The sequence below is a fragment of the Ceratosolen solmsi genome, unplaced genomic scaffold, assembly GCF_000503995.2.
Source record: "Ceratosolen solmsi marchali unplaced genomic scaffold, CerSol_1.0 scaffold15, whole genome shotgun sequence".
In the NCBI taxonomy this organism is placed as follows: domain Eukaryota; kingdom Metazoa; phylum Arthropoda; class Insecta; order Hymenoptera; family Agaonidae; genus Ceratosolen; species Ceratosolen solmsi.
The window spans coordinates 3,371,344-3,437,922 of record NW_011948434.1 but is presented as its reverse complement, the minus strand read 5'-3'; the positions used below and the strand labels follow the sequence as shown (position 1 = coordinate 3,437,922).

Genomic DNA, 66,579 nt, shown 5'->3' with positions numbered 1-66,579 from the left:
TATTTAAATATATATATTTAAATAGAAGTGTTATTTAATAAGAGCCATGAATAGATTTTCTTAAAACATCGGATATTTAAAAATTTTCGTTCCCGTTATTGTATTTTGAGTAATGAACAATTTAGAATATTCGAAAAAGGATGTATGAATTGAAAATAAAGTACATACTTTAGAGCTATTCAGTGTTATTAATTTAATACAATAGAAAATAAATGTTAGAAGATTAGTTTTTCTTAAGTTAACTTAAGATAGTATAAAGAATTAATGAATGTAAAATAAAAATGTTTGATTGTAATTTATGAAAAATATATTTGCAAATATAGTAACAAGTATAGTAGTTGTGATTTTTCATTTTTTTTTTTTTTACTAATTGTATTTATCAATGCTTTATCAACGACAAGAAGAAGCGCGTTGAAAGAAATACTTCGAAGCTTGTATCTGAATAATAATAGTTAAATTTTTGTTTCAAAACATTTGAGTGTGGCTATAAGCGCGCAGAAATAAACATTTTACAATCGAAATATTATTATATTATTGATATATTAAATATCCATAAATACAACAAATACTATAACAATTATGATATGTGGTTGCAGCATTAATTTATCGTGATGTCGATTCCGTCACTATAGAGGAAGTAGCATTATGGGGCTGATCCAAAATTTATTATCATCGTGTTTATTTTTCAATACGTCAGCATTCTTATCTTTGCGATGCTCCATTTCCGTTATGGGAGCACAACGCTCTGTTGGCTCAGTACTTATGTCTTGTCTCACAAACTGTCATTAGTACGGGCGCGCTACTGCTAGGTGGCGAACCAGTGAGTATTGTGCTCGTGTAAGGGAAATGGTGCATCACACAGATAAGAATTCTGTTTCACTGAAATATACATATTATAATTATATAGTGTATGTTGTTTGTTAGGTTATTTATATATAAATTTCATAAAAATTTATTTATCGATATACAACAACTTGTATGTATAATTGTGATCACCGATATTTCAGTAGTATAATTATTGGGGTACGGTTAAACTTATATTATTATGTTTAAGTATAGTATAATTTTTGATAATTGGTATCAATTAATAATTTTATAAATTATACAAGTAAAATGTGGTACTATTATTTGAGGAGATAAAACAGTATTATTATTCTGAACTATATAGAATAAGAAATCCGTATTTAAATTTTAAAATATTAATATATGAAAATATTTAGGTATTATTATTATTATTTAATTAAAGTATTAAATTATTATTAAACACATAACCACCAATTATATAATAAAGCAATTCAATAATTCTTTCTTTATGTTAATATTTGTTTATTTGTTCATTTAATTTAGTATATATTTCAATATAAAATAGCTTACATATTATAAAAAATACAAACATGAATATATATTATTGTTAACTTCCTTACATAAATGGCGAAAATAGATATGTCGTAGAGTTAACATTTACTTATTATTGGACAAAATATGATAGTACAGTGATATAATAATATTATTTAATTGAAAAACTAAAATTACATAATATTGCGATTATATAATGGTATATAATGGTATATAATGGTAAATTGAAAGTTTCTGCGTTGTTTTTATGATACTCTATTACAATATTAGCATAAGATTTATAAAGAGAAAATAATAGTGAAGTAAATGGAATTACATGAAAATAAATTCACAAAGATATAAAATTCAAATTTTAATAAAGTATTTATAAAATACTTAAAAAAAGTATTTATTAACAGAAGCAAAGTCCATATATGCTATAGCTATTATAAAACTTTATGTTATTCGAGTAGTATTAATTATCAAAGCATAAATCGTTAAATATAATGCTATTGATTCAAATAAAAATAATTAAATATCATATAAATTTCATAAATACTTTTGAACATTTAATTAATCAGAATATCGATTCAGATGAAATTGGAATACAGGTGTACATGCTCAATTTAATACATTCTTATATACTCGAAAATATTTCATTTTACTCACATTCAAGAATTTACAAAAGTTATATTATTAGATATTCGTAATTGAAAATAGATATAAATATTTGTATTGATTTTAATATCATGAATGAGTATTAAAAAATGGTATATTTTTTATAAATTATAAAAAAATTATAAAAAAAAATATTATCTATTCATAATACATCTCATCAGCAGTTAAAATTTATGATATGATTTAATTTTAATTTATTTAAATTAATTTTTATTTAAAATAATATATATAATTTGTTTATTTTTTTATAATTGATTTAAAAAATTTATTTGCAAATTAATATTCAAATATAAGAACTAGCTTTTACGAATAAATACTAATAAACTAGCTTTTGAAATGAAAGATCATTTATTAAATAAAAAATGAAATTGTTAATTGCTCGTACAATTTTAAAGGAAACAAATAAGGAACTGTAAATGATATAAAACCAATGTTTAAATAAAAACGTATGCTGTCATGATACTCAGTGTAAATTAAATTAATTTTTTAATATTTTTTAATAAGGAAGCGACACAATATTATTAATAACAATGATTATATTTCTAATAATCGAATATAATTTATTGTTATTTTTATGAATTTTATTGTAAAACACAAGTATATTTATTCTTAAAATAGACATTCTTTTTTTTTTTTAAATCTAATAGTTATCTGTGTAATACTGGTATTAAAAATATATGTATGTAAATCCTTTAAATGAGCATTTATTAATAATAATGTTCATAATACAATTCATAATAATTCAATTCCTAATAATTTTCACTTAATTTTGAAGTAATGAAAAAAAAAAAAAAAAATCTCAATTAATACATTAACATTTATGCTAATTGTATTTAAAAATTTTATCAATTAGTCGCTCACTTACCAAAATAAATCATAAGACAGATGTAGATGGAAAAAAAAGTAGACATTGCTTTTTCGCCAATGTAAGATTCCTTACATATTCCGGTATTATTTGATACGATCCTCGTCGAATTTTTTTTCGTTGGTTCATTCAGTCCATGCAATAGTAGTTAATTGACTTTTATTACTATTACAGGAGAACAATCGTTTTAATTTTACATGATTCAGATGTACTTTCTTGTAGCCATTTTCTTTTTAAGTCATTGATTTGTTGTAATTATTATATAAATAAAGAAATAGCTTGTAAATACGTCGTAATTATATTTCACTTTGTATTGGAAGCTTTTTAAGGGATTTCATTCTACTAGAGAACATAAAAACACTCGGGAAATGGCAAATCAAATTTCGTCTGATTGGTTGCACCTGTTACCAGTGAGTTTTCGCTTCACAGTTCATTATTTATCGTACTACTTTAAAATTCCAACTGATTCAGAAGTTCCTTTAAAAGTACTGAAAATACTCACGAATTAAATTTATAAAACACTCAGACACTGATAAATGAAATTCAAAGAAGTATACTTAATGGACTAGGATTGTTTTAGAAATGCTCTCAAATGACGATTTATTATTCGAAGTTGCAGGAAACCACAAGTTCTTTGTCCTCATGGTATACATCATAGAGATAGCCAGAGATAGTCAGAGAGAGAGAGAGAGAGAGAGAGAGAGAGAGAGAGAGAGAGAGAGAGTCGACGGATATAAGAGCAGGCAGAGAAAAAGGAGGTTGCTTTTTTTTTTTTTTATTAAAAACTTAACTCACGCGTATCAAAGTCAATATTCACGTAGTTTCACTAATGCTCAGCCTCATTTTTCGTATAAAATAAAAGGCCGAGCCAGATGCTTCACAAAATTGATCTTGAAAGATGGCGATGGCAAGACAGTTGCTAGCAGTCAATTTTGTAATTGTATCATTGACAGCATGTTTCGAAGCTGCTAATGTATATGACACTTTCTTTTCTTTTCGTTGCTCGACCGTCCGAGAACGGCGGTCGTTTCTTCTTTGCTCGTACATTCCACAAGAACTCACAATGAACTAAAGAAAACACATTAAGAGATCGTATAATAAAATCATCTAATCTACTACTTTTGTATGCTCGTATCCTTTTTCATTATTATTCCTTGCTTTCTTTTATTCCATTTTTTTTTATTTTTTTGTTACATTATTGACAATTTAAATCCTCAGTGATATTACAAGAAAGGAAATTACATTGAAATATCGAGACTTTTGATTTACATTTATTTCACACAATCTTCTTTCGTTTCAATGTTTTAAGATTTCAGTATCAATATAATGATACAAATTACACATTCTATTTTTATTAAAATAGTCCTTTATGTCTCTTGTACATGAATTGTTAATGTTAATTGAAAGTAATGTTCAGTGCTATGGATATAATCACTGATTAATTTCTTTATTAAAACAATTGAAAAATCACTTGCGTGCACAGACTTTCTTGCATTTCCAGAAATTACCGATATTTTCTTTCTTTTTTCATCACTGTAAATTATACATTGGTTACATTACCTCCTATCAGCCCCAATTAAAACTGTTTTCACTAAAATTATTTTATAGTATGAAATAACTTTTTAACATTCGTATTTAGCATCGTTACGAAAAATCAGTCACCAGTTAAACAATCGGTCCGGCTCTACATCGCCAGCCGCACTTGTTATCTCGATCCGGTGAAGTTTTTGGCGCCAAAAATCCGCGTTCAAACGTACTAACATTCTCACTGCTTAATTTTTAATCATGCTCCGATGACAGTTGCGCTGAAAGCTTAAACGCACTCGTTCGTGAGCTAGTGTTAGTGAGTTGTAGCAAACTTTCACGCTGGCAGCGATGAGGACAAATAAACGGCTATTTCAATTCAAGCTTTGGTAGATGAGAGAGCAAGTCCCAGCGGTACCGATGGAATCGGTAAGTGCGGGAAACTCTACGTCACTTCGTTAAAAATACGCGCGGGCTTACGTAGGCGATAGCGCGATTCAGACGTCCTTAACGTAAGAAGGATATGTCCGAAACCGTGAGTTACTCGTAATTTTGCTAATTACTTTGAGGCATCAAGTGTGCGCGCCTACGGGCGCGGTTGCGCTGGGAGGGATTGGGACGAGGACGAGGAGGCCACCGGTACCGCGAAGCGATGCCTGTCGCTTTTATTAGCCTTGGTTCACGATAAAAGAAGAGACGGTGTGTGGGCGTCGCGGCGCTTCGCTCCCGTCGAGGATCGCCGAAGGACTAGTATTGCGCGAGCGCCGCGCGGTCGTCGAGCACGCAGCCGCTTGCCATCGCCTCCCTCTTGCCGACGAGCGGGCTTTACCCGTGTGGGTGGGCCTCTGCGTATACAAGGGTCTCGCGAGTGTGCCCGATAGCCACGTAGCCCCTTCTGTCTCTACCCACCCAGTTCGCACAGGAGAGCCGAGGCTGGGGTGATTGCCGTTCCGGCTCCCGCGTAGCCAGCGATTCGCTGCAGTTCCCCACCCCCTGGTCATTTGCCTTCTCCATTTTGTCATCGCATCTCTTTTCTTGAGCTCCCTTCTTTTGGCCCGTGTGTAAAACACATATTAGTAATTGCGCACGTATTCAGTCGAGGACGATAGATCTCGAAGTTAGGAGGAATGGCAAGAGGAGGAGCGAGTGTGAACGAGAAAATGTGTAACGTAAAAACAGTTTGACTGAGAGTTAATATTTTTTATTGTCCTTTCATTTTCCACTTTTCATAAAAAAGAACAGCGAGCATAAAATAGTCCTCAGGGATAATTAAGCGAATCATATTTGTCGACCCAAGTGTGAATTCGTTAGTCAACGATTACCCCTTTCCGATCGATTAAAGATATTTATTCATCAAATTGAATCATACTCCGAATCTCGACTTCACTTTATAATTTCTCGATCATTTGGCTCGTTCATTTGCATAATCTCGATTACGAAAATACTATTCATTATTAATTGCAAAACACTTCCTTATTATGGTACCCTCTAATGAAGCCTTAATTTTTCTTAATAAAGCTACGTCATTAAGTGACTTTTTTTCTTAAAAAACTTTTTTTATATGTACGTAACACTTATACGAAACTTTAATTAAGACGACAAAGTTTAGTTACACATACTTAGGATCAAATTAGGCAATTAGAAAAACATTAATATATTTATTATATAAAAAAATATATAAAATTTAACAATAACACTTTAATATATTACATATATTAATATTACACGAATAAAGATTTCCTTACGAGTTCCTTGTAAATTTTGATAAATATCTAGAACATACATATTGATAATGAGTTTATTATTTTATTAATGCAAAAATTTACTGATTCAAAAATCAATTTATAATTGTTGATAACGGTCCAGGCTTATACATCCCATTATTTTACTTTCTATACAATTTTAACAATTTTTAATTGAAATGCTATGCCTATCTTATTACTAATTGAAATATCATTAATCACAATATCATATTTTTTTATGAAATTAAATAAGAAATTTACAAGTTTCATTGATTATTCTTTATTTTTCACATAGAACGAGCTCAATAATATGCATTGTTGAAAAATATGTTAATAATGTCCATATATTTATAGTTATCAATTCTTTATTTATCTCAAAAATTATTTATTTTAGTCATTTATTAATAGTAGACACTCTACTATTATAAAGATGCATGATCGAAGTATCTCTCATATTTTGTTCAGAAAATCATAAATAGTAATTTATGTTATTCACCGGCCAATTAAATTGGTACATATTGTATTGAATTACAATATTATTATATTGATCTAATTGATAAGTTGTTTTGCACCACATAGGCGTTTCTGATTTATGCTTTGCTTGCTTGGTTTGCATAGTATGTATATACATACTCTGATAGTTTCGTAAGATGCTAAATTCCTTCGAGACAAAATTTGTTAAAGATCAATTTTCTTTTCTAGGTCAGTGTGTCCGTGGGTCGAATCCTCGAGATCTGCATCAACAGTAGTGAGTTTATGCGGACGAAATATGAAATTATAGAAACTTGTTTGCATCGTGCGACACCTCGATAGTGTCTTTATATTATATCAGTTAAATTTAACCACACAAACTATTAATATCGATCGATGTTTGTTTCAGTTATATCAAGAGTAGTTTGTTATCTTGATGAATATGTTTATATTATAGTACGAATTTAAATTATATTCACAGATTTTTTGCCTTTGCACTTGTATTGTATTTTGTATAAATATAAGCAGTAATATATAATAATATTTTCAAATTTACGAGTAACATAATCTTGATTTTGATCGCCGTCGGCTTGGACCCGTGGTGACAGATTAACGAGTAACTCGATTAATTAATTATAATAAGTTTTGTTCATCAACACCGTTAAATTTAACGTTCATTATTAACCAGAGTTATCTGGGTACTAATTTTAATATTTACTTTATTCATCATTTCAAATCATTGTTAATTAATTAATTGTTACTGCAAACTAATTGTAACTTTTAGTAGATAGGTTATTAATTCTGTTATATTAGGCTCAAGAGGCTCTTTAATTAATTATTAAAGAGATACTGATAAGATAACAAGATAAATATTAACATTTAAAAAAAGATAAAATAATTATTGGGCTTATAACATATATATAATTTAAAATATGTTACAATAAACACGACCAGTATGCAACAGTTTACTAAGGAAAAACTAACATTTAATCTTTAATCTATTAGTAATTTAATAAGTATTGGTATTGTAATAATTAAACATTATTTATACTACCAATTTTTTTTAGGCATTTAAAAATTATTTTTTATATTTACATATTATTTTGAAATTAAAAAATTTATATTTAAAAAATTAATCAAGTCTACATTTCTAAATATATTTTTATAGTGTATTTCCAAATTATTATTTTTAAAGCATAGCCACAGAATGATACGAAATCCGTATGCGAATGTAATACCGTCGATTATATGCACATTGATTTTAGATCTCGCAGTATTTGACCCCAGAAATACCCCCCCCTTGGTCCCCCGGTATTTTGCCCCCAAAAACCCCCCCCCCCCCGTTATAGTACGTCAAAGCACTCGGGTTCATTCCCCTTCGACACTTCTTCTTGATTGACGCGTGTCGGTAAGTTGGAGCAAACTTTGAAATTGGACGCTGATCGTGCTTTGCATCAGTTCCGTTGCAAAATGTTACACTTCGGTGAATCATCAGCAGTACCGACTATGTAAACTGACTTTGATAATTGACACAAATCTATATATTGAGCATGCGATATATTTAGGATTTCCTCCATGTGTGAAAACAAATGCGAGCTTAAGTTTGGTGATGTATTGTGTATGTGTACAATAGATTGGTGGTTGTCTGACGGAGTAATGAAAGCTGACAATATTATTTTTTATATCCTAACAAAATATATTTATAAATTTTCAATTACATTAGGAATTTAGAAGATTAGAAAATTTCTATAAACATTATTATATATTATATTCTTTATATCTACGAAATTTGTGAAAATGTCTATACTTCTGGAATTTCAAAAACTTTATTTAATAATAATACATCGATGAAATAAACATTTGTTTATCCACATTCGGCGTAGTCTTAAAGATTTATTAAAAACATTAAGAGTCTATATGGAAATTACTACTCGTGTGAACAAACCGTATACATTTTTATCAATTTTGAATAATTCAAAGCTTTATTCCGCTATAAAATGATTATCATTCATTTTTCAATAAGTAATAAGATTTATAATATTCATACATTAAAATATAAAAAAATTTAAGCATTTTGTCAAAAATTAAATTTGAAAAATCCTTATTTTATTTAATTTTTAAAATAATTATATCATGTATTTCAAAGTATGTAATAATAACCTTAGCTCTATAACCTTATCTATAAGAAGTTTTTGTATTATTCAATTTTGTTATTATCAATTATTTGTTTTCAATAATTGAAATATATCAAAGTTATATAGTTGAGTAAGAGATCATTTTATGAAAATAAATAATCGTAACATATCAAAATTAAATTTTTGCTCCTTAAATACTAATTATAAGGAAATCTAATTATACAAAAGAATTTTATTTTTCAATGATATTATTAATTCTTACATTACTTCTAATTATATTTCTGCACGTTTTTATATAATAACCTTTTAAACAATTAACGTTAATATTAAAACAATGTTGTTTGAATTTCGGACATATCCGTTTTTACAAATAGTCATGTTTACTTTTGATGATGAAGAATTCTAGTTTTATAATTTTATTAATACATTGCATAATGATTTAATATTTTTCATGCTCTGTATTATTTAAACGTAAAATAAATTTTTAATATGTTTCTAAATTGAAATATATATTCGTTTTGCAACTACAAATTAATCAACTAAAAAATTTATTTATCCATAAACATTAACTTTTGTCAAAGTTCTAAACTTTTTTTTTTAACTGAAATTTAATAGGATTGCTTAATTAAGCGTATTCTTAAATTCTTAAAGTTAGTAATTTATGCTTGCAGTACGGAAACGAGTTGGTTTACCATGGTAACAACAGAAAATTCCATAATTATATTGAATTTTTTTTTATATACTTTCAGCTAAGTTTCTTATCTGTATTTTAAATATTATTTACTAATGTAATAAATACAAAAAAAAAACGGTAATACTATATTTGTAATTAAATATCCAAACTGAAAACTAATACAAAAGAATATTTATTAAAATCTATATATTAATTAAAAATTAACGATACTCTATTAGAGTTACTATGTATAATATACACTATATACTATATACTATTTATGATATAAAATATATACTATATATAATAGTTACTGGAAATAGTACTATCTCATTCAAATAAATTGTTTATATAATATATTTCAATTAAAAATATTTATAAATACAGTGAAGTTATATTTGTAAATGAATATTGCTTTAATTCATTCTATTCTTGATACAATGTAGATAATTAAATTTATATGCTTAAGAAAGTACAATTTGAATTTATTATTTCGAAATATATCGACATGATTAGAATATGGATAAAGATTTAAAGAAGCACAGAAAAATTACAAAAAGTGTTCTTTATTCAATAAATTTTTTATTTAAAAGTTATGAATTTTATTTCGTTACTAATTAAATATAGATCTATATATAAATTCATAAAGTGTAATTGACAAATTTTTTTATTATTTTAGTTTTATAAATTAAAGAGGAATATATTTATTATTAGTTTTGAATAAACGATATTTTAAGCTCATAAAATAAGTACAGTATTCAATGTTGACCAAGATCGTGGAATATGGAATATTTTTTTAATTATTTTTATGAATTACATATGCAGTAGTACGTATTTAGTAATTAAGTGAAATTAAATTCTCTGTTAAATAAATTTTAATAAAAGATGACGAATATTTTTTAGGTATTTTAATAATAACGAAATTTCACTAATTTTGACAATACATTTAATAAAAATAACTATAGTTTAAAATAAATATTTGGTAAATACTTATGTGGAACTATATTTCCAATACATAAATTTATGATCTCCATCGTAATAAATAAATTAAACAAGTAAAAACATTAAATTTATTAAAACGCAACTTATTAGTGATCAAGTAGGAGAGATCCGAAATGGTCTATATACTAGATATTTGCATTATAATTCATTAAAAAGTTAATCTAATGCAAATCATTTACATGCATGATTTACGGATATATTCGTTCTTTAATTGATTACTGTAAGCAAATCTTATTCGATTTTGAATGAGTTAACTATGCACGAAGGATTTAAAAATTGTTTATGAAAAAAACATCGAATAAAGTGCTTTACCAGTATAAGTAATTTACTTTCCTAAACTTAGTGGTATTACAAGTAGTGATTAAAAAGAGTATAAATAAATTTTACTTGGATCAATTGAATGCACATATAAAAATCTTTATTTTTTAAATAATTTTTTTCAATAAATTCATTTCACTTTTAGGAACTATACGTTGATTAAAATTTTTATGTTTTAATTAAAATACTTTTCTCGGTGTTATTCAAATTTATTATTTCTCTAAAGTAAAATACAGTTTTTAGCAGGTAGGCGTACATATAAAAGTAAGAAGGAAATGTATAAACGCAGAGTTACTCCTTTAAAACTATATAAGAAAGGTAAAAGTAGAGTTTGACGTATATATAGGAAGTTCAGCTTCAACGATTATCAGTATTGGGGAAGTAAGACTATTCAGTGTGAGATGGGAATTCCTTAAAGGAGTCAGGTTGTTAAGTACTATGCTCTAAATTCCACTGTGTACGTCGTCGTGCGTTGTTCTCTAGAGGAGGTTTTACGATCTGGACAAGAATAACGAATAGATAGAGATAAATATAGATATAGCGAGAAAGGGTTAAAGGGAGGGGGAGGGAGAGAGAGAGAGAGAGAGAGAGAGAGAGAGAGAGAGACGGAGAGGAGAGAAAATGAAGGAGATAAAGTTGCTGAAAACTGGTAAAATCGTTTGTGTATAAGTAATATAAATAAGTTTTTTCTATAATGTTGTTATCCGTACGAAATATTGTTGATTATTTATTACTTTATAAATACGTGTAATATATGATGACGTATCTTTTTACTTCTTTTGTACCAATAAATAAAGTCACCTTTTATTGAACATAAACAATATATTTTTTATTCTTAAATCAGAAATTCAATTTGAAAAAAAAGCGAGGATGGAGATGTATAATTTCATTGCTTTCGATTTGTAAGAACTGCAGAATCTGCGCTGAATTGTCAAAATGTCTTTTTTTACTTTTCTATCCTTTAATTTAGTAAGTTTCTTTACTCTTACAATTACCAGCCAATGCTTCATTTGCAGAGTAAAGAACACCTTATCCATTAAATGAATGCTTTACATCAATATAAGATGATGTAATTAATCACAAATATGACAACAATAAAGAAAGGGATGTCTCACATTAGTTTTACTATGCATAAGTTTTCTTATAACGACGTCCAAAGCTGCAAAATAGTATCGTATATGTAGATCGATTTCTTACTGCCTACTTTGAAAACTATATAAAAAATATAGAATTTCTTCGTGTGAACATTATTTACTAGCAATCAACTTATTAGTGAACAAGATTGTCTATATGAGACTAAGAATCTTTTATGAAGTGAACGAGGTTAGAACTAAGAAGCTTTAAGGTGGCCACCTTAATTGCGCTTTATAGCTGAAACAATATACAGAGCTTAGTAAAGAATATGCAGCCGCAAGAGTTTTTTTTTTTGTAGCGCTCAGAGATCCAGTTATATTACATGTAGAAAATTTTCATAATTCCAAATATTGAATTTTATTATTCTAAATTATGTATCATCATAAAAACGTGGTTGAATAGTTACGATTATTAAGATTATTCTTATCCTTGGGCTAATTAGAGTTATAGTAACGGAAATATCTGCTGGAGAGGGGGACTGTGCGAGAGACAAGAATATATATGTATATATATATATATATATATATATATATATATAGAGAGAGACAGGCAGGCAGGCGGCAGGTAGACAGATACAATAGATTTACTCGTATCCATCTTTACCGAGATTATATTATGTTCATATAATTACAGTATTCTATAATATATGCATATGATTATATTATTTTTATGATGAATTTGTTATTTTATGATTAGTCACATGCGTCGAGGACTAAAAGTTGGAAAAATTAATATTACAGAAATGGCATAATAGAAAACGTTCTACCATGCTTTGTTGTACCAACTCTGAGAATAGGCGAATTATTGTCACGAGTTGTAGGTGGTCGGTCAGTAAGCCCGTCAGGTCACGTATGCTCTTTGTGCAAAGCGCTTGACAGTAGTATGCCTTCAGCCAATATTAATTCAATTACTTCCTTCTAATTTTTGTTTAATAAATATTCTAATTTTTTATTGTATAAAATCATCCATTATAAGTCTTATTATTGTAGTGTTAAAGTACAAAAACTATTATCTCTATTATTATATAATTAATTGTAATTTATATAATTTTAATAAGTACAATGCAAGCGTATCTATGTGTATGTATGCGCGTATTTGTAGATATATGAATTTATATTCGTAAGTATTCAATTAATTTCTAAGAGGTTATAATATATTTTTATTATACTATTTGTCATTTCATTTATTATGGCAAATTATGATATATACAAATACAATCCAATTAATAGAAAAGTTTCAACTTTAGTATATTATATTGTGCATTTTGTGTTATGTTATATTAGTAATGATAATAGGCAGTTAAAACAAATAAAACATAACTAACTGCTTATAAATTCATCTACCTTGGTTTTTTTTTATAGAAATGAACACGCTATTAGAAAAAAAATACAATCTACATTTTAATGATTAATTTATTCAACTTATTCATTATTTTATTATATTCTTAATCATTTAATTTTTCCATTATCTAGTTATTTATTCACATAATAAAATCATTACTTCTCAATAATTATAATTAGACTAATATAGATTTCTACACGTAGTGATTTATTCTGATATTGATATTGATAAAAATAACATAAAATATAATTCAATATATTACTAATCCATGAATTTTATAACGGGACGAAGAATAAAAACATGTTGAAGAAAAATTTTGTGCGCCAATAGGTTTGATGTTATAAGAAAATTACAATATTTTTAACCTAACGATTTAGCGTATATAATTCTGATGAATTTTATGGTTAATATTTTATTCAAATATTTCTATTTATCGTTATATATTTAAATTAAAAACAATTCAAAGTAATTACTCGAAACGTTGGCAATATGAAATGATTTTCCTTACATTTAATTTAAAATGTAAATAAACTTAAATAAGTAGAAACCACAAAAGTGCACAAAAACATACGCATGCACACGCTCTCACGCACGCACGCACGCAGGCACGTACGCATACGCACATACAAGTAAAAATAATTGAATTAACGTAAGGAATATTATGTTTAAATTTCCAATATTTCAAGTTATATATATTTATAAAATGCCGATCTCTTGAAATTTCAATGTTCTAATTTAATATATTTAGTACATAAAAAATTGATTCTTTATTAATTATATATCTGAATATTTTTCAATTTCAATTTACGAAAAATGAATTATAATTTACTATTTATATATAATTGCATTAAATAATAGTTAATTTATTATATTGTACAATAAATGAAATTAATAATTATATAGATTAATGTTTAGTTGAAAAGTCCTTTAAATGGTATCTACGCATTTATTACGAAAATACATACATACTACACCAATTATTCAAATAATGTAACTCAATGTTAAAAAATAACTTTAATGTTTATTTATTGTTAAATTTCATTAATATGCATTGAATGTATCATTTTTCCAGATGAAAATTTTTCATATTGAAATTTTTCAAATCTTATTTACCTAAATATTACAACTATAATAACAAAATCATTTAAAATAAAAGTTAAAATTTTTAAATTAAACAATTCGACATTTCATTCAGCAACTAATTAACTTAAAATATAATTTAAATTTTAATTATATTATAATTTTGTTTAATATAAATAACAAAATTTATTATAATATAGAAAAATTAATCGATGTGTTTCTAGTTTCCTTTGTAAGTCATGGCATTTAAAATAAACCTTTTCCATCTTAATTAATAAACAAAATTAAAAACATTTGGAAATCATAAAATTTATTTATGATATATGCGTTATGAAGGTATTCGTACTGTAAGCGCCATCTCTAAACTTTCTCTGAACTTTAACTTTAGCAGAAACTTCAAACAAAAGCAATGAGCATGATAGAATCATTCGAATATGAAGGAATAATTTTCTTTAGAAATAAGTATATTTTATATTATAAAATGTACTAAACAGGAAACGTATAATTTCATTAGAAGCAAACATAATTATTTTAATTTATTAATTAAAACATGTTAAAAAAATCATTTGAAATTAGTAAGAAGTTTAATTAAAACTGTAATAGATATTTACAATTAAAAATATACTCTTAAATTAATAATAAATAACAAATTAATAACAAAAGATTAAAATATAAAAATATTTTTACACGAAGTAGAATTATAATATATAATTAGTATAATTCTAATTATTTTTCATTTTGCTAATGATTTTCAAAAATGTTCTTTCATTTGTGCAGTATTAAAAATAAATATTTGTTACATACATGCATTTTGATTGTCAGTATGTTATTACATTCTATAAAATTCGAACTGATTTTGTTTTTGTTTTATTTAATTGTTATAGACGTATTCAAATAATTAATGATTAAGGAAAATTAAATTTGAAAGCTCTTAAAAGAACACTTATTTACTTTCATTTTAAGCATTTTAAAATTAATTCTATATTAATATCGAATTTTTATACGTGTAATTTCAAATTAAATGATATATTGTTGGAACAAGTAATAATATTATAATTTATAATTCAATTATATATAAATACATTCACTATAAAATATAAAAAATAAATTGAATAGATAGTAGAATAATACAAGATATAAATATTATGTAGTCCATGTAAAATTTTAAAACTTTAAATGCACTAAGGCAGTGAAAGTAAAAAAGGATGCATGGGTATTTCAAAGATGTGTACGATGCATGAAGAACTTGGTATAAAGAACGCGGAATTCGAAAGAAAGTATTATGTAGGTGGGTTCGTAGGATATAATTTTTGCAACTTGCTTCACTAGTATTATCTCCATTCCGTGATAAATCTCAGTAAAATAATTTATACTTGATAATGCAATAGCCCCTTCTGCTTTTCAACCTTATTTTATTTAGTATAAAATAATATTTTACGAATAACATATGTATATATATATATATATATATATATATATATATATATATATATGAGCAAAGGAGATTCTCTATGTACGATATCATTATTTTTCTTTCTATCTTCTGCTTTAGGTGCCTTCCGTGTACCATACTAAAGAGCCTGAAAAAACTATACGAACATCTGTTTCCAGTAACAATTCGTACTCTCTTTTTTATCAGAGCTATGTGACACGTTTAATAGATAAAATAATTTTTAGATACATAGTAATTTATTTAATGAGAATATACAAAAATTTTTTAGTTTGCTATGTGAATAAAAGTTGCAAAATTAAAAGTATCAACAAGGAAATTGTGAAATTTTCTTGAAGCGTATACTATAAATATTTTTAGATTTTACAAATTTATATAATATTTATTTTATCATAAAATATTTTTAAATAATAAACAATATAAGTTATTATATAATATTATAATTGAAATCTTATATTGAGAGTGGTAGTTCAATTTTGAAGAATATATTATTTTCAATTATTTATTATAAATTAATTAAAACATTTTAATACATTTCCATAATAATAATTAAATAAAATTATACAACGTCAAATTATATGAAATGACTATCAACGCATATAATCAAATGTCAAATTATACGAAGATTCAAGAAAATATTAACTTGTTATGAAACTTATTAAAATATATCCAATTAAGCAGGGAATTTATAAAAATTGACTAAGTTGTTAGCTGGTTTATAGATAGGACACAATAAAGTGAATTGTGGTAATGCTTATATAAAATATTTTGCGTTATTTTTTGGTTTAGAAATATATAGAATAACTCATCTATCTTAAATACAAACTATCAATTAGAAAAAGTAAGTAATAACAGTGATCAATTTTGATATAATATTTATCTAGTGTTAATCTGCCTTATCTTCTGAAAATTAAGTATAAATACGTTTACTTTTCAGATAAAATGTAATATCATAAATGAAAGTTAATAAAATTGGAGTAGCATTAAAGATTTAAACAAATAAAATTTATTTTATAATTTATAGTTTCTAAGTTTGGTTAAATTTTATAATCAGATTATAGTATTATTTCCACAAATGTCTTGACGAATATCTATCTGCATTATTTATACTACAGTAATGAATTATTTTTTATAATCTTTCATTACTATTTTTTATTTTTATACTAGTTTTTATAATATTTTAAATGTTTATTCTACTTTTAAATTTTAAGCGTCTTTGATCTAATATCTTTATATAGTGGTGTATTTACTAAGTAAACTCATTATTCTTATAAGTGGAAAGGTATTTTTACTATATTTTCAAAATAAATATATTTTATTAAGATTCATTAAAAAGGTGTTTATATAAACCTTTATAAATTATCGTTATTATAAATTATAATATTATTAGTAAAAATTTTATTCATAGTATATTAACAAAACAGTAATTCATTAATTGAAAATTAGTTAAGAAAGTTCTCAATTTTTTTTACTCTTTTCAGGATAATATTATTCGCAGAAATCAATAAGAGAATAAAAATGATTCAGTTTGTCAAATATACATTGGATACTTTAATATCGCTTAATACTGGTCGATTAAGCATATTGTCGAAAGGAAAAATTACTTAGAATATTAATACTTTCAATAAAGATGCCTTAATGATTTATCTTCAATTTTATATATTTTTAATATTTAATTACGAATACATATTAATCTTTTTTATCATATTTTTTTTTTAATATACATGTTAAAATTCAGTTATTTAATATTATTTTTTTCTTGACATTCACTTTTATAAATTTAAATAAAGCGATCAGTTTGTATTTGTACATATTTTTTACAGTTAAAAATGTACTTTATGTTTAGTTTAAAGGATACATTTTTGTGGCTATATATACGGTGTAAAATTTTTTAAAAGATCATCACAATTCGACGAACACATTCGACATATTGAAAATATTGCAAATATTCCTTTTCATATGATCAATATTTTCATTTAAATTGAAGTGTTTATAAATAATATACTTGTTTTCTAATTGATGGATGTGAATATAATTTCTACATTAAAATAAAACAATGCAATACAAGAGATATAAAATTATTCACTCTAATAACACGCTTAAAACATATTTCAATCTACGATCTGTAGTATCTAAAGTATACATAAATTTTCTACTAAATGTTTGTATTAGATTTTTTAAAGTAAACATTATAAATATAGTATATTTCAAAAAGCTGGTATAGTACAATTTAATAATTTACAAGAATCTAATTTTTAATAATTTTGTAATAGTCATAAAAAGAAACTTTTTAATAAAAAGTATCTGCAATAGTAAAGTAAATAATCGATAATTTGGTAAAATTAGTAAAATTTTGATATAAGGATAATGACGTAAAGCATTTTTATTTATTTTATAAAATAAATAATTGTAATGTATTACTTTTGTATCATAAATTATAATTACTTAAATTAATAATTACTTAGTATTAAATTCGAGGAAGTAAATGTTATTATGCATAGAAATTTCCTTATAAAAACATTTTTAAGATTATATAATATATGATTTAATATTATTCGATGAATATGTAAAATATGTAAAGTAGAATTCTTAATGTCAATATTTACTTGTATTATATTTACTTGGTATTATTTCAATTTTTTCTTTTTACAAATGTTTCGTATAGTGTTAAATATTATAATTGACTATCAGTGTTTTTAATTATTACGTGTTATTATTGCTAAATAATAATATTTTTGGATTTCTCGTTTTTTTCCCATCATATATTCAATACTTTTAAATATATTATATTTATGTTTTTATTACTTGGTGTTGAATATGAGTAATATTAGCTGAAACAGTATATAAAAAGTGCAATTAGAATTCTAATAAGAAATTGAAATTATTTGTGCATTTGTCGAATTTGAATTAATACATTCTTAATTAATTAATTAATAATTAATAATTCTTTGTACAAAAATACCATTAAAGTTAAATTACCAGTAAATAGAAATCATTCAAAATGAAAACATTATCAATTACTCGCAAGTTTCTTTGACAACATATATATCTTATTAGTATGAGGCCATGCTTGTTATATCGAACACAGAATTATTAAATAGAGTAGTAGATAGCAAAAAGTGACTTTTAATAACGCAATTCTAACTCTTAAATTATTTATAACAATCAATTTACGAACTAGTACACTTCATCTAATTTGACACTACAGGTTGCTTATTAAGCAAGATTAGTATTCTTTTAAAGGCTTCTATTATTTCCTCAAATAATTATTAAATAAAATATTTTAATGTGACTATCAAATTAAATTACTAACTAATATAAAAGAGTAACGACTGATTTAATTTTTCAATTAAATAGTTATTTATATGAGATATTTGATTTTTATATCACACTTCAGATCCACAATGTTAGTTCTATACGTATGACTATACGACTGATGTAAACACACACACGTCCAGATACATGCATATATGCATATTTAATCCGTATATAACAAATTGTATAATATTAATTCATACTTAATCATAATTAATTTTTAAGAAGGCTCTGTCGTATATTTTTTAATATTGTAAAAAATATATTTTTTTATTAATATAAAATATACATTTTTACTTATACAATACTATTCAGATATTTTTATGATAGAACCTAGCATTAACCATATATATTCTTAATAACTGTTTTATTTTAGTTTTTAATAAACTACATGATTCTCTTATAAAAAATTTAAGTTTATTCTCTTATAAAAAATTTAAATTCAATATCATTTACAGTCTTTCCTATTGACAATATTACCAGATATTTTAAATGCCTTAGGCCAGCGGTTTAAATTACATGGAAAATGTCTCGAAAATACCGTCGAATGATAGTCGTAAAAATAGTCGGATATACTACCGTAAGAAATTCAAATTATTAATATGAAACAATACCAGTCTTTTATTTATTGCATAAAATAAAATTATTATAATAAATTAATATATATTAAAACTACAAAAATAATATTTAATGTTTATTTCATTAAATTTATAACTAAATCATTTATTTTTAAAGCTTATGAAATCAATTAACGTATTTATTATTTATTGTTTCATTATACAAATTTAAATTATATAATAATAATAAATAATAAATAATTTCATAATGTATGCTGTTTCATAAATTCAGTTTTATATTTTGGACTATAATATTATTTATTAGGTGTTATCAGTTTTTATATAAGCTGTAACAAATAAAATATTGACTTGCTTCAACAGTATAATTATTCAAATATAAAATTTAATATTCTATTAAAATTAAAAAAAAAATTTCTTCAATTTAATCTTCGCGTAATAATTTGTTAATGAACAAAATATTGTAATAACAATCCGTATTCAAAATGTTTTTCTACGCTAGATGCGATTCATTTATAAATTAATAATTTAGTTTATTAAATTACAGATAAATATATGCAAAACTACAAATCCTTAAAAGAAAAGATATTTTTATTTATTATATTTTATTACATTCAATATGTTTGTAAATTATACAAATAAAATATTTATGAAATTTTCATTTTTAAAAGACCTTAATATCATGTAATATATCTACATAAGATGAAGTTATTAAAAGATGATATTATTGTCATTGTATTTCAGATCACTGAATCAACAAAGTAGTTTTCTAAGACTAGAAAACGCCATTTCTATTGTAATGTATAAAAGTTTTAACATTAGCTAATTTCGGTTGAGTTTTTAAATTTCATATAATATTGACAATGATAAATAAATTTAAATCTGCCGTAATTAATATAACTATAACTTAACTATATTATTTTCATATGCATAGTTTATAATTAATTAAATGACAAAAGTATTTAATATTTAATCATTTATATAAATCAAAATATTGTTTATATATAGTATTGTATATAACTATACAGTCTCATATACTAAAAAGTAAATGGTGAAGAGTTTTTTATAAAAGAAAAATTAATATATTTGAAAATCCTGTCTGACGCATGCAACAATAATGCAGATTCCTATAGAATTGAAGAGCAGTGGTATTCGTAGAGATAGAAAAAAACAGCACCAGAGAAAAAAGAAAGGGGAAGGTAGAGAGAGAGATAGAGATGGAGAAAGTGAAAGTGAGAGGAAAAGGGCGGAAAAGAGATAAAGAAATGGACCTAGACACAATTTCAATATATTATGTTTCAAGCAGAAAAAGAGACAATAGTATAAATTTACTAATTTATTGTAACAAAAGTTTGAATGAAAATGTTATAGGTTGCATTATTTAAAAAAAAATTTTTTTTTGTATTTTATTCTATTACATAAATCTATATATCTATTTATATATTTTAAATATCTAAGAATATAAATAAATAAATAAATATATATATATATATATATATATATTATAGAAAACTAAACGATATATAAACCTAATAATTTTTATGAATTAGTTTTATTAGGAATATTACTATTATGAGCAGTTTATTACGATTTGTAAATTCTTGTAAAATATTATTTCTATTTTTAAGGAAATAATTGCTATCTAATCAGATAGCTGACAGGATATCTACCTTTGTATTCTTTTTTCTTTCTAAGAACTAAAATAAGAATTATAAAATGTTATCTTCATATATTTAATATTTAAATTAGTTTTAATTGTTTTTTAATTAATTCAATTATATTCATATTTAATTATACTTTATTTTATTTTATTTTATATTTAATTGTGAAAGATAAGATGATATCAAAATATATCCTCCGTATAATGTAAAATAATTATTAAGCATTTATATGATACCATTTTAAATTTAAAAGAGATTCCGTTTGCTGTATTAAAAAAAAATGATTATTCGAAAATTATCCAAATGATAAATCCAAATTATCCAATATATATATGATCATTTACACTATTCTTTTACCACAAGTTATATCAGTATCAAGTTAAATTAAGTGTAGAACGAAGGTAAGTAACCAAACAATTTCTAAAAATTTATATAGAGAATGTATTTATGAATTGAATAATAAATATCATAATATTGATATTGAATATATCAAGTTTTATAGAAATAAATATATCGATATTAAACTGTAGCTACTCTATATGAACTTTTGCAGTAATTATGAAGTAGTTTTCAGTGATTAAGTTCTTAAAATGTTACAAAAATATTTCCAGAAACATTGATAGGATAATCTCCTTTATAATTTAATCTATCATTTTTCGTTGAATTCATTTGTCTCCGTCACTTATCTTACTTTTTAACTGACATGAGACTTCCGTTTTTTAATTTTTCAATATTTTTTGGTAAAATGTTAATATTAACATTTGTTTACCTGTAGTTGAATTCAAAGGGGTATCATATAGTAAAATGGAATTTTATATATTTATATTTTTATTAGAAATGTTCAAAAAACGATGGAAGGCCTAATGTTATTAAAGGCAAGTTGTTATTTTTATATTATAAATTTAATAAAAACTAATAAAATTAAACTGTATGATATTATATTAATTGAATTAATTGATCAGAATATATAAATATTTATTGAAATCTATTTCACAATATTTATTTTTTAATTAATTTCGACATGTAAAATAGGATAAGATCAATATTATGATAATTAGTTAAAACTTATAGAATTGAAAAGTATAGATAAATCATTTTTACAAATATCAAGACTAAAATTAAACCAATAAAATAAATGTTTCGTGATATGCTATATATATATATATATATATATATGTATATATGTGCTAATTATTTAAAAAATATACGATACAATAGCTATAACTAAAGGAACAACTTGTTGTATATACTTTCATCCATCGCATTTACTGGAAATAAAAAATGACTTTACTAGATATTTATTTTGCTTGTTTACCTTTTGCAACTATTTTTTTCATTTTTTATCTCGTAAGACGTCTATATTCTGTCGTTTAACTATTGAATTCAAAAAACAAATCCGCTAAATCTCTTAAAGCAATTGAGATATACGTAAAAGAAAAGAAAACATTTTCATGGAATGTTAGTGAACAAACTTCCGGTATAACTTATAACTTAACTAAAAAATGTTTCCTCGAGCAGTAAGTAAGAGAACTTTTGATGCTTGATTCGTACTACGTGACATGAAAACGCATTTATACGTGTGCCTTCCTCTCATTACGCATGCAACTTGTCTTATACAAAGAATTTAATCTAGTTCGATGTATGTTATAAAATTTTTCTCTGTTTTCACTAAATTATGATTATACGATTTGCATATATCATATGTTATCAAGGGCATATATTAAATTATAAATGATTAAATATTTATAAGTTATAAAATTTTAGGAGTTATAAGTTATAATATATAATATTATATGCTATAAAATAATTCTATAAAATACATAAAGGTAATTGGAGTAAAAATAAAAATTGAACTAATAGACTAATAGAAGGTTATACCTTCTAAACACGACAATTTTCTGTTAAGGGAGTATATTTAAGTATATATTGTTTAAAATAATTAAAAATATATTTTATTAAACATGTTCTATAAATTTTAATAAATTCTTATTAATAAAAATAATTTTTTGTATTAAAAAATAAATCTAATTTTTAAATAATGTTTTAAAATTTTTTTTACTAATTTCTTTGTTTTATACATGCTATTTTACCAAGTAGTTTAGCTTATATTAGTTATTTTTATTAGTTATTTATTGTAAATTCTTATTCAGAATATAAATGATCGCACAAGAGAATTTACCACTTATGACATTGAGTTTATAATTGAGTGTAGAATAGTATTTACTCATGTGCTTTCAGTTATATTTTATCAATTAAGTATTTTTTTTTTGTATTAAAGTTTATTTTGTTAATATTAGTTAATATTAAGTTCAGTTTCTTGGAAATTAAAAAATTTTGAGTTGTAGGAAATCAGAATTCCGCACATTTGAATAAGATAATTTCTGTAACGATCAGATGTAATCATCTAATTGCCAATTTTTTTTTATAAAATAACGTTTACCATAATATTTAAATAATACTTAGATTTTATCCATTCTATAATATATACGAAGATATACTTCTTGTAACTTTATAAAATTGTTCATAATTGTGGTATTATGTATAATATACTATATAATCTAGGGTAATTTTTAATAGTAATTACGAACTTTCGTTTTGTTCGGAATTCATTATTTTGTATAAATATGCGTGATAATAAATTAATTAATTATATTAAAAATACTGAATGTGTGAGAAATAAAGGAATGCAATATTTTTATTCTGAACATCTCGGCTTTAAAATTTATTGCGTATAGAAGAAGGATTTAAATTATTATATAAATATTTTCTTTAATATTTATATTTACTAACATATTGAAACATCAGAAAAATTGATTTTCCTCGTTATTATTGTTTTTTCAGATTTAAATATTGTTATATAAGTATTTCATAAGTATTGTTATCTGTCTCTGTCGGTCTGTTTCTATCGTAATTTGATTGTTTTATTAAATTCATGTGCTTTTCTTTTCATTTTATTATTAGTCCATATAGTAGAACTTAGCATTATTGCAATCTTGTGTTAGGAATATTATTTAATTATGTTATACTTACTATATTTTTTATTATTGATGTGCATTAGTCTGTGCAATAACGATTATACTTATTTTATATTGTATACAATTTAATTGAAAAAAAGCATGAAACTGAATAATTTGTTTAGTTATTACATATAATTAATTTAGTAGTACTTTTTATAATAATTTTATATTTACAAACGAACATTAATTTTAGTAGATTCGTATAATACGTATATTTTGTCAGTAATTTTTCATTAATACTAAAAATGCTAATGTTTATACAATGTAGTACTTCGTACCGAAAACCTTTATGCTGTATATACTTTTCTTTGTTGAAATTTATGTAAATTTAGAAAACTTAAACACAGCTACGAATACACATAGCTTTACCCGTGTGTACACACTTTTACGTATAGATATATATGAATAATGTATAGCGGCACCATGTTGTATCACCAATAACTCACAAAATACTTGCCACAGGTGAATGCTACAAGTACAAATTATTGATGCAAACTAGTGTATCTTTACATTATGTAATTTTTGAAACAGAATCGTATTAGACATAATTTTATAATCCGAAATTTAATTGAATAATTTACGGTACTAAGATGAGACAATGGTTGTAGATATCTATATATATATATATATTTATATGCTTTAAAATTATATAAGCGAATTAAAATATTATAAAAATATTTGAAATTATATTAAAAATATTCAAACAACTTTTGCTAAAATTGAATAACGTATTTAAATACCGATTTATTTTATTTTTTATTTGTAAGCGTTGTTTTTAGAAAGTTTGACTATAGAACGATTTTATCGTTTTTCACTATATCGAGTCTATCTGAATAATTATTGGAATAAATAGTTTGCTTTATTTGCGGATCGATATTTTTATGTCAACAAAGATTGAAAATTTCGTATATAAATTTTACTAAAAATTATTTATATACATATACACACTTTTTAATAACATAAAACTTAATTATAATATAAATTAAAATAGAATATTTATTATTATTTATATTTGAATATTAATAATATTATAATTATTTTTTTATGAAAGATTTATAAATAATAGAGAATATGAAAATAATGTTTGAAAGTATCGGAAGTACATTATTACACACATTTTTCTTAAAAAATGTTATTAATTTTGAGCGATTTTAAATTTCAATAATAACAGCTATGACAGGTTATTTAAGACTTCATTAATAATTATATTTATATTTATGAAACGGGGAAAATTTATATGTAATCGGTTGTAATAGAGTTTATATTGACACGATATACAGTATATTTGTTATTAAATAACTAAAAAATATTTATAATATATTTTTTATATTTATATATATAAATTTATATATATTTTCATTTTATTTTTGTATCCTAGAAAAGATGATATATAAATAATCATTGGCCCACATTTATAGCAATCTTGATCTATAATACCACGATCTTTAAGAGTATAGCAAAACATAGATGTCACTATTAAGTTTCTTACAAATTAAAAGTATATAAAAGATAATGAACAATGAATAATTTTATTTACAAACATCCATGTAGCGGAAAATAAATAATAACTACCTAATCCCCTTTGAAGCGTATCTAAAGATGAAACTTAGTATTTTTCTCGAATGTTCTTTCATAATTTTTTTCCATTCTACTATAGTAATTAAGAAGAGTAAATTTATATTTCAGATTACATTTTCAAAAAGTATATAAATTGCAATTATATGTAAAAATATAACCAGTTGAGTTTAATGTATAAAATAATTATGTAAAGCGATATAATTCATATTAAAAATAGTTCATGAGTTTACATGCTTACTAATCAAAATAAATAAATCTTCATAAATACGTATCTATGCATTTTCAACAATGTCCCATCGAGAATTGTCAATACCGACACTTAGGGAACGTTATGAACTAACTTGACAGGAATTGAAATCTATAAGTATTAGGTACAATGTATGAGACAGTGAAGTACGAGAATTACTTTTGCAGATATTGCGGTTATTCCGAAGGCATAAAATGCGTGAAAATACGGTTCGAGATTTGGTCATTCTATCGGTCTTTTGTAATCCACCTAGACACTTTACCAATCCCTTTTATTCGTTTATTTTGGTCTCTCTGTTCAACATTATCGAATGGGAAAGAAGTACAAACTGAAAAGCGATAATGCAAGAAAGACATGTTTTTGCATTTGTTGTTCCTATACTGCAGCCACTCTCGATAACCATATCTGCAACAGTTCTTTTCTACTATCGCCGAAGGGCCGGAACGACTAGACTGTGGAACGTATTTCGTTGTGCACCAGATTGTCCTCGTTTTTCTACAAAGTAATGGATATGCTGTTTCATCACATTTCGACAATGTTTTATTATTAATCTGAATATTAGCGCGATGAAGCTGTTTCATATCTAATTCTTGATCATCCAAATATCTATTTCATGTTTTGTTTTTCTTTTGTCTTAAACTTCTACATTTTTTGTATTAATATAACATACAATTAAAGCTTCTATTTTAGCATATACTTGTTTTAGCGTAAGCTAATACATTATATTACTTGTTTGTAAAATTAAATAGCACAATTTTTATATTACTTTTAGAAGTACTTATCATGTTTCATGAATCCGAAATAAGAAAACCATTATATTTTATTTTGACTTCATTATTAAATCATCTATGTGTATGAAGCGTTTAAATGTTCTCCCCTCTGTTGAATCATTCTCTTATAATTTGGCATTTATTTCTATTATATCTTCTGAACAATTTATTCTCAACTTCGATATATTAACGTGCGAAAACAATTTAGAAGCTTTGATCCATAGCGATTGACAAGTTTATATAATAATTATTACAATCGTTTAAAAATACAGAGATAATCTTTTTAATTACAAGCGTTGAGATTGCACAAAACTAGACTGTTGCGATTATTATTATTATATCAAATGGTTTTGTTAAATATTTTCCAAATGGAAGAAATTAACATTAGTATAAAAAAGTTCGCTGGTTAAGCAAGCACTCATTATTTTATTCCGTAGAAAAGATCATGAAATATTATTCGCTGATAAATTCTGACGTTTCAAATTTTATAAGGTTTTGTATGATTAGTTTACGAGTTAGTCGAGTTCAATGAACTGATAGATATCAAAATTGGATATAGCGATAAGATATGTACTTGTGAATAAAAATATAAAATTTTTGTTAAAATTTTTGTTGATTATAAATGAATTTTAAGTATTTAGTGTATAATTTTATTTATGCATCAAATGAAGTAATGAAATTATGAATGAAATAATGAAATTATGATGCTGGCAGTAATAAATATAGAAAATATGTTTTAATTTAATTTCGTGTAGTTTTTCTGTTAATGTTATTTTTTTATTAATATTTTAGAGAAAACGCTTAGCTATCGTTAACTTGTATATTTTATATAGTTAAAAAATCTATATATTTTTTACAAATTCTTTTTTTCCTAAATTATTGAATTCGTCTAATAAAATTTATCACCGCTATCAACAAAATAATAATGTTCATATAAATGTATATATATTAAATTCAATATATCTGAAAATAATCTGTCAGTAAAGATATTTTTATTTTTTGACAATTCTTTTACCAATAATTTTACAGATGTGTTAGATTATACTTGATTATGATTATAATTAACCTAATATTGTAATATTGGAAATAAGTATTATATAGCTATTTGGAAACATGTTATTTGATACAAAATAAAGTAAATAAACATAATGTTGTTATGAATAGTTATCATATAATCATGAAAATATAAATATTGTAAAGAAAATTATCAAATTAATAATATATTAAATAAATAGGAAAATTGAGGAATAATTGAACATAGATGCATGATATAAGCTAATCAAAGATTTTAAATATAATTCTGATAATTAGAATATATAGAACTTTATTGATAATTATGTATAATACGTGTGAAACTTATGTCATTTATATGTTTGTATTTTTAAGATTAAAAATATAGATATTAAAAGATCGTATTTTATATTCAAAATGTTACGTATTATTGTTTATTCGGTTATTTATTTAACTATTATTCTGTATATTGTGAATTTAATCGAGAAAATTATCATCTTTTTCTTAATAATGAAAATAATCAATAAGAAAAGCCATTTACTTTAGTACAGATACCAAATAGCGATGTTCTATTGTTATGAAATATTAAAATTTAAATTGCGGGCTATAAAAAAGAAAGCATCTATGATTTAATATTTTAAAAAATACAGGATATATATAAATTTAATAAGATTGAAGTTAATGTGATTGAAATACAATGAATATTGAATTATGTATAAAAATAATTTTAAGAATAAAATTTTGTTACAATCAAATAAATTTAATTAGTCAACATTTTTATCATTAATTGTAATATAATACATATTATTTAAATTGTGGTAAATAAACTTTCAGAATTTGTTTTTGTTATCGAAATATTTATTTATTTATGTAATGTAATAAATATAAAGTATATGTATATATATATATATATATATATATATATATATTATATAACGTGGAAATATGCCTAAATAAATAATTTAAAAATGAATAGTTAAATTTTTAATAAATATATATTAGAATGTCATTAAATAATCATTTTGTTAATTCCAAAAGATCCTATTAAAAGTACAAAAAATTACAAATTAGTTTTGTAAGATTTTAATAGATGAGTTAGAAAATTATTTTAGTATGAAATATCCGATTGGCTCTTATTTGAATAATAAATTGTCAGTACAAAAGAAATAATCAATATAATTAATAAAGTATTGCAATAAAACAATAAATATAAATAAATGATTTTTGTGCTTCATTTATTGTTATAATTTTTATGTGCTGTCTATAGTTAATATAATTTTTAGGTACATTATGTAATACAGTTTCATAAAATAATCAATAAACAAGCATGTAAAGTTAAATTATTACAAAAACATAATCATTACAAAACTATATATAAAGAAACTATATGAAGGATGATATAAACGTTTTATCAATTATTTCAAATTTATGTAGTATAACAAAGAATCTTATATTGTTTAACAGTATATAAATTTTTAATTCTCTACTAAAACAATTACGAATTATAAATAGATTTTTGGATATATAATAATTAATAATATTATAAATTGATAAAATAATTTTTTTCTAATAAAAAACGAGATCTACGAATGTTTATAACGATAAATGTGTATTTACAAAACATTTAAAGCGATATTATAGAAAATTTGTTACATCTTCTGCTATATAAATCTGTTTTATTTATACATGGAAAAATGCTAAAAGTAAATATAAATTATGATAGTAATAGTGATTAAAATGATTGTCGATTTTTCAGAACTGCAAATATACAGTGTGAAAATATCGTTCTGATCCTAAAGAGATTGCAGAAAAATCATTAAATGAAAGTAAACGGTATCGCCTATATTTCCGGATTCTCCCACTTTCATGACCCGCCGGTCACTGCAAAAACGCTGCCCCGCTCTGATCGTTGTTATGTGAAAGAGGAAATGTAGTAGAAGCAGTATGTTTGCTTTCTTTTATCCCCGTTCATGTTCTTTCAGTCATTGATTATGCCTCTGCAAGAGTGGTACGGTAACCGCGAAATTCTCCTTACCGGAGTAACAAGCGAACTTGGGCGCAATTTACTTGAGAAATTATTACGATGTTTTCCGAATATAAAAGTGCACCTGGTATTGAGATCGAGAAGAGGATTATACACACTTCAGCGCGTAAAAGAACAAATTTATAATTCTCCAGGGTATGATTTTATTATTACCATTTGTGAATTATTCTAGACTGTGTTAGTTACGAATTACCTGGAATTTAAAAGTATGATCAATTGGCCACAAACATTCCTACAATGTTTTAAGATAAACTTTTCAACACTATAGACATTTTTATTATAATCATAAATATATTTAATTATAAAATGAAAGTAAAAAAGCTTTATTTTATATTATATATTGTAAAGATAAAATAGGTATTGCATAAATTATATATTATTAGTATTCAATTCTAATAATTGTAAATAAACTTTTTCGTACAATTTATAAAATACTAAAACATAGATTTTCAAATGCATGTAAAAAATCATTAATACAATATAATTTTTATTTATTTTCTCTTATTCACACAAAACATTAGTCCTATTAGAAAATAATAATATTAGGTTTTTTTTTTTTATCATTTATTAATGTTTAATAAATTTTATATTCAGAAAGTTTTAAAATATTTAATATTTGCAAACTCATTAAATAATCAATGTATTAATTTGTCAAATATTAATTTTTAATCAGTTACATATACACACGCACGCACGCACGCACACAAAAAACATCAATTTAATGACAAACAAACTATATTTAATCTAACATACAATGAACTAAATAATAATCTGCCAAAATAATAATTAACAAATAATATAGTAATAATTTTTTTATAACTTTACAATTCTGCACATTAAGATCATTAATTTAAATGTATTTACAAATAATAACAAAATTTAAATCTTATGAATATGATGATGATTATTATTATCAATAATTCAAGATAGAAGTAATAGAAATTATATGAAAAATATCAATTGAATCGTATCAGTGACATCTATCATAATATTTATTCATCATTATTACGGTAGTTCAAATATTCATTCTAAACTTGTATTTAAAATTCATTTTATATTTTATCTTTAAAAAGTTGGAAGAATATTTCTTTTTTGAGTGAAGCTGCAGTTAAAAATCAGCATTCTATAGGTTTTTAAAAATTTTACAGTATTGAGATAAAATATATACTAAACAGTAATTGAGATATAAAGTCTGTTTATTGCATTTAAACATTATATGTTTGGAAATTTTTGGTATTAAAAAAAAATGTATTCTTGGGAATATCATTGTCTTAAAAAATATAAATTACATCTTTTTTTGTGCAACCATATATATAAAGAGAGTATAATGTTACTTGATATTGAAATTCTTAACTAATGATAATTTATTTGTTAAATTGCAATTAGTAATAATTACAGTTAGTAAAATTTTTCTCTATTTGTTTTTATAGATATTTCGATTGTTGTATATTATGATTATTTGATTTAGTAAACTATTTAGGCAAATAAAATAATTGCTCTCTAAATTTCTAAATTAAATGTATTTAGACAATATTCAATAATCGTTTATATATAATAATATTAATTGTCTACTAAATAATAAGTCTTCAGTTTTTTTGTTAGTTTCTAAATTACTTTCTCTTATGTACATCTATTTAATTATTAGTTTTTGTTAAATTAATTAAATAAAAATATTGTAACTAACAATTTTGGTAATTCTTTTATTAATAAGCATAATAAAATAGGAAATGTATTAAAAAATATATGTAAGGAAAAGGTAGATAAATGTTAAATATTATTAAGCACAATAATTTTTTCGGAGTGCTTTTCTATATAGTACGACATCTTAATATTGTACTATAGAAGTATATTAGTAAATAGGTATTTGATAATAATTTTTTTTAAATAATGTTTTAGGTATGATAGATTACGCCAGGAACAACCCGACGCGATTTCTCGTGTCGTAGCTTATGAAGGTAATCTGGTTTATGATAATTTAGGAATACGGCGCCAAGATCATGAGGCAATGGCTAATGTCACTGTAGTCTTTCACGCTGCGGGACCATTCGAGTGTCTCCTCAAATTTTGTTCTCAATTACCAAAGTTACATACCGTTGTCATGGCCAGCGATCTGCTAAGGTTTGATAATAATTTTATATATATCTGAATTTTTATCAATTAATTAATTAATTCAAATAATAAATAAATATATATATATATATATATATATATATAGAGAGAGAGAGAGAGAGAGAAATAGTTATTTTTTTTTAAATATCGATTACTTCTTACAAAATAAATATCTTGATTCTTCTTCATGTCATACTAAAAATAAAAAAATATCGAATATGCTATTAATTATTATATTTAATTTTATCATTATTATATTAGTTATAAAAAATATATTCTGAACAATAAACGGTTACGTTATTTAAATATACTATATTTCTAGTTAGTAGCAAAGAATTAGATTGGCATTATTACATTTTTAAAAATAAAATCGAATAAAAATATTTGTATTTAATAGTACAGTACTTTAGAAAGTTAAATAGAATTATTTGAATATTAATAGGTAATGATATGCAATTATTCACGAAATTAAGTCAAACGTCATAATTATAAACTCTTATGTTATTAATTTAGTGTAATAATATAATGACAAAAGTCACAGTGTTCGATATAAATTTCTATTTTTGTAATTTCAATATTTTTGGCATTTTAATATTTTCATCATTACTTTAAAATAAAAGCAACCATACATATTAGGAAATTTTCATTAATGGATTTATATGAACATATAGAAGTAAGCAATTTAAAATAATTAACATGATGTTTATAAAATATTGCCTTAGAAAGATATGTAATTACGTGTAATAAAAAAATCTGTAAAGTACAATATAAATCGCTTAAATTTTTACATTCTTAAGTACATCTAGCTTGCGAGCAGCTTTCTTTTATTTTACCTAGTTTATTCGTGACCTCACCTTGGATTTTTTGTTTCCTAGACCTAGGTGTTTCATCGTGGTTATACTGCATTGTTATAATGAGAAAACTAGCTGGACAGAAGGAGAAAGGGGGAAAGAAACAGGGATAGAGACATAGTCTGATCTGGGGGGGGGGTGAAGATAATGAAAGAATATTAAAACAGAATAGAGTAAATGAGAGGGAAAGCTGATTGTAATTTACTAGAAATATAATGGAGTAATAATCTCATATTATATGAAATCATATATGCTTCTATGTGTAAGATATTAATTGTAACAGAAATATACTCACGTACAAGTTGATCCGATGTTACAAAACAACGTTGTTAATTATTATAACTGCTGACAAATTAATAATGAAGTATATATTTAGTTAAATGCTTATTTATTATTAAGATTATTAAAATTATATAAATTGAAATGTACTTGCAAATAAATGATATATAATAATATTTCATTTTTCATATCACGCAACTACTTATAAATACATATATTTTAGTTTTTTTTTTTTTTAAATTTACAACAAATATATTGTGCCAAATTTAGTTAAATTGCTAACCCGAAAAAGATAAATTTTGTTTTCTTCATATTTATGTTTTCTAAATCATGAAAAATACTGAAATAAGCTATGAAACCATATTAATATTTCAACATTTAAATCTATTTTATTGATTTTGTCTACCAGTTTTTAAGAAATATACTCATTGTACTAACATTGTGAGCTTTATTTATGACAATCACAAAATCAACAAAATATTATTAAAACATCGAATTTCATTAGTATCATAATTTCAATAATACCCTATTCAAAATAAAATGTTAATGTTAAAGCAGTGATATTTTTAATAACATTTCATTTTAACGGTGAATGAAATCAATCTAATGCAATGCATAAATTTACTATAATAAACAAATTTTTTGTATAAAATTACATTATTTTTATTAATACTAATTCGATAAATAATATAATATATTTATTTTAAATATAATATATTTACTTTACAATATAATACTTTGATTAAACGTTATATTTAATGTGTTGAAATTTCAATTGCATATTATGAAAAATTCATCATATCTATCTTAAATAAGTGCAAATAATAAATGTCAATAAGTAATAATAATATAAATTTAATAATATTCGATACTTGATTATATCCTATCAGTTAATTAATAATAGTTATATTAAATAATATTATTATTATAGTTGCAATGAACATCAGGTGATCGAACATACTGTATACGAGTCCGTGCCAAATGGGTTACCACTTGGAATTGTTCGACTTCCATCACTTGGACCTGCTTATCGAGAGCCCATGCCTGGATATGTCGAACTATTGAAAGGCGCAACCGCGGTAATGGTTGGTGCAGGATACTTACGGGGACGTAAAGATTTACCTGTTGAAATTATTCCAAGAGACATAGCCACTAACACATTCATCGCTGCTGCCTGGGACGTGGCAAATAGGTAAAAAGTGGAAACATATATGCATTATTATATTTCAATTTAAAAGATTTCTATAAAAATAACCTGAGAAAATAATAAAAATAGAAATTAAACTAAAATGATTACACAATTTTTTTTATAATGTAAATGAATTTGTGGTAGTTGAAACGATAATTCCTAAATTATATTATATCAATATTATATGAAGTTTTTAAAATATTTTTAATTGAATTGAAACGATTAGTTCTTATAAATAAACAATTATTTGACTTTATTATGCTTTAAATTATTTTAATTGAATTATACAGAAAAATCAAAGCATTAAAAAAATTTCTAATGTTTATAAACATTGAGGCTGTAATTTTTTTATCGAACCTGTATATAAGCATTTTAAATAATAAATTTTGACTGTAAATAGTGGTCTGTCTTTAATATTATATATATGCAGAATAATTACTGCATTTCACCTATGTTACTTGTAACACTAATAATGTTAAAGTATTCAAACAATTAACAAAATGTACATATGCAGAAATATTATTACTAGGATTATATATATAGTAAATTATTATTTTTATTATTTTTTATTATAATATATATATAGTCATTAAGTAAAATTAACGCTTTTTTATAATTACAACATTCAAACAATTAGTTTACAAAATTCATTATTCATAACGCCTTTTTATTTGAATTTATTATTTGTTTAAAAATGACATATATTTATTGGCAAATTTGAACATAGCAAAGACATTTACTATTTTTTCTTGACTTATACGGCTTTGCTTCCAATCACTTAATTTGAAGTAATTTACTTTGTTCCATTGAAAGATAAACAACTTAATATACTCTACGATGTGTTAAATATTTTGTCTATTAGTTATTCTAATTTTAGTTTTTGTATTCTTAGAAATTTATATATATATATATATATATATATATATGTGGTTCGATTAAAATCATAGGGCTATATATATCATCCCTTCTACATTCTTCTGAATTATGTATTTATTCATGTCTGATATATGTGTTTTTAATTAATTAAAAATTAATAAGTTTTACATGTCTCTTTAATTTTGTACTTTCATACTGTATTTCAAATACATTAATTATAATTGTTGGTAGATTTAGTAAAAAAATTCTAATAATATTCTTTATGACTATTATAAATATGTTTAGTTCTTATTTCCTTTTTAATTATTATGCTAGAATCATAATAACATATCTGTAAATAACTTCTATTTATTTATTAAAATACTACTTTTCTCATTTAATTTCCACTCATTATAGGTTTTTTTTCTTCAAAATTTTATAGTGCAAGAAAAATTTATATTGAATACATAAATTTTTTTAATCAACAGTGTTTTTATTATTTTTACAGAAAATTATTTTTTTTTATGTATGGAATGTTTATATTATTCGCGTTATTTTATTACACACGTCAATATATGTAATTAATTTTTCAATATTTATATTTTGGCTGTAGTATAGAGGTACTAAAACTCATCTAGAGAGTTTATTCCTATTTGTTGGAAACTCTAAAATACAAAATTTTATTATATTTTGTATGATAAATAATTAGTTAATGATTCTGGAACAATAATATCCATTTTGTATTTAATTTTTTCGTTGTCGTGTAAATCGGAACTAAATTTTTTTTTACACTTTTGGTAAAATTTAATTTATTCTGAAAAATTTCAATTGATTTTTTAATCAAGATTGAAATATGATAAATACTATATTTGTTTTTTTTTGACATTATATATATATATATATATCTTCGAAGATTATATTATATTATATTATATATTATTATATATTATATTATATTGATTATCTTTGAAGATATATATAAATATATATCTTCAAACTATAAATAAGTATCTTATTGTTGCTAATTATATAAGTATATTAAATAAAGTATCTAACTATTTATATGTAATTGTATATGTAATTGTTTAAACAGTTAATTTAGAGAATAGTATTAGCCTAGTATTTTAGATGAATAAAAATTATATTAGAATACAAAGTTTAGCCAAAACTAATAAACAAATAACATTAAATAAATAATTTATTAAAATAGTTCTTATTAAGTATATGACTATATATAATTATAAATTTTATAATATATGTTTAATATTATAAACTAATTACATTAGTCAAATAAATTTATAAAAATGCTCTAGTATGTAGCATAGCAACATATAATGTGATTACATTAATAGATATGTTTATATAAATCTGGTTATAAATTGTAAAGAAAATTTTTCACCAAAAAATTATTGTAAAAAATTACATTCTACGTTCTCGAAAACAAATATTGATGATATATTTTGCGAATTTCCGGATGATAAAACGTTGAATAATAAATTTAAAAACAAAAAAAAAAATACAATTCTAAATAAATTTGTCTTACTAAACTATATTGTCATATATATCGAATAAAAGTTAATAGCCAGTGCTTTAACTTAAAAAAAATTTGATGATTTGACTATAATTGATAGAAAAGTGAAGAATCTTTGGTATTTCATAAAGCTTGTATTTCTATGAAAAAAGAGGTTACATATAAATATAAATACATTAGTTAAATGAGAATTGTTAATGTAATTTATTATTAATTTTGAACTCTCTCTCTGTATGTGTGCGTGTGTGTAAAGTATGTTTCTTTATTTGGAATACATTTGATAAAAGTTTTCTATGTAAGTTTATTCAAGTTTAATGACAGTCATCAATTATAGTGCATTTGAATAAAATTAGATTGTATAACGAAAATTATGGAGTTCACAAAATACAGAGATAGATAGAGAAAAAATGTCAAAATGTAAGAGTAAGACAGTAGAGAGAAGGAAGTGTGTTAGGCTGCATTACAGAGAAAAATTATGCTGTTTAGTGCAAAGTAGTTTAGATAGAAAGTGTAGCAGCTGGTGAAAGTACACGAAACGCGATTTCATCCGCTTACAAGAGTGGGAGATAAAAACAAAAAGAAAATTGAGAGAGTCAGAGAATAAGATATATATATGAGAGAGAGAGAGAGAGAGAGAGAGAGAGAGAGAGAGATGACGCATAGAAGTAGTTTTATAAACCAGAGGAAAAATGCAAAAGCAAAAAATATTGTATAGGAATAAAAAAAAAAAATTACAGAAATTTTAATTTGAAATTATGACATAGGAAACATTCGCGTAAATTTAGTAGTAGAAAAGTATAACATTTAGAAAGAATTAATTAATAAAAAACTGATTTTTTTTATTGAAAATATAATAGTTTTTATGATTTTTCGTTACACAATATATATATTTAAAATATAATTTTAAATGAAACGAACTTATATATAATTAGACATCAGGTTTCAATAAAAAAAATATTTTCATGAATTCTTAAATATCGTTATCAATATTTTTATTTATTTTTTCCAAGGTTCAATATTGTACCAAATCCAGAATCTTGTGTAATAAATTAAAATTGGAAGAAGAATGATAAAAAATTTATTATTTTATACGATGTTTATTTATATTCACGTTAATAAAAATAGGAGTGATCTCTGCGTGGACGAAAATACTATCTTTTGCATTTACTATTGTCGCTCAACTTTTATTATATTTCTGTTATTTATAAGTTGTAACTTTGACCTTATTTTTCAAGTCTCTAATGATTGATTTACTGGAGTAATTGATTTTCACCTTTCTCTTTGGCCATATACCAACTTCTATCGGATTAACAAACGTTTCTATTTCGATTTCTTTAATTTAACCGGAAGTTAGTTAACTTTTTCTGCATTTTTGTTTGTTTTGACTAGCTCGGCAAATGGATTGCAAAGCAGTGCTGCTTATATCTTGTGATATTTTTTTTTCACCTTCTTCAAGTGTATCACGTATTATGTTTCCATCATTCATCTGTTTATTCCTAGAACAGCATATGCACCCAAAGTTTCTTATATTATTATATATTGTAGTTAGCATATTTTATTGTTTTTAGAGTTTTGCATCGTATGGCTTTGAGACGCTTAGACGATCTATATAATCAAATATATATTAATGGTTAATGTGTATTTTATACCCTTAAAATTAGTTTACAAATTTGAATATTTTTGATGATACATTATATTTTTTATATAGCGAATTATTAATAATATATTAATGAGATTTAGTTATATAGAGTTAGATTATAAACTTATTATTTATGATAAAAATAGTAGCAGATAATCTTTTGTAAAAATTTAATGTTTAAAATTATATTTAAAAAGTCAACATGCTTAAACTATTAAAAGTATCGTAGTATAAGATATATTTTTTGTCTAAATCTTTCAAAATGAATTAATTTATTATATTTAGTAAAATGTAAGCAAGTACACTTTGTAATCATTCATGTTTATATTATAAATTTCCTTTAATTATGTATAAAGTAAGATACGACATATTAAATAAATTTCCTTTCATATTTATTTTAAATGAAAATTTATTTTAAATGAATAATTATAGTACGACTACTTTTATGTAGAAATATATTACAAAAAAGTAAAATATATCTTCCACTGTATAATATTTAAGAAACAAATATTTTTTTATTAATTTTTTTTTTTAAATCAGTAAGTAATTTATAAACATATCATAATTATGCATAATTTTAATTATACTAATTTTATGTGGCCGAATAATACTTAAAAAAAATTCGTGTTTTTTCATTAAATATAGCAATAACCTCCTGCACTTTGTTGTTATTATTTCACAAATCTTCACTGAATAAGGTCGTAGAAAACATTGTTTTGTAATAGTAATATCAACTTAATTAAAGAAATTTAAATAATTTCATGGATCCTGGAAAGTATTTATTTGTAAATACTCACTTTATAAAGTGTTTATACTATTAAATAGTTTGTAATATATAATTTGATATAATATGATGAATGCTCTGCATTTCCAAAAATAATACTTAAAGTGACATTTTAGCATAGAAATAATGTAAAAGTAGTGTAAAAAGTAAATATAGTATATAATTATTTTGGTGTAGTCCCGACTCATTAACAGACCACGCTCAACATTACCATGCATACAAGTAAAAGCTCGAGTGGCGGAAAAGGAAAGATTCTTTGAGCAATGAGAGCTGGCATCCGTGTGTTACAACGAAACGAGTCACGAGTTCCTTGGCATAGGCATAGCTTAATGACCCTCTCCCAGAACAAGCCGGACAAGCCAACTTTCCCCTGTTGGTTTGATTCTCGGTAGGTTTATTAAAAAAATATTTACATTCATACAGAGGTCGAAAAAATATGAAATTAAATTCATCCATTAAATGTTGAATATTTCTTAAGAAATCAAGATGAAAAAAAAATAAGCAAGAATAAAAAGTGACCTATGTGCGTGGATCTTTAAGGTTGAAAAAGAATATTCTCTGTTCTACATGAAGCGGCACGTCGTTGTTTTTCTTTCAATTCACAATCTTACTCTTTATTTCTTCTCTATGCTCCTTTTCTTTGTTTATAATGCATCATGTGCTTTGCCTATATCATATGGCCATATAGCTAACTATTTTTGTAAATTACTATATATAATGCTCGTACTCATGGTAGGTTTAGGGTAACAGATTAATAACAAATGAAAAATTCCCCCTATATATTACTACATATATTTATAAAAAAAAAAAGTAATTTATCGGTTCATTCGGTAATATATAATCAGGCATAAAATTTTTTTTTTTAATAAAAAAGGTTTGATGAAATACTAATAAATATGAATCTTTTCATTTAGATTTATTGTTACAGATGTATTTTAGAGGCAGATTGTAAGGTTTAATAAAAGAAGATAATACCATGAGAATTAAATGTGTCAATATATTAAAGTTTTGAATCCAATAGATTATTTTATATTTTTTTATTTTATTTTTTCTGTTTATTAATAATAACAAATATTTTATAGGATCTTTAAACAAGAAGGAAAAAATTACATTTGTATGAATTAATTTTATTTAAATTCATACAATTCGTTGGCATCAACGAAGTATTTGTGATTACTTTTTGTTAACACTATGTTTATTTTACTTTTTCTTTCTCTCTATGCGGTACCTTCAACTCCAGATTTCTCAGCAACTAATCATCTGCTGCATCGACTACTCTGTTGTTTCGAGGGATTGGCATATTTTGTTAATATAGACTACTCTCGTGTTTCAATTTCAAATGCTCTCGTTGCGAGTAAATTACTGAAACTTTCGTTCCTCTTTAGGAGTGACCATGTGTCGCAGACTTTTGTGGCTCTTCTCGCTCTTTCAACATTACGATTGAATCCAGCGATCCGTGTGTCTTTTATATTTCTCATATTTACTTTCTGTAGACTTCTTCTGTCATTACTTATCGGTTTTATCATAAAGTATATACTATTGCGCCTAATGATCTCAAGGACGCGATAAGTCCCGAGATTAGGATACACGCATACACAGTTTTTCTAAAAGTGTATGTTTATTGACAATATAAGTTGTGATCGATTAAAAGCAAAATTATAGTCTATAAAAGTTTCCCTGGTGATGATGTAAGGTTATTTTCTATCGTTTTATAAGATCTTCAACAATTGTTATACATTTTCATTTAATATATATATAACTTTTTGTAATACATAGACATAAGTTTCACTACATTATTTTTATAAGATTTGTATATAGCAGAAACCGAAGTTTCCTTTCCAGACGCATAAATGTTTCACTTTTCATTCATTAACAGGCAATTTAGTTGATCTCGATATTCATTACAAAGCTCGTTTGAATGTTAAAATAAACTCTTAACCAATTGTATAAAAAATTATATTTTTTCACTTAAATAATATTTCACTTATAAAAATAGAAGAATTATTGTAATGATATTGAAATTATTTTTATATTTTATGTAGGGGTACGCTTGAGGTGCCAATGGTATATAATGCTGCGACTATCAAATGCTCATGGGGTGAACTTATTCGTAAGGCTGATCGAGCAAATCGAAATTTTCGATATCCTACCTTTAGAGTTCGAGGGATGACAACTTCACATATTTTACGCTGGATTATAGTTCTAATTTTCGAATGGCTACCATCCATCATCTGCGATTTTATTCTTGGAATATGTTATCAAAAGCAAAAGTAAGTTAATATACAATAATACATAAGGGAATATATATAGTTATTCGTTTTCAGTACTGCACATACAGGTTTAAATAATATTGATAGAAATTACTCGTATGAATTTAACTGAAACATATTATAAACCGTAAAATCTAATTTTATTTTTAAAAAATACTATTTTTTAACTATGTCGTCATTATGTAAATTATTTTTGAATTTTAACATTTATAGTTCTATAGTGAGCAGCATTTCATTAATTATTCATCACTTTGTCAATCATATGGTATTTTCTAGTACAAATGTAATAAATTTTTCATAAATATAAATAATATAAAATTCAATTTTTGTAACATCATGTAATTAATAATACATTAATAAGAATTTATATAAGTATTATAATCAAAGTATGGAATATTTCTCAAACTTTAGATGAAATGAAAAGGACAAATTTAAAGAGGAAAAAAAAATGATCAAGAATAAATGAATGGGAATCACTTATAATATATTTCTTAGAACCAGAAATAAAAGTTCAACTACGTATAAAACGGCTAGTAATCTAGTTGTAGACAGGAAATTGTCAAGAGTTTCGTAGTAAGAACTTAAATCAAAGCTGGTATTATAGAGAAACTTCTATGACTTCTTCAAAAACATCTAAAAACACGGATTTATGTTAATATCTTTTAGAAATAAATACAAGGCTATAAAGAATTCTTATAATATTTGTCAAAAATAATTAGTATGTTTATTTTTTTTCATTTGCTCTTGTAAATTGTTGTTGTAAAAGTACAAAAATCAAATTAATTTATAATTTTAATCATTTTTCATAATGTTCTAAATACAACTATATCGTTATTAATAAAGATTACACATACATAAAAAAAAACTAACAAGGTTATATTAATTATTAATGATATAATAAAAATATTAGATAAATAAATATAATAGATTTTTAGTCTAATTTATAATAGATTTAGTTAAATAAGACATTTACTAATGTCATTATTTAATTTCATTTATAATAATTCAATAACAAATGCGAAATTATATATAACTACCTATGTAAAGTTGTTTTTCTGGTTCTGTTTATTAGTATTTAAAAAGTTGCTTGTTTTATTAAAAATATATGATAAAATATATTCAAAATATTTATTAGAAAATATTAAAAAACCTGTAATAAACATGTATAATAATTCGATGTAATTATATAATACGAATGTTCAGTCTTCGTATATGCAAGTTAATATATTACTCAGCTAATAGTATAAAAAATTTATTGTGGAAATTAAAGAAATTTCATCTTTAACAAATAATAATATCAATTATTACCTTACTTACTTTATGTATATAGTCATAAAGAAAAATATCATTGTAAAGAACACAAATAAATTTACATATTTAATGTAGTTAATTAATTTTATTTATTAAAGGATAAATAATTAGTTTAACAAATTATAAAGCATTTATTTAGTACTTCATATTTATTTACACATTTATTATATGTGGAATAGTGTTTTATATATAATAATACTATGATTAAAAAAATTATATAGAAACAAAATCAAAAAATTTAATTAGATAATTGTTAATTACATTTACTAATAATTAATAATGGAGCGTTTATAATTAATTTATAAAGTAATTTATATTTATGCTATTTAAATATATTTATTTATAATTCATTAATTGCATTTTTTTGCATGCTATTCATTAAAAATGAACAAAGATTTTACAACATTCAAATAAATGAAAATTCGTTTTTAATATATAAAATTATATGGATAAAAAGATGTAAAAATAATATTTAGTAATAACAAATTTTTTCTTTAGTAAATATTTTTTTTTGTTGTTAAATGCAAAGAAAATTAGGTCGATTTGTTTTATAGATACTATGATATGTACATATTTGTAAAAAGTATTAATCACTTTGTTAATTTTGAAAGTATAATTATCTGTTTTTCCAATGTAATATAAGAAATATAAGAATAAACTGATATTACAATACAATATTCAAACTATAAATATTTACTTCAATCTCAAACAAATAATTTGTATTTACATTTTTCAGTATCGTCGCAGAACATAAGCGCGTTCGCAGTATTCTTAAGGACTTTGAATCTGTGACACTTAAAGTATTAACCACGCAACGTCAAAATATATATAATCTCCAGTCTTTACTCAGTTCTGAAGAAAAAGAATTATTTTGTCTACATGCTCAGATGGATATTGAAGCTTATATATTGTGCGCAGCTGCAGCAACAAGAAAGTATTGCGTTGATGATAGCAATTTGAGAATTGTAAGCTTTTTTACTCCAACGCTTCTAGCTCTATTTTTCCTGATTTGTGGTTATTATTTTATAAGATAATTTTTTATATTTCTTATCTATTGAGAAACTGTATTTTTCTTCTTATCACCACAAACATAATTTTTTTAATTAATTCCTGGTTTTGGACTTATTGAATAAGTTTAATGGTAATAAGTTGATTATGTTTTCATAAATTTATTAATTACATGTAATAAAGTACATATATACTAATAGGGAAATAATTTATGTAATGAAGCTAAAGTGCAAAAATGCACAATTAAATTTTCTTATATAATCTGAAAAATCTAATAAAATTAAAATATTTCATCACTATAATTTTTATTCTTCCATTGGATTAACGAATTGTATAATTCATTAATTTCATACAAAAAGAAAATTTTTCGAAAATAATTATATGTTTATATTTTATTCTATTTATTCTTTATATTTTAGTAATTTACTATTTCTCTATCTTAAAACAGTTTCATGGTATTTTACTAAATTTCTTTTTATTGTTATGTATTCATATACAAAAGTTTAAAATAATTTTTTAATCTAACTACATCAATAAATATTAATTCAAAGCGTTTTGGAAATATAATCTACATATTAATCATTTTATTGTTAAAAAAAAAGTTTTAAAAGAGCTTCTGTTTGTACAAAAATAAATCAGTTTATATTTTTTTTTTTGCTACGACAAATAAATTCTTATAATCACTACAAATACCAACATCTACATATTATTTCATAATCAACTGTATTTCCATTTATTGTTTTTGAGAAAATCTGAAGTGTATCCACTCGAAATCTATGTAAGGTTTTTTATTTGTATAATATCTTTTTATATATTCAATAAATAAAAATGTTGTTTTATATACGTATGATTTCAAATAATTTGAATTTGTTATTTTCTAGTGTACATCAAATATATATTAAAAAATGATGCAAATAATTTTATATATAAATTCTGCAAACAACTTTTATGTATAAATATATTTTATATATAAATTCTCTATAGAAAATCCATATATATAAATTCTTTATTATTGAAACAAATTAAAAAGTAATCGCATATTATAAATATTATATTGAATAGTGTATTGATTATATTTAATTTTGTTAAATCTTGTAAACATTGTATATGTAACCCCCCTCCTATTTCAATTTTTAATACTGTTGACGTTCATGCTTTTATTTAACTATTTTATAGTAATTTTGGGAGGTTTTGATATTATTTATTAATATATAGTTATATATAGATATATATATATATATATATATATATATATATATATATATATATATATATATATGTACATACACAAATATATAGTAATATATCATTAAATAAATGAAGAGTATTTTTAAATATAACCTTCTATGTAATGCGATAATAGTTTAATTACTATATAAAACACAAAATATGCAATGGTAAAGTAAATCGGATAAGGTAGTGAGAAATTGATGGTTTCTATCTTGGTTACAAGTTAATTTTATTTTTTGTCTCATTTATATTGTAGTTTCTTCCATCCTTTCTTATTATTTTAGAGCCATCTACACATATTACTTCACTCACTATCAGTACATAACGACATTTATAATAATAAGTTAATGTTGAAATTTTTAATGTCAACAATGTATCTATTAGAATGTTAGAAGTTATTATTATGATTTTCATAATATATTAACACATAATTGTTTTCTAGTGTACTATTATAATATTTATTTCTGATAGTAAATATACTTATTTATATCTACATATTTATATAGTTTTATATAACTTTATATATAGTTTTCATAAAAAATAATTATTAAGCTGAAACGAAAAAATTGATGCACATCTTTATTTTTAAATGAAAGAAAAAATTGTTATTTAATATGTGTATTCGTCATTTATTCTTTTAAAATACTTAATCGACAGTAAATGTCATTGATAATAATGAGAGCATTTATAAACTGGGCTGTATCAGTACGTATACCAGATAAATAAAAAGTGTTAAAAAAATAAAACAGTTTTTAAGAAATGGCAGGTTCATGTAACACTAGTCATTAAAATTAATATTTTCTTTGTTTCAAAATAAAATAAGCTTCAATTTTAACGATGAAGTGTTGAATTTTCTATCGTAGTTGAACAGTAAACTATTTTATAAAATGTAAGTTACGATTAAAGTTATAGTTTTCCAAGTGATTTCCTCAGTACTCATGTATTCCTAGTATAACAAAATACAAAACAGATCAATTAAGGAGGACGCATGTAAATACAAATCAGACCGGCCAGATTTATTATACTAAATATATTAAATTTTAATTATATTCGGATAAAATTAAAATTTTAAATATGACCTTTATGGAAATTGTCTATTATCATGTATAGATTTTTAATATAATCACTAAAAGTATTTTGGTAAAAAAGTTTTGGTACAGGTATTTTATTAATTGATTTTTGAATATGTTTAGCTACGAAGTTATAAAAATTATAATAGTGTTTATCAATCTAAATTAAAAAATATATAATAAAAATAATAAAGAATACAAGTATATAAATTAACGTACGTCTAAAATAAAAACTTCTGCGAAAGTAATTAAAAATGTAAAGTATCTGTTTATTTTAAATGAAGGCAATTTAGAACAGCAACAAAAAATTATAATAACAATTTTTAAATATATATATATATATATATATATATATATATATATAATATATATTAATGCATAACATAATAAATAATAAATTCTCACTATATTTTATTCACTTCAAAAGCACTACAACAGTTAAATATTAAGTTTAAAACTAGCGTTTCTAATTTGAAAATAATAGTTATTTACTTATTTGTTTTAAATTATTTATTTGAATAGTTTAAGCAGGAGGAATTGCATATTTCATGATAATTAAATTATAAGTAATATATTTCATTATATTTTTATCAATATATTTTTTATTACGCTTTTATTAATTTTTTTTCAATTAATATAAATATAAATATAAATATTTGTAATTTTTTTTATTATTATATTATTGAAATGATTAAATTAGCTAGTTATTTGTATTCCATATCTATATTGTTTCTATTAAACATATATCTTGATTAGTAGGCATCATTAATTGGATACTGTTAGAAATTATAAAATAAATAAATATAAATTAAACTTCAATAAATTTATTTATTTGAATAAGTACTTAAGTTAGATTTACATAAATTCATATTCATATATAATCATTAATTGAAATAATTGAAAATCAGATTTAATAAGGATTTCAAAGTCTTAAAAACGATATACATTTATTTTTCTAAGAATATTTTTAAATATATTATATTGAATAAATTATTAAATTAGATTATTATGATTTTTTGGATTTTAATTTTTACAATATTATTAAATTTTATTTAAATTTTTAATAGTATATAAAATTATTTGAAATTGTAGTAGTATTTTAAACGTTTTTACTTGAAACTTAGTACTTGTTCAAATTATATAAAAAATCACTTGCGTTTGTTTGAACTTCATTTATAAATACTATCTTATCAGAATCTAGTCTTTTAACTTTTTTATCTATAAATAAAAAATAGAAATATGAAAAGAATATCTCATAAAACATTCAACGCATGAATCAATTGAAATTAAGGAGAGATTAATGATTTTATAATGAATTTTGTTTATTATTTTTTATTTATAATAGACACTTTAGCTTTTAATTATTCTAAATTAAATATTAATTAAAATAGTTAAATATTAATATACCAACATTCAAAAAATTATTTAAAAATTTTAGAAATATACAATTTAGATTCTGAATCTAAAAAAGAAATACATTACGATATAACCTAATTTTACTATTGCTACTACCTAGTACCGCAGTATATCTAAATACAAAATATATGATAAATAACTATTAAAATTTTATTAATATCCATGTATATTTAGAAATAAATTGAATTGCAGCTATTTTATAGTAGAACTAATAGATTGTTTTTCTATTTGCGAGGTGCTAGAAAATTACTTGCAGTTGATTTTGAAGTTTAGTTAATAATATTACTAACTAATTAATTATTTTAATAATTATATTCTTGATGATTTGTTAAATTGAGAAATCGATATAATTATTACCAACTCTTTTTCTAAATTATTAAAAAGTCTTTTTAGAATTAATTTCTTTGTGATAAATTATCTCCTTTTTTCTATATTATAGGAGTATAATACCTTTATAATTTGCATTCAGAGTTAATTAATTTTTGCAGCATATAAAAATACTTAAAATAAATAATTTTAGCAGTAAAAATTGATTTAACTAAGGAAAACAGATGAAATGAAATATAAGTAAGGTCGATTTGTAAAAGAACGAAGAAAGTAAATGTTATAGAGTATCCTTTCTTCGCGTTTAGCTTTATCACTCACGTCGACAAAAGAAATAATAAGACGAGACGCTACGCTGCTCTTTTGGATTCGAATAGAATAGCCGGTGGCTTCGCTTTCGCTTACTAACACACATATACACAGTGAGTTGGCAAAAAATCATAAAAAGAAGAAAGGAAATGAAACAAGATAGAGGAAAGTACGAATAGGTAGAAAGATAGGGACAGGATGATAGAAGAAAGTTGGCGAGGTACGGAAATCGATAAACGGAGAAAAGAGAAAATATAAAACGGAACAGAAAAAGAAAGATAGTTAAGTATAAAGAAAAAAAGCAGAAGAGTCCTGGTAGTAAGATAGGTTCATTCCGGAAAGAAGGATTTTGTAGGTCAACTCCTATAGACTATCTCTATAAATTACTGTTAATCGAACGAATTACAGGGATTTTCCTACAGATGCAGTTCTCTCTCTCTCTCTCTCTCTCTCTCTCTCATGCCTTTTCCTATATTTATCTCAAATTTTGGACAATTCAAACCTACACATAAGTATAACATATTTGAGATCGTTTCTAAAGTTATTGTCATATGTGATGTATATGATAGTAGCAGTTAATTTGACAGAGTCATTTATGAATAGATATTCTGAAATAATTCCAGATTTAGTATATTAAAAAAAGATTTAGACAATATTTGTTTCAGTTATAAAGATAATTTATTAAATATATAATATGTATGATAAAGAAGAAAATACTATTAAAGTATATTTATAAAGAAATTTTCTTTATCTTTTAATTTAGTGAGTTTTTGTTATTTTTAATATAATACACAATTCAAATAATTATTTTTATTATTTAATATGGTATTTATTAATAGAACTTACAATATTAAAATATTTTATTTATATTTTAATTTCAATATTATTTCAAGTTACAGGAAACATTATTGCTTATATACAATTCATATAGAATTAGTATATGTAAACAAAATCCAGCTCATCAAGTTTTAAATAAACAAACTTATTGTTTTTCATTTTAGCAATAGTTAAAATAATATAGCAGTATATTAAACATGCAATTTGTAATTTATAATATTTTCTTACTATGGAAATATAAATTATATTCATTAGCAATATTTTTAAATTTAAATCAAATAAAGAATTATTTTTAATTGTTTCATGTCATTAACTATTAAAAGATTTAAAACTAGTAAGTAAAATTTTTCATCTTTAATTAATTATTTTTTATCATTAGCATAGGATTAAAGTGTCAAACAATATTTATCAATAATTTAAAATATTTTTAGTTTTTCATATATTGAATATATAAGTTTTATAAATGTTTTATAGATTTTATATTTAGCTATTTTTATAAATGGAGAATACAAATTGATGAAAAATCTTGCAATTAATTTAAATACTGAAATATTGATAGTTACAAAGTGTATTATTCTATAACGATTTAGTAAAATTGAACAATTTAGATTTTATTGTTTATTTTCATAATTTCATATTGATCATGTTTCCAAATACATATTAAAAATATCTTAAATTTCAGACTATAAAAATGGATGATAAAATATGGTAAATTCATAGGGTCGAATTAATAAGATGTATACTATAAGTTGATTGAAACATAGATTTGAGATTCTCTGCTTTTCGTTTAATAAATCAGTGAAAACCTTATTTTTAGAATATAAATTTATTTTTATTAATTTATAGTTTTTCAATGAAGTTTTGTGCTTCGAAAATGATTTGCTTTTTTATGAAATTAATATTTTATCAATATATTTTTCATATTTTATTTTGTTAGTATTTCGGTGATTTTTCAAATACTTAAATATACGCTATTTTAACTGGAATATTTCTCAACACTACATTATGCATGCTTTTTTATGTAATTATTAAAAAGTTGAATCGCGTAATAAAAGTTTAGTGGAATTTATATTTGGATAGTCAAATTAATAATTTTAAATAATGAATTCTTAACATACATTTATAATATTATAATATTATCACAATTTTAGAAATAAAACGAATCTCAAATTCCCATTACATTGAGATAAATCGATGTAAAGATATAGAAGTAAAGCTGTAATGATTATATCCTATTTTTCAATACATTTAATTGAATTAATTAATGTTCTTTACTATGTTGGCAATTTAAAATATCTTCTGACAGACCATTCATAAGCGTATTTTTTATTATCCTATTTAATAGCATTCTGTAATGTAATCATATTAATTCATTATAAATTTATAAGCAAGTAATATAATTAACGAATATTGTTATTAAAATTTTATTAATCATGATATTTTTTATTTATTTAAAAATGAAGTTAATCGTGTGATTTAAAATATGATGCAAAATTAATTCTTGATACATGTAAATTTATAACAATTTACATTTTGTAATTGCCTTGTAAATTTATTAATTACAATAGATACCAATATTTTACTTAAAATACAGTTGAAAATATTCAATTCATAAATTATATTAATGTATGATCAAATAAGTCTATACTAAGGTTTGATTGATAACGAGTTTAGACTACAAGGCCTTGTATTCACGATAGCATTGTTAAGTTTAAGTGCTTTTAGAAACTGAAAAAAATATATCACTCATAACAGACTTATTAGCATTTAAAGTGATAAGGGATTTATTAGAAATGTTGGCGTTGATATTGCATGATACACGGATTACAAACGGAATTACTTTTGTAAAATTTCATTGCACGACACGTTGTCACCAAGCAATCGAGTCACCGCAGCTCATGGCAGACCTCGGGAAGAATTTTATATAAAATATTCATTGCTTTAATTTAACTGTAAAATACAAGATCACTAAATAATAATAAATAAATTAACATAATCATGATAACAAGAAAAATCACAACAACGTTGGAAAAAGAAAAAGAATAATAATAGCTGGTGATAATAAATATATCGAATGCAATTAGAAGTCGTTATTCGCTTTGTATTATTACTAAATATTAATAAGGTAGGATTTATTAACTTTTGTATTTATTACTTCTTTACTTCAACTATGATGTATTTTAGATATAAAATATATGTGAATAAGAATAATAGCAGCAAGATTGTCATGAATAGCTAAATGTAATTGTAATAGATAGTAAATAGAAAGTAAATTTTAATAATATTCGTAACTTTATTAGTTGTATACTATTATTCTACTAACTGTTTATCGAATGAAATTTTCAGTATAATTATGAAGCAACTATTTCAAGCGCGAGTAAAGTATAAAAATGAATTTGAAATTCAATTGAAAGTAAGCTTAATATGGAGTTTCGCTGGACGAATGTATATTTTAATATTGATATGTTAAACATTAAGTGGCTAATTTAATAATATTGTGATATAATTTGAGTATAGACATAAGAAAGGTTAGAAGGGAAGGATCTATTGGAGGGATTGGAAAGGGCCGGATTTAGAGAGGCAGAGGTGCATTCCAGTTTCAAAGGCAACCCTCCTGGGCGCTTCACTATTCGCTAAACCCTGCGTTAATGGCAATTGCTTCGAAGCTAAATTGTCGATTGTGCAGTAGAGTACGCACGAGTCCTTCACTCGATAGATACCGTTGCTGGCGTGGTAATAGCGCAGCTAATTTCGTGCTACCTAAGACGCCCGTTTCCATTATGCGCATCTCGTGGATCGAGAAACCGCAGCGCGGTTGCGATATCATCTGATAATGGTAAATTGAGCCAAAAAGCCTATAAATTATTCATGCTCAAACGGTAGTGGTAGTAATGTCTCGATTTATATAAATCTTTAGCCTTCGGATATATATTACATTTCAATTGAAACAAAAATTTGTTGCGAGTTTTTACGTAAGTTAATATAATAAAAAATGACGGGTGGGGGGGGGGGGGGGGATGGTCTGTATAAAAAATTTCAAAATCATAATATCATTTAATATGCAGCTCTCGATGAAAGATAAATGTATAAATTGTTCTCAAGATATTATATAATGTTAGACTTATTATAGAATTATATTCAAATATAATGACGATGAAATCGACGATGAAATCACGTCTTTCAAAACAATATAATAATGAACTTTCAATAATCATTGAATTCTAATATATTTTATGCATTACATTTAAAGAATATTATTTAAAATTATCAAACTGAAATATTTGAGATAATCTAGAAATAATAATATATCAAAGTATATATAAATATTAAATATTTCTTTTAATTTCAATCGCATAAATAACATAAAGATAGAAATATTTTTTTATGAATAATTAATACCTTACTTGGTAAGGTAGTAGCTTACAGTATTCTTTAATCGATTAAAAATTTTAAAAACCAATTTTTTTTTTTTTTTTTTTTTTTTTTTTATAAAATAATACGAGCTGCAATTAGTTTGCCAAATAATGGCAGAGTAATCAGTATGCACATAGTCGTATAATAAGGTACGTAAACAAAAATTTAAGTTCTTTCTCGTTACTTTGAGCTTTCCGTCCATGAATACAATTCCATCTATGTACGTTTGGACATACAGGTGGCTCTGCATACCATAATTTTGACTTTCTAACAAAAGACCTAGAGAGTGATGGTAATTATAATGAAATGATAAATAAATAATCTCTTACTTTGTATCATTTCTATTTAATTATAATTCTAATTTAATAAATTCCTTAAAAATAAATTTTATATAATTTTTTCATATTCTTATATCTATCTTAATATTATACAATACTATCATAATAATTGCTAACATTATTTAATATATTTTTCACTGTGTAGTTGTTAATAATTATGAGCGAATTTAAAGCTAATATAATAAACTTTATAAATTTAAGGTTTCAAGGAAAAGAAGCTAATAGAAAAAAAAACCTTTATAATTCGCATTAAAGTTCAAAGCATAGTACATCAGGGTACCTGCGTATCCGTGGTTCCGCGAAGGTTATTTTTTGCACATTATAAACCATGCTGATGGAATATCAATCATTTTATGAAGCCGTTATCGAAAAGATTTAGAATGTTACAAATGATATAGCTAATAATGGCATATGGAATACAGTAACGAGGGAAAATATTAACTTTATTTAAAATGAAAATAATGATTGAATTTATATTTTGAAGGCAAATAGTAACAAATAGTAAATGTCATGCCAAAGAATTGTTTTATCTGTCAACTAAAAATTTGATATTTCGTATTGATAATTTTTTTTCTAATAGTCTATATAGTCACTAAAAAACTCCGCTATTGCCATAAATATTGTGAGGTCAATTAATAATATTATCTTCAACTGTTAAACATCTAATATAAAGATTGACGAGATGTAAGTGGTACATGAACGAAGCTTCCGTTCATATACTTTGCAAGAGTCACACATATCAATACGACTGTCTTGCAAAAAACTAGTGCAATATGATTAGGGAAAGGTGGAAGCAAATTTGACGTCGAGAGTAATTGAAGATAATACATTTTTTTTATTTAAGAATTAAACAATGTGTTCTTAAAGTTTTTTTTTTTTTTAAATACATTGAAAAATTTTCAAATAAACAAACAATTCGCAAAAAATAACGAATAATTTTATTTGAAACGTTAATAATATCATGTAAACAATATTACTTAAAGAAGAAAGTTTAATATATTTCCGATTAAAAATTTTATGTTTTATAAATTAATTTTTTTTTAATTTTCAACGAAAATTATTAATTAAATATTTGTTATTCATTTTTATTCAACTACTTTTCATTAACTGCATTCATTGCATATTCAATAATAGTATATTCAATATAATTCAAAATGTTTTATATTATTCTGTAAAGTTACTTGTATATTTAGAATAAAATATTTGAGAAGTTCTTTTTAGATTGTAATATTTATATTGTTATACATTAAACACGTTTTATTATAGACACATATACATATTCATGCACATACATAAATATATTATACATTTTAATTTTTATGCTTAATACTTATATGCGGTATGTATTTGTTTGAAAATGGAAAATTCATGTGATATAAACAATATTATAATATATATATATCTCATGTTCAAGTCACAAGGTTTGTATAAATCTAACAAAATTTTACAGTAAATTTAATGTACAAAATGGAAATATAAATAAAGTAACAGTTAGAATTTTACAATATAAAATAAAACTGTCCAAAGCTTTAATATTAGTATTACAGCAATATGTGACATTTTCCTTCACAATATACCAGAAATTCTACTGCCACACTACTAGTCTAGTAAAAGTTGTAGTCATATAGTTTCAAGAGCATATACATGTTGCATAGATTTAATGAGCTAAAAATCTGTATATTGTGTTTCTTCACCTCACTATATAATTAAAGCATAATCTTTCTTTTTGTTTTATCTTGAATAAATAGAACAAAACGTTTTATAAATTATATGTATCTTAGTAGAATTTTGTAAAATAAATGGAAAATATTACAAAACTTAAACTAATGTAAAATTTTAATATCTATATTATATCCTTAATTCTAGATGATTCTCATTAAATTTAAAGGATACAGAATCACTTTCTATTTTGATTGTAATGTGCGGTTTAATATATAAGTAATAATATAAAAATAATTTTACACATAAAATAAATTGCATGTGAACAAAAATTTTTTTCTCTCTTTCTTATATTATAATTGAAACTCAAATATTATGTATTATTTTAGATAAGGAAAATGTCTAAATTTTGCTCGTAGCGTCTTTATTTCAAGTATCATTTTTATTCTAACTTTATTTTGGCGACACATGCAATATTAACGATGTATTATTCAAAGAGCAACGATAAGAACGAGCTTCTTTTGGCTAATTTATTGTATATAGGCACATACTAGCACCGGCTTAGCCAGTGAAGAGATAATTACAACGACTCTTTTAAATGTAGTGAATACGCGATAGAAATCGCCTCGGGAACACAGAGTGATTGTAGACTAGGTAGTTTCAATCCCAAGGAAAGTCACGTGCATGATACGCAAAGTGGATACATTACTATCGTAATGCTCACGTTCGTAGGGGATCGTGTTAGAGTTTGAAGTTCAATCAAAGGAAATGTGAAGATTACTCGATAAGTAAATGTCTGATATTATATTTGCAAATAAATTGATCTGTGAAATAATAATGTATTTAAAGTTTTACAGCGCCTTCGAGTAATTATTATGAATAGTAATACTATATACGGATAGATTAAAAATTCATACATATATTATAATAAATAAATAATATGTAATTTAAATTATTAAAAGCAATATTGAAAAATGTGAATAAAAACTAGCATATCAAAATATTCTATTGGCTGATTGTAAAATAATAAAAATTTTTAAATTCATAGTAATTATTATTTAATTATAAATTATGATTTATTAAAGGTAATAAACGAATATTCTGATATCACAATAAATTATGTTACTTTAAATATACAGGATTAATTCATAATATTTAAACTATTTTTATGTTATTCAAATTGAAAATTGCTAGTTAAATTGTTAAATGTTTTAAACAAGAATAAATGATTTATATAAAATATAGTTTCACTATATTATTTTATTATTATTATTATTATTATTATATTATTATTCTTTTTTTCAAATGAAATATCATTTAGGGACCGGAGGATCTGTTTTAAATTCACTCATTCATTGATGAAAATTTCGTGAAACTTTAAATAGAATAAACTAAAAGTTTAAATATTATTTTTCAATAAATTTGACATATATTATAACAAAATACAATAACAAAAATTAATATTTTATATTTTAATTATTGAAAATTTATTTTAAAAAATATTGAATGTAGAAATAAAGAGACCACAATATTTATTATACCTAAGTAACTAATTATTATTGAACTTACATACTGTAATACTAGTGATATCTTATGTATTATCATTAGTATTAAAAATAAGAAATAATCTTTAAAAAGGTCTATATAAAAGATTGAAATAATCTACGAAAGTTTTTCCTTCCTATATAATAATAATTTACTCGAGGTAAAACTTTATGGTGTAATTGATTAACTTTAATGCAAGGTAAAATTTTCTTTTACAAGTATGATAATAATCATTATTTTTGTTTTCATGAATCGAAGTGAAGAGGCTGCTTTTCACGAAAATATTTTACACATAGATTATGATTTCGTGTTAATTCTAACTTGTTAAAAGAAAAATCAATACTTGCAGGATATATAAGGTGCTCTTCTTTTAAGAACAGTACTCTATCTTTTTCTCACTCTTTATCTATTTATCTATCTTTTTTTTTTCAAAAAGCAAAGAAATGTGTCCTATGTTATTAAAGTAATAATATTCTCTACTATCATTTTTCTTTTTAAACAAAGCTTAACATTTGAACTAAGAATACTTAATGTATCTTATATTTATCATTTTTTATATTGAAATATTTGATTATACAGTTAAGAATATAACTATAATTTCTGCATCAAGATCAATGTTTAAAATATCTTAATTAAATTATCATATTTTTCAGCTAAATTCTGTTTTTACATATCTGTTATTTCAAAACTTAAAATAATAAAATTTATTTGACATATAAGATTCAAAAATTATTAGCGAAATTCTATATTTCTGATTCTTATCTTTTTCATTATGTTAATTTAATACTTTCAGACAACAAATAACGTATGCCAGAAAATTATTATTTTCAATATAGAACTTACGTAATTATAAGTTTCAAGATACAAATTTAATTGTATATAAAAAAAAAAAAAAAAAAAAAAAAAAAAAATTAATAATAATAATAATAATAATAATAATACAATGAGTAAAAAGAAAAAAAAAAATTGTTTAGGCACTTTCATATTAAAGAGTCACAACAGTACTTTATAGCGAGTAATGAAATTTAATTCACATATGACACAGATTTATTATTGCTTAATTATTTATATTCTCATAAATTATACAATATGATCCATGCTATTCAGTGCCAACTCATTCAAAATTAATAGAAAAATACAGTCCTATGGCTTATCAGTAGAATTAATTTGAAAGCAAAGTGAATGAACAAGAGAAACAGGTAAAAAGAAAAGAGCAAGTTAAGCAGAGGGGGATGGTTAACTCGAAGAAAAAGTTTCGCTAAAGGAGGAGCGCGACGGAATTAGCGGGACGAAGAAGGACGGCGAGCGGTCGTGGTGGTTGGGGGAGGGTGGCCGACGCTGGTGGCTGGCGCTACTGGCAATGGCGACGATATGGTGGGGTACTAGAGAGGTGGTAAGAGCGCGGTTCGGCAGTGCTTTGGAGAAGGGTTGATATCTAGTTAAGCGTTTGTGCTCGCAGTCGGACCGTAGACTTCAGCTCGAGTGTTTGGGCTATCCGGTTGCTCGCTTCCTGCATGTATCGTATCCCGAATTATCGAGCCTGCGAGTCCTGAAATTGGTATATTTATATGTAGTCTTGCAAAGGGCGATTTTGTTCTTTTCAGTCACGCTTATAAGGTCGAGATATTGAAAAGTTCTTTTATATTTCGGCTTTTTCTCAATTTACAATATGCGTGCTAAAAAATGTTACGGATGATCGCGTGTCAAGAGACTTACATTCCCTTTCTTTTGGATTCTTTTGGATTTCATTTATTCATTTATTCATATTTTGACCATTAAGTGATTAAGTGATATTTTTGTGGTTTATTAAAGATCGTTTATGTTGAGAAAATGTCAATTGAAGTGCAGCGGAGCTACTACGTCAGCGTAGACACGAGTTATGAAAGAAATACCGACGTAACAAGTGCTTTTAACGGCACAAGTACACCATTAGAAGGACTGAATAATACAGCGGATATAGCGAACGATATCAGGAAGACGATATGCTCGATAATAGGGGGTGCAAAGTAAGAAGTCAAATTATATTAAGTATTTGAAATATCTAATGGTATATCAATAAAATAACGAATGAAATAATTTATGCTTGTCTATGAAAAATTTCAATCTTTCAATAAAAGTATGTAATTAAGTAATTAACAATTTTAGACAAAAGTAATGTACAATTGTGTATATTTTAATGGATATATAATAGAAGCAAATGCAACAATTAATAATTTCCATTGATATTACTCGCGTTTTATCCTTCTCAATTAAAAATAATTTCTTCAATTATAGTTAACATACTGCATAGTACTTTATAGGGAAATCTTTTTTCCTAATATAATGTAACGTGCTCAAGTGTATGTTATATTCATTTAATAGTATTAAATTTAATATACAACTTCATACTTTTGGTTAAAATAAGAGATGTGATTGAATAATAATATAATTATTTAAAGGAATACTTACATAGTTAGCATATAATTTTACATATAATTTTAGCATATAACTTTATATAATTGCATAAACATATATGTTATATATATACATATATTAGAATATTGAAATTTTTGAATGTGAAAAAATTATTATGTTAATACATATTAATAATTTTAAATTATGTAACATAACTTTAAAGTGGTTAATGTAGTTTTTTGGGTATAATATTTCAAAATTATATAGTCCGACAATTGTATATTTTACAAAAATAGTTCAGCATACAAAATCAACATTTATTTTCCAAAAAAATTATGGCATTTTGTAATATAAATAAATTGAATATATATATATATATATGTATATATATACTATTACTAAACTCGTAATATCTGCACTGATGTAAACAAATTTTCTATTTTCAAATATTTTCTATTATTTGTTGTTATATCATAATTTATTTATACTAATATAAAAATATTTGAAGAAAATTCTTGTAAATATATCTTATTTTAAACAAGTATAACTTATTCACCTTTAGAACGGACATTAGTTTTACTAAATGCATTTTTACTATTTGCTAGGTGATAAAAAAAATAATGATTATCTATCGTATTTATTATTTTTATATTTTTATTTTATGGCGAGCTTCATTATGATATTTTACATAAAAAAATTTTTCTTAATTTTTTGTAATTTGAAATTTGTATTATTAATAATTGAAAATTATTTTGATTGATGACATAAATGATATATTAATATGAAATTTGATTTTCCCTATTTTATCTCAATTTTGATAAATTGTTACTATTTGAGCGAGCTCCTGTAATACTCATTAATTTATAGTTCCTTGTCAAATATAAAATCTGTTTGATTTAATTAATTACAGCGAACTTTATAAGAGTTACAATGTTACTGTAATTTAATAATAAATTTTTTATGTACCATTCTATTTATAAAAGTAGGTTTTTAATATATTTCTTAAAATATATTCTTAAATATTTATTAAAAAATTGCATATACTGATTTTAGATCAGTTACTATATTCTAATAATTTTCCAATAACAGGGGCTGTAACAATCATTTTAATGGTAAATTCTTCGTTGAATTGAATCTGGAATTTTCTATATTGTACATGCATCTAATACAAATTGATAAAATACATTCCTTTTAATATGCAGTTCTATATTGTGTAATAATAACAATCTGTGGTTAAATTCAGTTGTAGTTATGTTCTTGTGTACTACAAATCGCGTGCCTTCGATGCTATTCTTTTAAGTGCATTTTCCATACAAACATAGTCTAGCATTTACGGCGAACTCTATGCATTATAATTTAGATGAATTCTATGTTCATCGATTGAAAATGATTGGTTGTATACATATCGTTGTATTATTTCACTACGATTACAGCTACATATAGTTCAATCATTATAGTTAGCTTTAACAATTCAAATTCTAAAGTAGTGTTATAGTATGCATAGATAATGTGTGATATTTATGTTCTATATTTAACTGCATATATGTAAATCAAATATAACTTTTAAAATCTTCTTAGTTATCTCATAATCATATTTTAAATAATTTTAATTCTCAAGCATCTATTTTACTGTACTTCTATATACTCAAATGTCTAATTATAAATATTTATTATAAATTTATAATAAATAAATATATAAATAACATTAAATGTTTATACAATTTTTTGAAAAACTTTTGTTTACATGATTTTTCATTCGTGTTCATTTATTATGTTTGTAAGACACTATATTAAGTGTATTTTTAGATTTTATAGAAAAAAATTTATTGATAAAATAATTAGAATCTTCGTTTATTTTGTATCAATATTTATTGCCAAAAAAAATCCAATAAATTATATAATAATGTAATAATTATTATATGTCAATGCGAAATCAATATATTATAATGAAATCGAATTTTTCTATGTGAATTTAAATTGTGATTCAATTTAATCTTCTTTATAAATGAGATTAACTTGTATTATGAAATTATGATAAAGATAAATAAATGTATTTTTTAATCAAACAATTCAATTTAGAAACATAAATTTTAGATATTACGTTCCATATATTATCATGCTGTATTTATACCATTATGTATTCGTTCTAAAATTTCTAATGTCTAATCATTAATAATATTTCATATATGAGTGTAAATAAAATAATTAAATTTTGGTAGAAAATCATAATATTGTAGAAACTTATATGGAATCGGCAATTAAATTTAAATTAATAAATTTCTAAGACAAATTAAAAAAAAAAGTTTTTTATTATTGATAAAAAAGAATATTTCTACTATAATAGAAAATAATTATTTTATTCATGTATCAAAATATTGAACACATTATGTCATTGTTGATTCTCAGAAAAATAAGATTTATATATATATATATATATATATATATATATATATAGATAAGAAAAAAAATATATATGACAGTGATTATTCGTTAATATCATGTGCACGAAGTTTAATAATTTATTATAAATAGCAAGCAAATATTTTATTAAGTATTTGAAATAGAAACAGGTTTTTGTTAATTAGTAGTTTATTATTGCATCTTAATTTCACTGTAACTCGATATACAGTATAAATTTTATTGTTTATTTATGTTAGTTTATATAATGCTAAATGAAATGAAAAAATTTTCATTTCATAATTTAAAAAAATGAAATTCTATAAATATCTGATAGATTGGATTGTTTTATGAATTATTGTCTATATCACCATCGATACGAACACTATTTGTAAACCAAATTTATTCATTATTCTATATTCTATTCTACTTTTCAAATTTATCATGGTATTATTATTTTCGGATCTATAATTCTTTTTACTAACATATATTATATTTTGATAAGAAAATGTTAAACGTCTTTTAATATTTATTGACATATATATATAATTCTATGATATTGTTATATGTAACAAATAACTGTATATGATTTTTACATTATAACGAAATATTTTTAAATGTTGAGATATTCAAAATTCATTGAATTTATTTTCATTGTATTTTTAAATACACATTTTTTATTTTTCTTGTCTTATAGAGATATCATAAACAAAATAATAAAATACTTATATATATATTGATTTATACTTTATTGGCATTTATGAAATGTCTGTTATATATAGATGTTTATCATCTTTTGATACAAAAACTTTTACTACTATAATTTTGATTAAAATATTCATTAATTGTAGTGATTGAATGATTATTATATTATTAAACTTATAACTTTATTAATTCCTAATTTTTCTTTCCAGATTAAATATTTTTCCCTATTATGCATTCTCGATTTTAAGATACGAATACATATTGGTTCTATTTAAATGTTAATCCTTCATATATGTTTGCTGTTAAAGTGAGTCATTCATTGAATATCCATTTCTCTTTACATTAAATATATTTCTATATGAAATAGTTTAATTGGTATTTGGTAATATAAGTGTAGAATTTCATCAGACTTAATGTTTCAACATTTCTTACAAACTATAATTTATCTTTACTTTAATGTAAAATTATACTTACATTAATTTACATTAAGAGATATTTTACCGTACCGAGCTTCAGTAGATAAATTGTGTTCTTTTCAACGAATCTTATTTTTTTTTTAATTCTGAATCAATTCATCATGTAAATCCGCCACAAATTTTTCATTATAAAATTCCCATTTTTTGAAGCATTTATTTAATCTTTAACATTTTATTATTTGTGTGTACATGTTTAAGTTCATATGCAATTATCTTCAACGATACTTTCAAGGTTTAAAATAAGCCATACAACTAATAAGTACAGGGAAAATATGAAATATTTATTGTTCTTACGACGAACATTAATTGAAAATAGATACAAATAATAATTATATGTATAAGTTTCGTTTCAATTGAATCTAGACTTTTAAGTTTGGTGTGATAGACCGATACTGTGTTATACGAAAAAGTCCTACTTTATCTTTACATATACAATTTACCATACTTTAAATATAAATTTAGGACGTTAAATATAATGAAATTAAATATAATTCATTAATAAAATGTTTATAATTATTAAAATGTATATTATTATTATAGATTGTAAAAAATGGAATTACCGTAACATTTTATATATTGATACTGCTTAGTATGAAATGAAGTAATACTTTGTATTTATTTTTTGGTTTGAAATACTTGATTAAAAATTTTTTTTTATCTATTTATAGAGCGCTAGCAAATGTCTTCTTTCTATATTAACATTCATTTTATATGCAAATTATATTTTAATAAATTTTTACAGGTAGATATTATTTGCAAATAATAATTATTTTACACTTATAGTAATATTTAAATGTATTTTTTTTTTATATGTAATTTTTTTTTTTTTTTTTAATAAAAAACATTTTATTAATGCTCATTTTACCTTTATAATGTATTTATTATATTTGATTTTTAATATCTACCTTTGCCAAATTTTAATTGGATAGTTGAGATTTTCCATCAGTTAGGATTTATTTCTAAATTTATTTTCAAAAAATCTCTTAATTAGATTTCAGAGGTTCACTGATCTTTATTTGAATACTGAACAACATAGCTTCCGATTCACAATTATATTCTTTTATTGCATTATAATTATTAATTATTTACCATTTACCATATCATTATTTTGATAATATATAATAATGTATAATTAACTTGAAATTTTTAAAAGATTTAATTTTTAATAAATAATATCTGTTTATTAACTAATTTATTATATAGATTCATATTTAAATTTTTTAATTTTTTCTTAAAATTATTTAGGTCAATGCACTGTATAGTATCTGATCAATTAATTTAATAAATATTGAAGTCAAATAATATTTCTATATAATTTTAGAGAATTTTTGTATGATTTTGCATTACTGATTTGTATATATATATATATTTATATGTAATCGTACTTTATTTAGTACTTTCTATAATTTTCTTATAATAATGGCCTTTGAGTGACTTTACTTGGATCGCAAGAATATTTAATGGGCAGTTAATATCTAACTGAAGAGTTATTATATATAAATGCAAATGTAGATGTGTAATTTTACATTAAATATATATAATATTTACTCATTTTTATAAATTATAAAAATGAATTATGAATAAGAATATTTATATATGAATTTTTAAATTATTATAATGAATATAATTGTACAAATCGGACTAAATTTTATTATTCAAATTTTTTTAATACAATATTTTCGTTTAGTTTTTTATAATTTTAATAATTTAAATACTAACTTATTCAATATGTTAAATATTCATATTTTATATTAATGTTTTTTAGTGAAATTCATCGTTATTGCGACTTTTCGTTCTTTCGTTATATTGTATAAATTACGGTTCCATTTCTTATTTAAAGCAGTAGTTTCTTAAGCTGATTTATTCATATCATTTGAAAATAGAATATAGATTAGAATTAATAAATAATGGTATCAACAATAGTTTTAATATTTATTAGATAATCCACAGATCTCGATACATCTGACAAAAAGAATTTCGAATACAAACAGCTCGAGCTTTTGCAGTCATAGATGTATATGGTATCTAATAAGGAAGGTGTAATTAAAAATGTACAATAATCACAATTAGAGACAAAAGACTCTTTTAATTACAATACACGTTACAAAGGTGCGAGTTTATAGGTTGGGTCTTTTAGTTTTTAAATGAAATCCACTAGAGTATCCACTAAGCTTACACTTCATCGACTCCATTTCATATTCATTTTGATATACTATGTATTTATCTGGATTGAAGTTCTGAAAGAATAATAAAAATCTTAAGCCTTTGATTAATAAGATCTATAATAATAGAAAGACAAACTCTTACATTACATTGTTTGATTAAAGATTATTTAGTAAATGTACACTTACATGTGAATGCACAATGTCAGATGTTAAATTTTTTAGAATGTCCACGAATTATAAAGAATAATGATAAAATAAAATATTTACTTCAAAATTACATACTTTTAAGTTTATATAGTTTTCTAGTTGTATTCAGTTTTGTATATATACAAAAAGATTCCTTGTTTTTATTTCATAATGCATCATATTTCAAGAGATCGTTCCATTGATGGCTGCATCCTTAAGCTCTAATATTCTTCTTGAAAAGAAAGAACTTACATAGTCAATGTATCATGAATTTAACAAAAGGAGCGTTAGGATTCAGTATCTGTCAGTATCGAAAAATTCAGGAATACTTATGAGTTTTCAGAATATATATATATATATATATATATATATACATACATATATGTATTAATCTATAAGATAAGCAGAATAAAATATATGAAATAACTTTGAATTTACAATCTGTAGATTGTTCACAAGATATAGAACTATAAAGTTTTTAAAATTTTTTTTTAACGGAGAATAAATAAAAGCTATTGTAATTTAAACTGAACTGATGAAATATCTAATGCCTTAACTCAAGAACGGCTTATTATTTTCTATTGGCAGAGAAGTTTTTATGCTTTAAAATATATAAAGAAAAATAAATACAAATGAAATATAAGATATCTATATATTCTATATAAATAAATGATATAATATTTGTATAACGGAGTATAAAATTATTATCAAAAATTACTTACAAAAAAGTTTCATCTCTATAATATAAAAATTGTACTGTGGAACGGTATAACATTATATTAAGCCTCATTTTTCTATTTTCCTGTCTATATTCTAACTTGCATTCATTACAAATTAATTAGCAAATTAATAAATGTAAATATAATTAATTACTTAGTAATTTCATTATTTATTGAAAGGAGAAGTTTATTAAATTGACAAAGAAAGTACTATCTTACAATTATTCTTCTACAGAATAGTACTTACACGCATGAATATTATTATTATATTGCTTGATGTTTATAAATATTTAGCAAAACTGTAAATTTGTACATATAATTATAATTTTATCAATAAATTTATATATATATATATATATAGCTTAATAGTTATCAGATGTGTATAAATATTTTTAGATGAAAAGACAGCTTCTACTAATAATTCTCCTTTTGTATGATCTTTCTATAAGATTAACAAAGCATTAAAGATGGAATTTTAAAAAAAAATTATACTTTTTCTAAATAATATTTAATTCAACATTATATCTGACTTACTATATTATTTTATAAATTATTATATAATTCTGAAATATAATATCTTTATACTAATGAATAATGTTTTTATACTAAATGATATACTTCACATTTAAATATTTAAAAATTATTCGTAAAATGAATGAATTAGTAACATATAGCAATCTAATGATTTTTAGTCTATAAATTGTCTCATCTTTCGAATTTGCTAAATTTCGTTTAATAGTCGAGATTTATAGTTATTACTAATTTCCATATATTACCAATATATTTTGCTTGTATTATATATATTTTCTATATTTCAATTTTTCATTATCATTAAAATATGTGAATGTGAACCCATTTAAAAATAATAATGTTATGATGATAATGAGCCGCATCTATGTTTATTATATGTATGCGATTTGGCAACCTAAAATGTAGAGTTGGACACACACAAGCAAACTGAATAGAATATATTCCAGCTTCAATACAAAGTGAATGCCGAAACATTAATGATAAGGAACAGACCGAAAACTCAAGAGAAAGAGTATTTTCTGAGTTGATGAAAGCAGCCACTAGAACAAGTAGCTTCGGTAACTATGGTCATGAGATGAAATACCAGTTTAATGAAAATTAGAGGAAAACAGAGTGCGGATCTATGTAATTGTTACACATCTTCGTCAACAACTCACTTGAAACTTCGATATTCACCGGAAAAGGTAAAAAATCTCACCTACCGTTAAAAATGTGTTAAACTATGAATTTCTGGATTTAGTAAACGTGAGCATTGAACAAAGTCAGACCAGCAAGAAAAATTGTAATGTAGATGCATTAATCTTCAGCCATTTAATCTAAAATTAAAAAAAAAAGATAGGAAGACCGTGTTCTTATGCCTCCTCTGAATTACCTGATATCGAGTGGGTATCGATTTAGGAATATAATATTAGGAATTTAATAACTGGTATCGAGTTAGGAACACCAATGTTATGCATTCTTGTAATATATGTGATAAGTATAGAAACGAACAAGAAATTCAGTTTAAAGTAAAACGGCAGAATAAGCCACAATTAAGATGAGATTAATGATAGCACCGTCGATGAACCGTCGA

The 66,579-nt window shown here is 23.2% G+C and overlaps 1 protein-coding gene across 1 annotated transcript; it reads left to right on the top strand.

Annotated features, from left to right (window-relative positions):
* The first annotated feature begins 29,890 nt into the window (after window positions 1–29,890).
* Window positions 29,891–43,825, top strand: LOC105364803 (fatty acyl-CoA reductase 1). The gene is made up of 5 exons (XM_011502832.1): window positions 29,891–30,101; window positions 31,863–32,084; window positions 34,137–34,397; window positions 41,246–41,473; window positions 43,521–43,825. Exons 1-5 carry the CDS (start codon window positions 29,893–29,895, stop codon window positions 43,816–43,818), a joined length of 1,218 nt encoding a protein of 405 aa, XP_011501134.1. The 5' UTR covers window positions 29,891–29,892; the 3' UTR covers window positions 43,819–43,825.
* The last annotated feature ends 22,754 nt before the right edge of the window (window positions 43,826–66,579 follow it).

Excerpts from the sequence above, each read along its gene's own strand:
- LOC105364803 (XM_011502832.1), top strand. The coding sequence starts at position 29,893 with ATGTTCTTTCAGTCATTGATTATGCCTCTGCAAGAGTGGTACGGTAAC. Across the intron at positions 32,085-34,136 it reads ATGGCCAGCGATCTGCTAAG|TTGCAATGAACATCAGGTGA; the intron begins GTTTGATAATAA and ends TTATTATTATAG. Across the intron at positions 41,474-43,520 it reads ATATGTTATCAAAAGCAAAA|TATCGTCGCAGAACATAAGC; the intron begins GTAAGTTAATAT and ends TACATTTTTCAG.